Genomic DNA, 60,948 nt, shown 5'->3' with positions numbered 1-60,948 from the left:
GTTGTACTGAGGAAAACAGAATTTTATTCATTTATTTATTTTACAGATTCTGGTGCAAACGCTGTTCCTTTAATTCTGCACATTATTTATTTTGACAGATGTATATAATGTTCATATATTATGTACAAGAGCTTTATTCCTTTTTGATAACTGCATTTTGACATGTTTATATCATCAACCCAGACACCAAAACCCAGGGTTTTCCAGAAGAACACCACATAGAACCAGTATGATGGCTGTGACTCCCTTCATCTGTCAGTGGTCATCATGAGGCTGATCAGTGAGTCTTCATGCAAACTGTTGCATGTCTGACAGCAGGAGCCTCATGACAAATGTCTGGAAACAGGGGGCCCAACAAGAACTGTTGGCCCTGGGGCCCCTTAGGAGGTAAATACGGCCATGTTTAAACTTAAGCTTAAATACAATAGAAATACAAGTATGAATATATATTGATTAGTATTACGGGGACCTTTCTAAACCTGTAGAAAAGTCAACCATCCTGTGAAAGTAAGAACACTCCGCTGCCACCGGGCCTCCTGCAGTGATTCGCCCCGGAGGAAGTCCCTGCGAGCCGGACGTTTCAGGGGAGACCCACCGCTGGAGTCCGTGAATCGATTCTATGAATCTAGCGGGGGTTCGGCTGGAGGAAACTCCCACTGTGGGCGTTCCTGCCCGGTCACTATATCCAGACAATACCGTCACCGGGCGCCGCTTTTCCCACGTTTCTTTCCGGGGGGCGACAGTCGCTTGGAGTTACTCCGCCGGGACTCTAACGTTAGCTAGACCCGCTCGGACCGAGGAGTCCGGACTCATTCGGTGGATTTTAATCGGTGTAATCGGTTGGCGGGAGGCTGCTGGAGGTTCTACCGTTTAATGAGGTTTTTTACAGCCCAGGAAAGTCCTCAGAGAGCGGGTTGGAGTCCCGGATCCAGCCGGACTAGCTAACCTTTGATCCATCCACGGTTCCCGGACACAGCAGCCAAGTGACGACCCGCTCCTTCAGGTACCACAAAATATCAGGTTTTACTCCTTAAATCTGACGGGTTTTTACTTTAACAGTGTGGTAGTGAACTGCAGAGTTTCTATACGTCTGTATGTGCATGTAGAAGCTGTTTATAGTGTGTGTTTTCAAGTATTTAGACCATTAAATCAGCACACAATCACAACACTCCATTAGATTCACAGGAAAATCCTGCTTTCATGGGGATGTTGTAGGTGGAAGAAGTACTCAGAAGTACCACAGTGTAGAAGTACTCAGATCTGTAGTACCACAGTGTAGAAATACTCAGAAGTACCACAGTGTAGAAGTACTCAGATCTGTAGTACCACAGTGTAGAAATACTCTGTCACAAGCAAACATTCATTATACATAAGCTGAACATTTCCAACCTGTTGATTACTTAAACTGTCAACGTGTTTGAAGTTTTCTGCCAGTATAACTGTCTTTAGATATGCAAACGCAGTATGAACTATTTGAGCATTCAATACATCCAAGGAGATTTTTTGCTGTCTCTTTATTATACTCTTTAACATACTCTCCATAAGTCAAAAACAGTGTCAACGGCCAGAAATAATAGACTTTTGTTATGTTTTAGGTATAAAATCTTGTCTAAACCAGACGGTGAATGTTATTTAAACAAATCCCTTCATGAAAACCTTCACAATGTACAGAGATATAATTAAAACTGCAATGCTTGGTGTCTCTAGGAGCTGCTGATGTGGAGATTTCTGACTCAGAATGTGGGGAAAAGAAGTCATATTGAGGAAGCAACCTTTAAATATTTGTATTATAATTGAAATCTATGGATGCAAATCCACTAAATGTAGTAAAATAACTACTTAAATGCAATTTTTGTTGTTGTTTTCCATCCACTAGTCTGAAAGAAGACACATTATAAAGGTAAGATATTCCAGTTTGTAAAACATACTAACAGTTTTTGTCTGTAGTCACCAAGTACCGTAAGTACTCATTATGCAGAATAGCATATTTCAGAATTATATGAGTTACTGTATTATAATTACTGATGCATGAGTGGGTTGAAGCTGGTAAAGATGATTTAACTACTTCAAATCAGCTGCTTGTCATTTCAACATTAGGGATCAATATAGTTTAATCTTCGTCAATAATACTACATTATAGGTTAGTTGTTGGTAATATTTAATGTTTAGAACTAAGTCTGCAAGGCAACTTGGGTTATTAAGTAAATGTAAATGTAATACAGAAGTAGGAGTACAAAGCAGTAGAAAATAGAAATACTTTAGTAACTTGAAGTAGAGCGATAAACCCACAACTCTGTTTTAGATTATTTTGCATTAGAAGTATAATTCAGCTTTTATTGTTGGGAAATGGAGCTATTTTAACCACTTTTGATGATACTCAACCAAATATATTGAAGCATTATTTACAAAATGAACAACAAAAACAGCTTTTACTGTTGCAGCCGTAGTTACATTACAAGTAATATTACTTTAAAAGTGTCACATTCCATTTTAATGATTATTTTCATTATTTATTCATCTGTCGATTATTTTTTCAATTGTTTTGTCTATTATCTTTCAAAAAAGTCATTTAAAAGTGTCTAATAATCTGAAACTTCAAAAACAGTCAGCTCACTATGATATATAGCAAAGAAAAGGATCAAATCTTTACATTTTAGAGGCTGGAAGCACAGAATGTGTTGTATTTCTGCTTTAAACCCAAGTATTTTGTGATTATAGTCACTGGAGATCAATCTTCTATTTGTTAACTATATAATATCTAGTGTATGTGCAGGATGTCTAACTGTAGTGGAGTAAACTAGTGGATGTGAATACTTTGCTCCACCCTGCAGGTGAGCTAAATGTTATTTTTTCTGTAGTAATTAGTGCAGTTCAGTCTGACTTTCTTCATCATTTCCCAGCAGCAGTTGTTTTTAATGATACTTTGAGGCGCTCTGACTGTGGCAGTGATCTGACGCTGATATATCTCCGTTAAATCAGCTCAGTTCACCGTCTGAAATATGTCGAGCGTGTACGAGGATGCTGACTCATTTTTCCACTCGCTCTTCCAGACAATAAAGCAGCTGTTTGCTCTTGTTTGTGCGTCGCTTTCTGCCTTTTATTGAACTGTTATTCCCCCGGCAGGTTTAGATGAAGTCTGTGTGAGGTTTACGGCATCTGTTGGTGCGTTGTTTTGATGGATTCATGGATGGATGGGTGGATGGATGGGTGGATGGATTCATGGATGGATTCGTGGATGGATGGGTGGATGGATGGGTGGTGGGTGGATGGATTCATGGATGGATGGGTGGATGGATTCATGGATGGATGGGTGGATGGATGGGTGGATGGATGGGTGGATGGATGGATGGATGGATGGATTCATGGATGGATTCGTGGATGGATGGGTGGATGGATGGGTGGTGGGTGGATGGATTCATGGATGGATGTGTGGATGGATTCATGGATGGATGGGTGGATGGATTCATGGATGGATGGGTGGATGGATTCATGGATGGATGGATGGGTGGATGGATTCATGGATGGATTCATGGGTGGATGGATGGGTGGATGGATTCATGGATAGATGGGTGGATGGATTCATGGATGGATGGGTGGATGGATTCATGGATGGATGGGTGGATGGATTCATGGATAGATGGGTGGATGGATTCATGGATGGATGGGTGGATGGATTCATGGATGGATGGGTGGATGGATTCATGGATGGATGGGTGGATGGATTCATGGATGGATTCATGGATGGATGGATGGGTGGATGGATTCATGGATGGATTCATGGATGGATGGGTGGATGGATTCATGGATGGATTCGTGGATGGATGGGTGGATGGATGGGTGGTGGGTGGATGGATTCATGGATGGATGGGTGGATGGATTCATGGATGGATGGGTGGATGGATGGGTGGATGGATGGGTGGATGGATGGATGGATGGATTCATGGATGGATTTGTGGATGGATGGGTGGATGGATGGGTGGTGGGTGGATGGATTCATGGATGGATGTGTGGATGGATTCATGGATGGATGGGTGGATGGATTCGTGGATGGATTCATGGATGGATTCATGGATGGATTCATGGATGGATTCATGGATGGATGGGTGGATGGATTCATGGATGGATGGATGGGTGGATGGATTCATGGATAGATGGGTGGATGGATTCATGGATGGATGGGTGGATGGATTCATGGATGGATGGGTGGATGGTTGGGTGGATGGATGGGTGGATGGATGGGTGGATGGATGGGTGGATGGATTCATGGATGGATGGGTGGATGGATTCATGGGTGGATGGATGGGTGGATGGTTGGGTGGATGGATGGGTGGATGGATTCATGGATGGATGGGTGGATGGATGGGTGGATGGTTGGGTGGATGGATGGGTGGATGGATGGTGGATGGATTCATGGATGGATGGGTGGATGGATTCATGGATGGATGGGTGGATGGATGGGTGGATGGATGGGTGGATGGATTCATGGATGGATGGGTGGATGGATGGGTGGATGGATTCATGGATGGATGGGTGGATGGATGGCATTGGGAGTTGGTGTGTCAGTATGAAAACTATTCAAACTGCCAGTCGGCTGCAGAATCTGGAGTGTAGGTGAGGCCTTCAGCACTGGAGCTTCAACAGACGGAGAGCGTGAAACAGGCTTAGAGCTTTTATTTAAAGTATTTTAACTGTGAAATGATGAACAGGAGACAAAAACTCAAGCTTAGTAAGATAGAATCAGATTCCCCTTTGTCTTTCTTTATCTTTACTCTGAAAACCCCACCAAGATGCAGATCAGATCCCTTTAGATCCACCTGGGTCTTTACAGGAAGGTCTTTGAAGAGGTTTATCAGTTAGCAGGTCATCTCCACGCTGTCCAGTCAGCAAAGTGAATGATGTGCTGGTAGTCTGTCCACAGTGATGCCTGATTCATGGATGTTTTCTCTGCTTCATCAGTCAGTTTACTGCAGAAAAATCTGATAGTTTAACTTTCTGAAGCCTCCAGATTACCCAAATTACATGAGAAACTGAAAAAATCATCAGATTTCCAGTTTTCAGATAGTTCTTGAACTACACACCCGTGACATGCAGCTCCATCAGGAAAACGAACAAAATATAAGTTTAAAATCTTGATATTTCAATTAAAATTCTCGTGGAATGTCTGAATATGTCCTGGTATAATTAATTGACTGGCTCTAAAATATCAGAAAATGGTGAAAACATGCATCAGTTTTTTCCAAAGATGTCAAATGTCTTGTTTTGTCTGAAGGTATTCAGTTTACTGTCATAGATAAGGAACAAAACCAGAAAATATTCACATGAAGAAGCTGCAAGCACAGAACAGAGTCGACAACCAGTTGAATAGCTGATGGCTAATCAGTTAATTGTTGTAGTTTTGCACCCAGAAGCCAGTGAATTATGTGTGTTATGAAGAAATCCTCTGTGTCATAAGTAGTTGTACTTAACCTTCTGAACCCCCAAACCCATTTAAAAAATAAAATTACCAAAAAATATCACCATATTTCAGCCAGAAAGGGAAAGAATCCAATGGTCCTTCAACATATCATGCATGGCTTCTGGCTCTGCCTAGAAAAATAAACAAATCTAAACTAGAATGAAACACTCAGAATTTCTTTACTCTAAATGTGCTTGTTTCAAAATTCAGAAAAAATATAAAGCATTTGCACCTGATTGTTTCTTTAAAACCAAAACCTTCTTCCTTGTTGGTTTTGATTCTCCAGCTCGGCTCAGAAACAGTGAACAGAGGAGCAAGTTGTTGGCGATACATTCAGCATGGAGAAACATCTTTCTATTGTGTATTCTATCATCATTTTATACAAAATTTTAGTCATTTTAAACTAGTTTCATGTAACTATGGAGAAGTTTGAAGTGATTTTGGACAATTCTTAAGTAGGTTTGGACAAATTTTGAGTCACTTTTGACATTTTTTGTTACTTGAGACAGGTTTTAAACTTATTTTAAACAAGTTTTTTGTCATTTTGGACAATTTTTGATTTATTCTGGATGATTAGACAGAGTGAAGTGTAGCATGGATCAGAAACAGTGAACAGAGGAGGAAGTTGTTGGAGATACATTCAGCATGGTGAAACAGTGAGTGAAAACTGCACTACATCAATGCTGTTGACCTGAACTTGTGGAACATTACCAAGAAATAGTCCATAATGATTCAAAATCTACCCAAAATGGCAAAAACCTTTCCAATTGGCTCTGAAACTCCTCCATAATGATCAAAAATAGTCACTAGAATATTGGTCAAAAGTTGCAAAAAATGTGTCCAAAATGACTCAGAATTAGTCCAAAAGAGCAAAAAATGACTAATGTCACTTGAAAACTGATGCAAAAAGAGTCAAAGAGCAGAGTAGAGAAAAGGTCTGTAGAAGCTGTAAAACTTTATATATTCAGGTTCAAATGATGCAAAGATTAGTTCAACATTATTGAAAAAAAATATTCAAAATCACTTGATTTGACAAAAGAAATTGAAGAAAAAATGTCCAAAATGACATAAATCTTCCTAAAATAATTGGAAAAAGTCTTAAAATTGATCCAAAATGACACAAACTGTGAAAAAATGACCTGGAGACAAAAATTCAAACTACTGGATGAATAAAATAAATGCAGCATGGCTCAGAAACGTGAACAGAGGAGCAAGTAGCAGGAGCAGAAGTCATTGTGGACAGGTTTTAAGCCATTTCTGACAGATTTTTGAGTTATTTTAAATACGTTTCAAGTCATTTTGAAGGGATGCTGTTAGGGCTGGGCGATAAATCGATTTTATCGATTAATTCGAGTTTGTACTTAATGTCGATTTGTTTTAATGAAAATCGATTTTCTCATCAACATCCGCCACCAACGCCTTCCCGCTGGGCTCCCGTAGTTCAGAGTGCGCCCCCCTCCCCCCCGCGCTTGATACACAAACAACATGGCAGCGAGCGGCGCAGAGCTAAAGGTACGTGTCCACTAGATGCTATTTTCCCGCACAGCAACGCACCACATCTGAAAATCTAAAACAAGCTTTACACGGACGGCAGTCACTAGCGGACCACAACATGGTCACATGACAGCACTGACCAACAGCAGGACGCTACGTGGTCACATGACCGAGCTTTCAGCTGGACAGTCCTGCAGAGGAGTCGGATAAACACAGCGGCTCGGCCGCAAACTTTCCCTTTTATTTCAAAAACACGTCACCGAAAATATTTCTGAAAGCATTTGAGGCAGAAATAATCTGTGCAGCAGCTGAATCTGTCCTCGTTTTAGATCACTGACGCCTAGTTTAGAAGTTTGAGGACAGTTTCACGATGCGTGGAATCTCCACACGCAGCATCCAATTTGCATAAAGTAGAACAGTGATTCTCAACCTGGGGTCCGCTTTGTCTGCTCTGAGGCTGTGATGTTATAAAAAATAGATTTTTACATTCTGGATAAAGTCAGAGTAACAGACTCACTGTGTCATCACAAGTCTACTTATAAAACATTTTAAAAACACATTTATTTGGTCTTTCTTCAGGTTGGCTCTAGTTCATCCCCATTCATTAGTTTGTGTTACAGTTAGAAAATTACTGACGGAAACGGTGTCTGAAAAACGCAAAATGGGTGAAGAATAATCAGTACCTAAAAACTCCGGCTATATTCGAGAGTTACCTTAAATTTGGTTTTATTAAAGGACGAGACAGAATTATGTTATTTGTAGTGAAATGTTCGTAAATGACAGCATGAATCCAGCGAATTACGGCGACGTCAGGAAACAAAACAGTTCGGTAAAGTCGGAAAGATATTCACAAATTCGGACTTCCGGCATCAATAACTCATTAAATATACGTTGTCTAAACATAAACGATGCCTCTTTTCCATCGTAAGGTAGACAATGTGCTACAAGCCCAGTTTAATCAAAAGTAGCTGCAGAAATAACATTGGTGTCTATGAGCAGCAGGCTGTGTGACGAGTGAACAGGGACCGTCTGCAAAATGCAAAACTGCTGCAAACAGCGAAGAGACACAAATATTCAACACATTTACTGCTCCTGCTGGTCATACTACAACTCTTGGTTTAATATTAAATATTTTTTCTCATAATTGTAAGGAATTTTTTAGTTTAAAAACAATCAATAACTCTTATGCATTGTAGTGTCAACAAATTTACTGCAGCCATAAACTCTCTCCTCCTCGTCATAGTACAACTCTTGAACTCTTGGTTTGATATAAAATATTTTTTTGTAATTTTAGGGAATTTTCTATTAGTAATACAATTCAGTAACTTCCCTCTTATGTTTCGTAGTGTACTTATGTGGTGGGTGGGGCGCTGGGGCTGGGTGCAGCTTATAGGAGGGGCTCCAAGCCACACAGGTTGGGAACCACTGAAGTAGAAGTCAGTCTACTTTATGCAAATGAGCTGCAGTCCTCTCCAGGTAAACACACCTGATCACAGCAGGAAACGCACCACAACCGGACCAACATGCCACATGCAGCGCATTTCCAGCTGCGATCAGGTGTGTTTACCTGGAGAGGGCTGCAGCTTATTTGCATAGAGTAGACTGGACTCCGGGGTGCTGAGATTAGGTAGAGGGTAAAAAAAAAAAAAATAATAAAAAATCGGATAAATCGTGAATCGGGATATTTTGTGAAAAAATCCGAGATTTTTTTTTTAGGCCATATCGCCCAGCCCTAGATGGAGTCATCACAGACATAGTTTAAGGTATTTTCAACAAGTTTCAAGTGATTATTGACAAGTCTAGAGTCGTTCTGGACAGGTTTGGGGTAATTTGGACACATTTTGGACAAAATCTGACTCATCCTTGACAAATATCTCTAACATGAGGGACCACATTTCTTTTCCAGTATTGGTAACATCTGTGGACACTTGGAAAAATGTTGGACACGTTTATTCCAATTTTTTTCAGTCTTTGCAAAATGCATAATCAAAGAAATTCCACTTGATTTTTGTTGTTCTGTTTCTGTAGAGGTGCAGGACTTTATGTTGCAGTGAAAAATGAACCACAGAGAAGAAAAATGTGCAGAAACTGCCCAGAAACTTGGAGGGTTGAGCTGGACGGTGAAATCAGGACTTGTACTTGTAACAGAGTATTTAAAAACTGTTGTATTGGTACTTTTAGTGTGTTATTTCTTGCTTGTGTGAAAGTTGTTCCTGTTAGCAGCGTCCAACTAATCCTGACTGAGCTCCAGAAACCTTTTCTGTTTTTCTAATTGTGATGTCTGCAGGATTTGGCAAAAAACCTAAAATATGACTGAATGATTTTCGCTACAGGCGTTCCCTATTTTCCAACATCAGTCAGAACTTCTGTGAAATCTTCCTCCCGTCCTGCTTTAACTTTCACATACTGGATTGTTTGGACAGATAAAGTGGATGTTTGTGAGCTAATGTGAGGCTTCACATGGACAGAACTCCAGAGTCCTGAATGTGTTTCTGTTTCTGTGGTGGGTGGGAGTGTTTTTGGAAGAGCTGCTCCCATCCCAGCCAGAAGTATGAAAGCAGAAAGAGTCGCCGGCAGCTCAAAGTGATTAATTAAAGAGGCTTCTGGTGTCTTAATGCATTCGTTATGTCTCGCTCTGCCATCTGAAGGGCGAACGCCGACATCCGGCTGATCTGAAGCCTGTTTAGAGCCTCTTAGCATGATGAGTGTCATTTACTGTCCTTCACTGCTGAGATCATTTTCCTGGCTGAGCTCAAACTTCTCCAGCTACACAGAAAAAATGTTCTTTATAGTTTGGTTCAGAGGATTAAAAACAATCTGGTAGCAATGGTGGGGGAAAAATATGGTAAAAACTGTGAAATACTGCAACACAAAAGATGTAAAAGTGGTGAGAATAACTGAAAACTTCACCAGTTAACCGATTAATCAAGGAGAAAATGTGCAGATTAAGAGAGAGCATTTTTTTGCCAGTATAAAAATAGATGCAAACTGACTATAGCTGTAAATTCATTGCTTTGCAGCCACTATTTAAATTAAAACTTGCATATTCTTATAGGTTTTGGTAGTTTCAGGCAGCTTTTTTGATTACACTGTGAAAAAAATACATTTAAAAATGTAGAACAAAACATAGTCTGTAAAATGAAACCTATAAAACAAAAACAGTAATCAATAGCAGCAAGGGCATCAGAAAACATCCATTAAAAATGGTGAAAATGAAAGGAAATAGCTCTAATAATAATAATAATAATAATAATAATAATAATAATAATAATAATAATAATAATAGTTTCTTTTAAGTAAAACTGTAATTTTTTGGTCACTCATCATAAAAAAACAAATTGCAAATTTTTAATTATGATGTTATTAACAGTTTTGCTTTTCTTCAGTCAACATGTAAATGAACACTTTTTTCTGTGATATTATTAGATAATATCTGTAATTTAACTTAAAAATTACAACAAATATCTGTAAAATAATTTGACTTTTGACTGATTTAAATGCAGTAAGAAAATAGTGTAATATTACAGTCAAACACTGTAAAAAAATAATTACCATTTATAAAAATACAGATTTATGTACTAATATTTACAGTTTTAGCCTCTGTTTCTGGGGTAATGTGTAAATTAATGCTTTTTTTTATTGATTTGTCTTATTTGTAATGAAAGAATACAATAATTATGTTAAATTAGAGTAATTTGTTAAAAAGTATTTTTAAAACTGATGAAACTGTTTACTTTAGTATTTTTTACAATCATAAATATTGTTGCTGCATCAATTTTCAGCTCCCGACTATTAGTTTCCCTTTATTAAGGAGCAGACGTTCAGTTCTACACTTTGCTTTAAGATAGTCGTTAAATATCCAGTTATGAACCATTGCTGTAATTTTTGATGCAAAAATAATAAAAAGAGTTTTTTAAGGGAAGAGAGTTTGGAGACTTGCTCCACTTTAGCAGGAAAAATGAAAATGAGGCAAAGAATATTATAAAATGTTGTCAGAATCAGCAGATAAGGTGCTAAATTATATGTCTGAAATCTAAGTAGAAACCAAAACAGTAAAGAAATGACATTTTCTGAACCGACAGCTGCATGTTTGCGTCTTCAGCTCCCACGCTGAGTTCAGTTTTCACACCTTGGTCCAGACAGATGGTGTTTGTTTAAGGAATCCTGCGGTCCGAGTGTTATTCCCTGTTTGACGGATGTTCAGGTGAGCTGCAGGAGGCGACTCCAGGTGTTAAACGTTTCTGTTTGTCCACATCATCGTGTCGACGCCTCGGAGAAACAGCTGCAGGAAAGAAGTTAGAGAAAGAAAACTCTGCAGAGGAACAAAGTCTAGTGGAGGTTTCCTCATATCTTTGTAGATTTAAACAGTTCAGAAGGCTTTAGAGGAGGCTGACAAGCTGATAAAAACACAACTACGATTTAAACTGAAAAAAAAATGGCTGACTACAGCACATAAGATTAAAAAATGGTGAAAAAGCTGACGGAAAGCACATTGTCTTACAGTGTGTCAATACTGCACTATTTCATCCTCATTTCTCATCCCTGTACATACTGTAAATATTATTACTACTGTTCTATTATTATTTTACTTCTATTACTATGTCTATTGCTACATAAGCTGCTGTAACAATGTGAATTTCCCTTGGCGTGGGGAGAAATAAAGGACTTATCTTATTTGCTCTTGAAAAACATAAACGTTTAATTTTGCTGTGGTAAGTTTGAATAATTCTGAAAACTCTTAAACTGAGCTCTCTTAATTTTTAAGTCTGCAACTTTTGTCTGTTGTTTATTGAATTTGTGTTGAATATATACATTATATTAAATTTCATTTAGCGCTCAACTGTTTTTCTAATATTTGTTTCTGTGACTCTTGTCACTCTTTCACTGCAGTCTATCACTGAAGCATGTTTGCTAACGTTGCTGGAGAACATGATTTGTTGCGGCACGTTCTAGCATTATGACAAAGTTCCTGTAAGCTCCTGTAATTTGTATTTTGTATTTGTCCATATTGTGAAATCAAGAATTTGTTAGTTAATAGATAATTTAGTTTTGTGTTGGAAAATTGTGAGAAAATATATACTCTTAGTTTAGATCTCACCACCAAGAAGCAACAAACCAAAACGTCTACAGAGATAAGTGTAGAAAAATCTTCAGGAATTGTTTTAGTTTATTTGTCAAGTTGTTGATTCTTAAATGTCTGCTGGTGTTGGATAATTTTAATGCTGTCCAGAACCTCTAGAAGCAGAAACAGCTGATGAGTCGAGTGACTTAAGTCTTCCAGAAATGTTGATTCCATCTACCGTGAAGCATACCAGGCATTTTTGTTTATCAAAATGGTCAGAAGCAGCATGAAAATACACAGATTTCTGTCAAATAAGACTCACTGAATTCACCATTATCCCCTAAAACTCCTTTTAGTTCAGGAAAATACCCAAACACCTTGATTCTTTTTTACAAAAAAGACAAAAAAACTGAAAGAAATGGAAGAAACCTCAGAAGGAGCCACTGAGAAGCTCAGTTTTAACAGAATGATGCTTCCAGGAGGATGTTGAGCTGCTTCCTGATGTCAAATTTGACATGTTCTGCAGCAAAACGTGCATAAAAACATGAACTGTTAATGTACTGCTAACTTGTGTTTTAGTAACAGTTAACTGCATTTAAAAAAACAAGTTTTCGCTTCATTTGTAGCTTGCAAGTAGCTTTTCAAATCATTTTAGTAACTTTTACATCATAAATAATGTCCCTGCATCCATTAGACCCTTGGAGTTAATAAAGTATCTATCTATCTGTCTATCTATCTATCTGTCTGTCTGTCTGTCTGTCTGTCTAGACCTGCCTTTAACTAATTTACTGCTCAAATTTTCAGCTACCAACTACTAGTTTCCCTTCATTAACCCTCCTGCTGTCCTCATTTACAGGCACCAAAAAAGATTGTTTCCTTGTCTGAAAAAAATCCAAAAATTCAGCAAAACATTCCCCAAATTTCTGAAAATTTGCAAAACCTTCAGGAAGAAAATTCCAATAATTCCTTAAAAGTTTGCCTTAAAAGTTTTATTTTAAAAAAATTCCCCAAATTTGGCAAGAAAATTCTTGTAAATACTTTCAAAACATGAGTAAAAATCTTCCAAATAAATCCTAAAAATATCTAAAGTGATTCCATATATATCAGTAAAACTTCTAGTATTTTCTTTAAGAACATTCACATAAAAATCATTCAAAAAAATTTTTTCCTACATTTTCAAACTTTAAAACGGGTCAATTTTGACCCGCAGGACGACACGGGGGTTAAGGAACAGACTTTCATCTCTACGCTGATGACACTCTGCTTTAAGTAATTGAATATCCAGTTATTAACCATTTCTTTCATTTTAAACGTAAAGACAGTAAAAATAAAAGTCAAATGTTTGCAGATTTCAGCCTCTCATGTCAGATGCTTTACAGTGTTTTGTTACTGTCCGTCCAGCAGGAAGGTCATCGTATTGTAACTCTGCTTTGGAAACTTCTGGACAAACACAATCTGCAGTAAACTCTGGGAAAGGTGCCTTGTTTTCTAACGTTCCTGCATCTTTCTGCAGATTGTTGCCGTCTAGACGTCGCAGGTCACGATGCGTCGCCTCCTGCTGCTGCTTCCCTGCATCCTGCTGCTGCTGCTGCAACTTCCTGCTGCTCAGAGTCGACCGGCCACCGACGACGGAGATACAGGTAAGAAGATTCACAGGTGTTCACGGAGATTCACTGTTTCAGGAAAACATCTAAATGTGGCTTAAAATGGGACTCTTTAAAATCTAGAACTGGTTCATTTATCCAAAGTTTAAAACAGCAAATTCTTCCATTGAAGTGATGCAAGATGATGCAAAAAACAACAAATATTCATGTTGATTAGCTGAAAGTTTACAAATTTTTTTTGAGTATGTAAACTGACTGACTAATAGGCTTATTTTAAAATTTACTTACAATTAGTGTTGTTTTTGATCACAATTTGAAACATAAACACGTTTTTTTCCCCCCAATTAAATAATAATAAAACATGTTTGCAGGCATTTTGTTAAATCCAAAGTTAGTTTAGAATATTATATGAAAAAAACACTGTAAAACATCTGATATGAATAGCTATTTGACTTTTGTTTTTACTCTCTTTGCGTTCTAAATTATAGAAATGATTAATAACTGGATATTCAGTCACTACAGTAAAGCAGAGTGTCATCAGCATAGAACTGAAAAGGTGTTCCATAATGAAGGGAAACTAAAAGTCGGGAGCTGAAAATTAAACTTTAAACAGCTCGTTTAAGATACTTGTTAGGATTTTTGATCAAATTTCAAAACAATCAAAAAGATCAAAAATCAGATTCAATGTTTAGACTAGACAACTGGATGGATGTAAAACTGATCTGGTGTCAGTTTTTGTCAGAACTCAGATGTGTTTTTCCTCCTAAATGTCATGTAGACAAGTTCTGACGTTCAGAAATGATGTTGATCTTTTGTGCTGAATTTGAGTTTTTGTCACATTTTCAGCTGTTTTGTGGTAGTTTTTTGGTACTTTCAGTGGTAATTTTGATACTTTTAGTGGTAATTTTGGTCCTTTTTGTGGTGATTTTGCATGTTTTTCCTGGCATATTTGAACCTTTCACGGTAGTTTTGGCTCTTTTTGGGGTGATTTTGTGTCTTTTTGTGCTAATTTTGGTAGTTTCTGTGGTTATTTTTTATGTTTTTTTGTGCCAAATTTGAGTTTTTATTGCAATTTCACCTGTGTTGTGGTAGTTTTGGTGCTTTCATGCTTTTCATTTGGTCGTTTGTGTGGTGATTTTTCCTTGTTTTTGCTGGCATATTTTGAACGTTTCAGGGAAATCTTGGCTCTTTTTGGGGTAATTTTGAAAGTTTTTTGTGCCAAATTTGAGTTTTTGTCGCAATGGCACCCGTTTTGTGGTAATTTTTGTCCTTTTTGTGGTGATTTTGCATGTTTTTCCTGGCATATTTGAACCTTTCAGGCTAGTTTTGGCTGTTTTGGGGGTGATTTTGTGTCTTTTTGTTGTAATTTTGGCCATTTTTTTGGTGAAATGATGGAAAAAGTCCGTTAAAAAGTGATTTATCTGGACCCTCCTCTACGGACTTCAAGGACCTGGAACTCTGGAAGTATTCACAGTTTGAAGGTAGAACTCCTTAATAAAGTTACTGTCGATGAAGAACTATCAGTCCAATTAAAATTTGTGATTGAAGTTTTGATCAACAGTCATAATAAATGTCTTAACAAGCTGTGTGAAGTTTGGTTCTCATCTGGCGACTATTAGTTTCCTGTCCGTTTCTATGCTGATGACACTCTGCTTTAAGAAAGTCATTGAATATCCAGAACCAGCTGATTCTGAGGATGTCAGGAAGGAACTTCAGTACTATTTGGTTGACTTTTTGTGCCAACTTTGAATTTTTGTCACAATTTCACGTTTTGTGGTGATTTGGGGTGTTTTCCTGGCATATTGGAATCTTTCAGGCTAGATTTGGCTGTTTTTGGGGTGATTTGGTGACTTTTTCTAGTAAATTTGGCCCTGTTTGTGGTGATTTTTCTAAGTGAAACTAAACTTAAAGACTGGAAGCCAGAAAGGAGAACGTCCCCTGGAGAAAGTTCTAGAGTAGACCTACCAACAACTGAAGAAAATTCTAGAGTAGACCTACCAACAACTGAAGAAAATTCTAGAGTAGACCTACCAACAACTGAAGAAAGTTCTAGAGTAGACCCACCGACAACTGGAGAAAGTTCTAGAGTAGACCCACCGACTACTGGAGAAAGTTCTAGAGTAGATCTACCGACAACTGGAGAAAGTTCTAGAGCAGACCTACCGACAACTGGAGAAAGTTCTAGAGTAGACCTACCGACAACTGGAGAAAGTTCTAGAGTAAACCTACCGACAACTAGAGAAAGTTCTAGAGTAGACCTACCCACAACTGTAGAAAGTTCTAGAGTAGACCTACCCACAACTGTAGAAAGTTCTAGAGTAGACAACTGTACTATAACTCTTTGATCAAAAATCATAACAAGTGTCTTAACGAGTTGTGTGAAGTTAAAGTTGATGACTATTAGTTTCCCGTTCGTTTCTACGCGGATGATACTCTGCTTTAAGAAAGTCATTGAATATCCAGAACCAGCTGATTCTGAGGAGGTCAGAAAGGAAAACAAACCAAAATCCAACCATCTGGACACTATAAAAGTCTTTTTTTTGTTTTGGTTTTGTCGCATCCTCTGATGTAGAAATCACTTACTGGTCTTTAACTGGTGCGTCAGCCTCATTTTAACTGGTGTTTGCGGCCCGTCCTGCTCTTTGTTTCACATCTGATCCCAGCTGTGGTTTCACTCTCTGCATTATATAAAAACTTGTAAAACTTTCCAGTGAGAGAATTCTCTTTAATGGGAAAGTGACTTCTTTTTTCAAGGTTTGGCTGTTTTTGGAGGCATCTGAAGTTGGTTAGGGTGATTTTTTTTTTTCCTGGTGTAACCGAGGTTTGGCTCTCGGGGTGCTGGTTATGGTCTGTATATCCTGTCCAGACTCACTAACAGATGCAGACTCAGGCTCTCTGTGGGGATTCAGGCCTCCAGAAAAGCCTCGTTCTGTTTGTTTGCGAGCGTCTGCATGTATATACCTCTGGAGCGCCGCTTCGTTCCGACCATCTGGACTCCAGCTGAGCCCGGCTCTACGCGATACTGTTGTTTTTCAGCCTGTAAATTCTTGTTTTTCTCCCAGTCGAGAACAAAATTTAGCCTCTCTGCTGCCGTCTCTGCTTTTTAAACAAAACCTGCTTTCAATTTTCCACCGAGGTTTGTGAAATCCAACCGCTCTCTGAATAAATATCCCTCCGCTCTGCTCAGTTCTGGTAAAAAAAAAAAAAAAAAGAAAACATCCAACGGTGTTGCACAAGATACAGCAATCTGCATTTTCATGGCTGTCTCCGAGGATTTTTCTGTCTGTTTGAGGATTTATGCAGCAAAAAAAAACTCTTATTAAGCTGCAGTGACGAGAAACTGCTCTAATAAGTTGATTATTATTAGTTTCAAGGAAACTTTTGTTGTTTTGTTTCTCATTTTTGTCATTTTGTGTCTCGTTTTTATTTAGTCTTTTTTGTTATTTTATTTCATATTTTTGTCATTTTGTGTGTCATTTTTGTCACTTTGTGTCTTGTTTTTATTGTTTAGTGTCTCTTTTTTGTCATTTTGTTTCATATTTTTGTCATTTTGTATAATTTTTGTTGTTTTGTCTCATTTTTGTTGTTTAGTGTCTCATTTTTGTCATTTTATGTGTTGTTTTTGTCATTTTGTTTCATATTTTTGTCATTTTGTGTCTTGTTTTTGTAATTTTGTCTCATTTTTTACTTATTTTGTGTCTCATTTTTGTCGCTTTGTTTCATATTTTTGTCATTTTATGTGTTGTTTTTGTCATTTTGTTTCATATTTTTGTCATTTAGTGTCTTGTTTCTGTCATTTTGTGTCTTGTTTTTGTCATTTAGTGTCTTGTTTTGTCATTTTTGTGTCTGATTTTGTCATTTTTGTGTCTGATTTTGTTGCTGTGTTTCCTGTTCCAGTTTTACAACTTACATTAAATGGTCAAATATATTCTGACACCTGGCTGTTATGCAGACATCCTTTAATGTTTAGTTCTAATGTTCTCTGAAGGTTTCCACAACACTTTGGAGTTGATTTGACTGATTTAAATCTTGCAGAAAATCAAAACCATCAGCCTACTGTCCATTTCTGTTAGGTAGCGTCGAGCAGCTCCTGCACAAACAGTCTTTGGGGGTCTTTCTGGTTTAATAAGTGAAACATCAGCCTCCAATTACTGCTGTTTTCCTGCTGTTAATGGTGGAGGCTGGAGGTTGGAGGTCTCTGAAGTTTAGGAAGTGGTTTCTCTGTGGCGACGAGCTTCTGTCTGCACAAACACTAAAACCAACTCAGACCATCTTCAGTCTGACGGTTGTTTGGTTATTTGGTGAATATTGATTTGGTTGATCACATTTAAACTCTGGGCTAAAGGATAACTTTAGTTTTTGGGTTAAAAGTTTCCTACAGAAGCTGAGTCATCATTTTCTTTCACTCCAATCTGTGGCTTAATGTTTGAAGCCATAACTTCAGGAATAATGTAGCTGGAGTCCTGAAATTTTGCAGATTCGTTGATATCTACATCTGGTCTCCAATGGTACAACCCTGCTTTGATAGAATAATACAAACCTGATATTTGATGGTGTAAAATTGGTAAAAAAAAATTTCAATGTTTCTGTTGACTTTGATAGTCAACCAACCACAGATTATTTCTCAACCATTGATCCATATATTGGTGAGAAGAAAATGACGCCAAAATCGACTCTTAAAGAACTTTTAACTCAAAAAGTTACAAGACCCGTGACCAAATCCTTCGCGTGTTTTACTGAATAACCTGCACACAAAACAAATCTGGCAAATGTGAGATGGTCAGACGTGAACTGTTGACTCCAGAGGTGAATCCACAAACTGGTTAAACTCTGAACCACTTCCTGTCAGGTTAAAGTCTGAACCACTTTGTGTTTCAGGCGATGCTCTCAAGTCCTCGGAGGACGAAGAGGACGACGAGTCATCATCGGAGGAGAACAAACTGTCTAACGAGCTGTCGACGAGCAACGAGAAGCTGCAGCGTGAGCCTCCGCCGCCTCATTCTGTCTGTGCTGTGTTTGAGTCTGGCTGATGATCGTAATCAGGATGTTTACCTCTCGCCTTTAGCGCTGGCGCCTCAGTGGGTGTCGCCTGAGTGGATGGATAAGAAGCTGCATGCCGTCCCGGCCAGCAAGACAGTGAAGTTGAAGTGCCAGGCGACCGGAAACCCGCCTCCAACGCTGCGCTGGTACAAGAACGGGAAGGAACTGAGGAAGGACCAGAGGATCGGAGGGTTCAAGGTGGGTTAGCAGCTCTACGAAGGAAACATCAGAGCTCCAAACTGTTGGTTTAAAGACATCTAATCCGTCTTCTTCTGGGCTTCTCAGATCAGAGACCACATGTGGACTCTGATAATGGAATCAGTGGTTCCGTCTGATAAAGGAAACTACACCTGTGTGGTGGAGAATGAATATGGAAGCCTGAAACACACCTACCAGCTGGATGTAGTTGGTAAGAGGATCATCTGTGCAGAGATGTTAATGAATAATCGATTAATTGATTAATGGCTGGTAACAAATTAACCATCTGAACTCCAAAACCTGCCAGTGGGTTTGAAAGACATGTTTTCTTTTAAAAAATCACCAAAATGATGCCATTTATTAATAACAAATTGTAAAAATTGAGGGAATAAAATCGTTGGAGATTCAGTTTTCCCACAGTCCTTGAACTAATCAGCTGTTGTTCTGAACCCCTGTTTTCTACAGAACGTTCTCCTCACCGGCCGATCCTTCAGGCCGGACTTCCAGCCAACCAGACTGCAGTCGTCGGCAGCGACGTGTCGTTTGTTTGTCGAGTTTTCAGCGACCCACAACCTCACATCCAGTGGCTGAAACACATCACGGTCAACGGCAGCAGAGTGGGACCAAACGGACATCCATATGTCCTGGTCCTGAAGGTAGCAACAGCGAGAACGTTCACTTCTGTAGATCCTGTTAATTCAACAACCACCGCGAAAGAAGACAGAAATTCAATGAATTGTCTTCTGGAGAAGCTTGAATATTTAGCCTGCAGAGGAATTTAAAGTATCATAGAAGCTTCACATTAAAGAAGCTATTTTGAACAAAGATAAAGTTAAACAAACTGTGAGAATAGTTGATGATTAATTTAAGAGTTGAGGCTGTATTTGACAGAATAATTAGGGATGTTCTCTACAGCCAGAGATCCATAACGATATTTAATTCTGGATCTGGAGACTTTTTAAATGTGTTCAAAGCTGCAAAAAGCTCTGGATGATTAGAAAACATGGCAGCAGTCATTAGATCTCCACACTGATCCAGAACCAAAGCTGCTTCGGTTGTTGGTGCCTCTTTCTGCTTCAGATTGATTTACTGCCGTCTGTCTTTGTTTTACCTTCACTCGCTGGCTGTTGCATGACTCGGTTTGTCTCTGACAGCAGAGTTGACCACATCTGTGGAGTTTTGAGGCTTCACCATGAAAGACTGTTTGGTTTGCTGTGGGAGGCCTGCAGCCAGCTGCCTCGCACGGACCTTTATTTTCCTTCAGCAATCTAAAGAGAGGCTCAGCACTGCAGATTTATTGGTAGAAGAACAAGTTTGAAACAGAGTCTGATCAGTTTTTAATCATTTCTGAAACAAATTATGAGAACAAACCCCAAACTGAACTGGATCAATACCAAGAAGTTAGAATGGGAAGATAGAAGGTATGAAATCACAAGACAAATAACAAAACATCACAATAAGCTTGAGACAGTTGGGTCAAAATCAATAAAACTTCCCCCTAAACCTCCTCAGAACATCTGGTTCTTCATCTCCTGTAACTTTATCAACGGTCAGACTTCTACCTTCATACTGGGAGTATTTCCAGAGTTACAGGTCCTTGAAGTCCATAGAGGAGAACGTCCCCTGGAGAAAGTTTTAGTGCCTTCAGAACTCAGCTTATTTTTGATCTTTGACCAAACAGGAAGTTTAACAAATGAGTTTGTTTCTGTTTGTTTCTCAGACTGCAGGTTTGAACACGACGGATAAGGAAATGGAGGTTCTGACTCTGAAAAACGTGAGTCTGGATGATGCAGGTGAATACACCTGTCTGGCGGGGAACTCCATCGGCCTGGCGTATCACTCTGCGTGGCTCACGGTGGTCAACGGTACTTTGACGAAGCTTCAGCAACTCCAGAACTTAATAAAACCCTCTGTTTTTCTGTTAAAGTTCATGTTCTCCGTCCTCAGAGCTGCCGCCGGCGCCGCTGCCCTCCCAGACCTACCTGGAGATCTTCATCTACTGTCTCGGCTTCTTCATCGTCATCATCCTCACCGCCACCGCCGTGATCTGCCGGCTCTGCTGCACCCCAAAGAAGAGCGACTTCAGCAGCCAACTGGCCGTCCAGAAACTGGCCAAGACCATCCCTCTGAGGAAACAGGTGAGGGTCTACCTGTCCGAGTCCGGCTTCGCCCTCAGCTGGACAGACGCTGACGTCTTCTCTCTGCAGGTCTCCGTCGAGTCTTCGTCCTCGCTGCAGTCAGGAAAGTCTTTGATGCGTCAGTCTCGACTCTCCAGCGCCGCCGCCACCATCCTGGCTGGAGTGTCAGAGTACGAGCTTCCCTACGATCCGCTCTGGGAGCTTCCTCGGGATCGGTACGACGGTTTTTAACTGCAAACACTGATTCTCTTATGTTGTGCGATCGTGAACATTTCTTTTCTGAGCTTCTCTGTCAGACCTGGTCGTTTGTTTCCTCATGTGGTGGACTGTATTCGTTCTCCTCAGGTTGACTCTGGGTAAACCTCTGGGCGAAGGGTGTTTCGGTCAGGTGGTTCTGGCCGAGGCTATCGGGATCGACAAAAACAAACCGACTCGTCTCACCAAGGTGGCCGTGAAGATGCTCAAAGGTGAGAGGAAGACTCTGATCGAAGGGATTTGTCCTTGGGAGTACATCACAGTGCAAAAGAGTGAGGCAATAACAAGACAACAACAAAACAATAACAAGACAACAGGGCAAAAGATGTACAACATAAATACAAAAAACAGCATCAATAGAATCGTTAACCCTCCTTGGAAGTTTTCCGTTTTGCTATTCAACATTGAATCATGGTCAATTTAATTTGGCTTTTTGGACAAGAATTTACAATAAAAAAGAAAAGTTACAAGAAAGAGACTAGAGGGAGGCCACCAAGACTCAAATGACTCCTCTGAAGGAGTTCCAGGTTCAGCAGCTGAGATGTTAGAGACTGTTCATCCAACAACTGTTGTCTGTTCTTCACCAGTCAAAGCTTTATGGAGACAAAGAGAAAGACTCTGTTGGAAAAAGCTCCAATTAAATCTGGACTAGAGTTCACCAGAAGACATGTGGAGATTCTGAAGACACCTGGAAGAAGGTTCTTTGGTCTGAGGAGACCAGGATGGAGCTTTATGTCCACCAGACTAGATGATGTGATTGATGGACAGCAAATACTGAACATCATCACAAACACACCATCCCCACTGTGAAGCACGGTGGTGGCAGCATCATGATGTGAAGCATGGTGGTGGCAGCATCATGACATGAAGCATGGTGGTGGCAGCATCATGATGTGAAGCATGGTGATGGCAGCATCATGATGTGAAGCACGGTGGTGGCAGCATCATGACGTGAAGCATGGTGGTGGCAGCATCATGACATGAAGCATGGTGGTGGCAGCATCATGATGTGAAGCATGGTGATGGCAGCATCATGACATGAAGCATGGTGGTGGCAGCATCATGATGTGAAGCATGGTGGTGGCAGCATCATGACATGAAGCATGGTGGTGGCAGCATCATGATGTGAAGCACGGCAGTGGCAGCATCATGATGTTCCTCAGCAGCAGGTAGAGGGTAAATGAAATCCCGGAGGACGACCTAATGCAGTCTGAAGGGAACTGAGACTTGGAGAAGATCAGTTTTCTATCCAGAATAAGGAACAAACCTGTAAATGATTTCTGTTTTTCTGCTCCATTCAGTCTGAATGAGTTTAATTTATATTTTTAATACCTTGATGTTGTTTCAGCCGACGCCACAGAGAAGGATCTGTCTGACCTGATCTCTGAAATGGAGATGATGAAGATGATCGGCAAACACAAGAACATCATCAACCTGCTGGGCGCCTGCACCCAGGACGGTGAGTGTGGTTCTGTCTGAATATAACTTAAATCTGCAGGTTCTCTTTCCGGTACTAACCGGTTTGCTCTGTTCTGGACCAGGTCCTCTGTACGTGGTGGTGGAATACGCCTCTCAGGGGAACCTCCGGGAGTATCTGCGATCCCGCCGCCCGGCCGGGTTGGAGTACTGGAGCGGGTCGAGGCAGGTGTCGCTGGGCAGCGTGGAGGTCCGAGAGCTGGTGTCGGCCGCCTACCAGGTGGCCAGAGGGATGTCCTACCTGGCCTCAAAGAAGGTCAGAAAATCCTTTCTGCTGTCAGGAAGTCACGTTGAATTTACATATTTGCTTTAAAAATGACTGAATATGAATGTATAAGGATGAATTTAAAGTTCTGTGTATCTGAGCTCTTTGAATTTGTGTTCTATTTCATTTGTGGGGCCCAGTTGGTTCATTCTGATCAGTTTAAGAAAAGGCAAACTAATACTACAACCTAATCAACCGGGGAAGTTATTGAAGAAATAACTATGATATATTACTACAAATTTAAAAAAGAAGCTAAATAAAGACTAGAAGATCAGTCATCACAAACCCAACATCCCCACTGTGAAGCATGGTGGTGGCAACATGATGATATGAAGCACGGTGGTGGCAACATCATGATTTGAAGCATGGTGGTGGCAACATGATAATATGAAGCACGGTGGTGGCAACATCATGATTTGAAGCATGGTGGTGGCAACATGATGATATGAAGCACGGTGGTGGCAGTATCATAATGTAAAGCATGGTGGAGGCATCATCTCTTCTTCTTTGTTCAGTGTATTCATAGGGATCTTGCTGCCAGAAATGTCCTCGTCACCGATGACAACGTGATGAAAATCGCCGACTTCGGTCTGGCCAGAGACATCCACCACATCGACTACTACAAGAAGACGACAAACGTACGACAAACTTTAACGTTAACTCAGTGAATATAAATAAACTGTGACAACATGCTGACGTTTTTAAATTCCCTGCAGGGTCGGTTACCGGTGAAGTGGATGGCTCCTGAAGCTTTATTCGATCGCATCTATACGCACCAGAGCGACGTGTAAGTGACTGAAGATTCATGTTTATTTATTTAACTTGTTTGTGCTGCAGCGCCCCCTGCTGTGTGGAGACTGAAGAGTCCAAACAAGCTGCAAGCACATTCAATTTTAATTTAAATTTTCAGTGGATTTGTGATGAATTTCGTTCATAAATGTGCTTTTAAACATCAGATAACTTCACTAATGGGGACAGAACGTCACCACAGCTCTTAGAATTTCCATTAAAACAGTTTCTAGTTAACTGTTTTACCTGCACAGGTTAATTTTCATGACGTTTTTCACTGTTTCAGGTGGTCTTTCGGGGTCCTGCTGTGGGAGATTTTCACCCTCGGAGGGTCTCCTTATCCCGGCGTCCCGGTGGAGGAGCTGTTCAAGCTGCTGAAGGAAGGACACCGGATGGAAAAACCTTCAGCCTGCACTCAGGAGCTGTAAGTTTATTAAAATAAATCACAAACCTACTCTCAAAAACAGCTCTTAAATAGCATTAAACCACATAATTATATGAATAATTTCAACACTGGAGCCACAGGATGGTTTACAAAAAAGATTAACAACAAAACATTACATTTTACAATCAGAATTCTCAAAAAAATGGATGTAAACAAAGAAAAAAGAGCAACAGTAAAACTTTAATTAAATAAACTTCTGCTACTATAGCTAGCAAGTTATGAAATATAATAAAACATGTAATCAAATTTTAGGTGATAAATTCATCATAATGTGAAGCATGGTGGTGGCAGCATCATGATATGCAGCACGGTGGTGGCAGCATCATGATGTGAAGCATGGTGGTGGTAGCATCATGATGTGAAGCACGGTGGTGGTAGCATCATGATGTGAACCACGGTGGTGGTAGCATCATGATGTGAAGCACGGTGGTGGTATCATCATGACGTGAGGCATGGTGGTGGCAGCATCATAATGCTCTGATTGAAGATCCTTCCGTGATAAAACTGAACTCTGTTTCCAGGTATCTGATGATGAGGGATTGTTGGAACGCCGTTCCATCCAGACGACCGACTTTTCAGCAGCTGGTGGAAGATTTAGATCGAACACTTTCCCTCATGGCCAACCAGGTAACATCCAGAGTTTTATTCAGTAAAACACACAAATATTAACATGAATTATCAGCACAAGTGGTTAGATTCAAGTTTCTAAAGAAAGACGTCATAAGTGTTGGGTTGTTGACAAGTTTCGAATCCTGTGAATCGCAGGTCTGCTGAATCTAGAGAGTCTCAGGTTGTTGTTGGGCCTCGAGCCCCGCTTGTCTTTGGTCTTTGATGAAACATGAGTCTTTGTTCGTTGACAAACCTCGAGTCGTGTGAATAATCTGAGAGCCTCAAGTTGCATGAATCTCGGGAGCTATGAGTCGTGTGAATCTGGGTTCTTTGGCACACATCAAGTCACAAGAGTCTTGGGTTATTGTCGAGCCTCGACTCGCATCAATCTCTGTTTTTTGACAAACCTCAAGTTGCATGAATCTCAGTTTCTAGACGTGCCTCAAGTAAATGTCAGGTCGATGGCAAGCGTAGAGTCATCAGAGTTGAGTCCCGCGTGTCTGTTGTGGTTGATGACCATCAAGTTGCATGAATCTCTGGTTGTGGTCGAGCGTCGAATCATTTTGAGTTACTGACGAACCTCAAGACGGATGAATCTCAGTTGTTTGACAAACCTCGAGTCACGAGAGTCTTGGGTTATTGTCGAGCCTTCGAGTCGTGTCAATCTCTGCTTTTTGACAAACCTCAAGTTGCGTGAATGTTGAGTTGTTGATGAGCCTCGAGTCACATGAATGTTAAGTTGTCAAAGAACCTCAAGAGGAGTGAATATCATTTCATTGACAAGTCTCAAGTTGCGTGGATGTTGGGTTATTGATGAGCTTCAAGTCGTGTCAATCTCTAGTCCTTGACTGTCCTTGAATCTCGTGAGTGTCAAGTTGTTGTTGGGTCCTTGAGTTGTGTGAATTTCAGGTCGATGGCAAACGTTGAGTCATCGGAGTCTTGTGTGGTTGGCAAACCTCGAGTCATGCAAGTCTTGGGTGGTCGCAGGAATTTCTGTAACTTCACAAACCTTGAGCTTTATCAGTCTTCAGTCATTACAGAGCCTCGGGTCGAATCTCAGGTTGCTGTCGAGCCTTGAGCAACTGAAGCTTTTGGTCTTTGATGAGTCTTGATTCATGCAAGGTTTAGGTTGTTGGTGGGTCTGGGGTCGCGCAAGTCTCGAGTTGTAGAAATGGAGTGGTGCGAGTTTTGAGTGGTCAATAATTTTCAGGTCGGGTATTTGTAAGTCTTTCACAAGCCTCAAGCTGCTTGAGTCTTCTGTCATTTACGGGTGTTGAGTTGCACAAGTCTTGGGTGGCTGACGGACCTTGAGTCTCGGGTCATTGACGAGTCTAAAGTCTCTTGATTTTTCTGGTTGTTGAGGAGCCTCGAGTCATCAGAGTCTAATGTTGATGAATCTTGAGCCTCAGGTCCTCATTGATGTGCCTCTAATCATGATTTAGAGGTGAGAATAAATCCCTGGGAATCTCTACCACTCAGTTAAACCTCTTGGATGAGGACAAAATGCTTTCAAGAAATGAAACAGTCTTTGGTTAGTGTCAAGCCACGAGTCACGAGTCTTGGGTTGTTTGCAAAATGTCTTCAAGAACTAAAAACAAGTCCAGTTACCTTCTACTGAAGCACTGAAGTTTGCAGGAGTGTTTTCCATTTTTGTAAATTTAACCAAAGCTGCCTAAAAAAATGTCCTAAAAAGTCCTAAATGTGGCCTCCATACACCTCCATTAACCTCCATAAACCTCCGTTAACCTCTAAAAATCCTGTTCTGACTCTGTGGTTCTGCCTCTTCAGGAGTACCTGGATCTGGCGGTCCCTCTGGTCCAGTACTCTCCGGTCCAGTACTCGTCAGTCGACCCGTCGGTCCCGTCTTGTTCCTCCCCATAGCCGTCGTGGGATCTTTCTTCCTTCCTGTTTCCTGAACGGCGCCGGGCGGCGGCGTCCAATTGGAGGCTGAGGAGCTCAGAGTAGCTGCTTGACAGCAGCCTGATGTGAAGAACATCTGGACTGAGCTGGACTCCCTACCGAGGCCTCCGGAAACACCAGTTCTCCTCCTAAAGGTGGAAAGATGCTGACAGGGGAACAACTGGATCCTGAGTTCCAGAATCCCTGTAAATACTGTAAATAAAACCTGGATCCATTAGAGACACGACGGATAAACAAAGATGACAAAAATAGCCAACAGAACGTAGAAACCAGCCTGTCAGTGATCAGAACCGTTATAGAAGAACTTCCATGTGTTTTTGTGTATTTTATTTATTGTTCTGTGCAGTGATGTCATGTTGCCAAAGTCGACGTTGCACTTAACCTCCAGCCTGCTTCATGAATGTGTAAAATAACGGATTAACAGTATTAAAAGGTTCTTTGGTTTTTATTGTTCTGATTTATTGAATGAAATGTTTGTAGATTGGTACATCTGTTCATCACCAGGCTGGATGGAAATGCTCTTCAGTTTACAGGTGGTTTGGATGATTTCCTCTTGATGTGGTTAAAGTCTGAAGCAACGTTTTTCCTCCTGGAAGTTCAGACCATCGTACATCTTGTTCTTCGTCTGTGACGTTTTATTCCCTCTGCAGCTCCACACTCGGTTCTGTTTTCTTCCTTCAGAGACCTGAAACATTTCCAGAGAAAACTCTCCTGCAGAACCTGTGGGAATAACGACGAGACAAGTTATAGATAAATAAATGACAGGCAGGTAAAACTCAACAGGAACAGATGGTTTAGAACCTGCATATTAATGCACAAAAGAGTCAAACATGGATGTTAAGGTGCAGAAGTGAGAATACCTGAATATTCATAAGGAAACGTATCAACAACCTGGATATCAACACAAACATGTAAAATTACTGGATATTCATGAAAAAAAGTGTGAAAAAACCTGGATATTATGAAACAAAAGTGTCGAAAACCCAGATATTAGGTTATTAAATTGAGATGATGCAAAAAAGCATCAACATCTGAGTATTAACAAGTAAAGGCATCCAAAAACTGGACATTGAAGCACAAAATGATTGGAATAAATTAATTTTGACAAGCAAAAGTATCAAAAACCTGGACAATAATGAAGGAAAGTGTCAAAAACCAAGATGTTAATGCACAGAATTACAAAAACATTGATATCTATTTAGAAAAGTGAGGAAAATCTTAGCTATTAACACATAAATGTGTCAAAAATACAAAAATATTAAGTCATAAATGTGTCATATTCCTGGATTTAATGAACAAAAGTGTTAAAAACTGGATATTAATGCACAAAATTATCAAATATCTGGCTATAATTTAAAAAAAAAAAAAAAACAGTGATATGAAGGTACAGAAGTGTCAAAAACTTGGATATTTATTAAGAAAAGTGGCAAAAACCTAAATGTTAATGCCCAGACATGTTATAGATGGATGTTAATGCACAAAATTGGAGAAAACCGGAATACTAATACAAAAAAAGTATCAAAACGTGAATACTAACAGGTAAAGGTGTCCAAAACTGGATATTGAAACACAAAATGATTGAAAGAAGGAATTTTAACAAACTGAAGTCTCAAAAATGTGAACATAAACAGATAAACTTGTCAAAAACCTGGATGTTGCCACAGGAAAATAAATAAATGTTCACTGACAGTGTCTTCAGGGTGTTTCTAACTGACCTCTGTGATGGATGAAGCCAGATGGAGTTTAATGGAGCTGAAGGATCTGAGGAACCTTAATGGAGCTGAAGGATCTGAGGAACCTTAATGGAGCTGAAGGATCTGATTAACCTTAATGGAGCTGAAGGATCTGAGGAACCTTAATGGAGCTGAAGGATCTGAGGAACCTTAATGTAGCTGAAGGATCTGTGGAACCTTAATGGAGCTGAAGGATCTGAGGAACCTTAATGGAGCTGAAGGATCTGAGGAACCTTAATGGAGCTGAAGGATCTGATTAACCTTAATGTAGCTGAAGGATCTGAGGAACCTTAATGGAGCTGAAGGATCTGATTAACCTTAATGGAGCTGATGGATCTGAGGAACCTTAATGGAGTTGATGGATCTGAGGAACCTTAATGGAGCTGAAGGATCTGAGGAACCTTAATGTAGCTGATGGATCTGAGGAACCTTAATGGAGCTGATGGATCTGAGGAACCTTAATGGAGCTGATGGATCTGAGGAACCTTAATGGAGCTGAAGGATCTGAGGAACCTTAATGGAGCTGAAGGATCTGAGGAACCTTAATGGAGCTGAAGGATCTGAGGAACCTTAATGGAGCTGAAGGATCTGATTAACCTTAATGGAGCTGAAGGATCTGAGGAACCTTAATGGAGCTGAAGGATCTGAGGAACCTTAATGGAGCTGAAGGATCTGAGGAACCTTAATGGAGCTGAAGGATCTGAGGAACCTTAATGGAGCTGAAGGATCTGAGGAACCTTAATGGAGCTGAAGGATCTGAGGAACCTTAATGGAGCTGAAGGATCTGAGGAACCTTAATGTAGCTGATGGATCTGAGGAACCTTAATGGAGTTGATGGATCTGAGGAACCTTAATGGAGTTGATGGATCTGAGGAACCTTAATGGAGTTGATGGATCTGAGGAACCTTAATGGAGCTGAAGGATCTCTGTGTCTCTATAGGAACCTTCAGTGTTTGTTCTGGACAGATGGTGGAGCCAGAAGATCATTGAAACAAACATCCAGAACTCCTGCTTCAGCTCCTATTTAGCTGATTTAACAGAATCGGGACCATGAATCCATCTGACCACCAGGTGTCCTCACACCTCAATCACACCTGGAGTCCTCCTGCTCACCTGCAGCTTGTCGTCCAATCAGCTCTCAGCAGGACTTCCTGTTTTGTTTGAGGTAGATTGGTGTTTTTGCCTCTTTGTCCTGTAAATTTTTATTACATGAACTAGAAAATGCGAATACAGGTGTAAACATGAGTCATGTGACGTCTGCAGGTGAGTTTAATGTTGACTCTGAGTTACCTGAATGTGAGGTTCTAATGATATGAAATGAGGTTTCACTGTAACATTTATCTCTTTTTATTTCTATCGCCTACATTTATATGTCTTTATAACTATCTGTGACTTCATATCTCTGCTTTTATATTTATCTCTATATTTTTATTAGTTTCTGTCACTGAAAATATCTGGTTCTATGTATTTCTATGTCTGTATCTCTTTATATCTCTTTCTATAGCTTTATTTCTTTTCATTTCCATCTGTGTCTATTTCTCAGTCTTAGATTATCTTTATACCATCTCTGTATTTCTATCTATTTATTTCTCTATTTCTGTATCTATCTCTATATATCTCTATATTTGATCCATTTTAATCTATATCTCTGTTTCGATCTTTCTCTGTTTATTATTATGTCTACAGGTATCTTCCTGTGTTTCTATGTTATTTTTTTCTCGGTTTCTATTGATTTCTCTCTATACCTATCTTTATTTCACTGTAAATGTTTATTTCAATCTATTTTGATATCTTTATTGACATTTATTCATTTTAAACTCTCTATCTATTTATATCTCTATTAATCTCTAATCAAATCTATCTCTATGTATCTTTATTTATACCCGTCTTTATTTCACTATAAATGTCTGTTTCTTTCTATTTTTATATCTATCTGTATCCCTTGCTATATTGCTATATTTTAACATTTCTTTATTTTAACCTCTCTATCTCAGTTTTAATCTCTGTGTATCTTTGTTACATATGTTTTAATCTCAGTCTGTTTATTTTTCTATCTCTGTTTTTCTTTCCATTTTTATCTCTATTTCTATACATGTCTCTATATCTCTATTATCTTTCTGTTTCTGTCCATTTCTATCTCCATGTTCTGGTGTTTATTCATCTATGTATTAGGGACATCCAGGCTTTATATCGAGATATTTAGAAATGATTTCCATTTATTTCTATCCATCATTCTGTTTTTCTTTCTGTCTCTGAATCTTTATCATTTTATGTGTTTTTTTTCTTTAATATGTCTTAGAAATAAAGATGTCCCTGTTAATGTTTATTGTTATATTTATTTATCAGTTTCATTTATTGGAAAGATTCATTTTCAGTTCATCAATTCATCAAGCAGTTAATCTACTATATAAATGTCATGTTATTTCAACAACAGCTCAGTATTTTCTGAAGCTGCTGCTTCCTTCAGGTTTTATCAGAGACTTTAGTGCATCTTTCAGGGACTATTTTCAGCGGCGGATGGATCCTTCACATCTGCGTTGAAAGAAAATACCACAAAAACTGACTTCACACAGGAGAGGAGGATGGAACAGTTTATTAACCTGCTGTTTCTTTTCTTTCTCAGTGTTTCAGGGACTGCAGATGTTATTAAGAGAGTCAGTGCTGCCCCCAGGTGGTCGGTCCCGGTATGAAGAGGATCCCAGCTGATAAAATAAAAACCTGCTGCTGCTGTGAGGAGATGAAATCTGCTCATCTGTAAAAGTGAGTTTCTGCTCAGAGACTGAAAACATCCTGTAGCATATTTAACAAGCATGACGCCCCCTGGTGGCTGCTGTTGGTGGTGAACTACAAGGTAGGTCAGATCTTAACCCTCCTGCTGTCTTCATTTACGGGCACTAAAAAATATTGTTTCCTTGTCTGAAAAAAATCAAAAAAATCAGCAAAAAAATCCTCCAATTTTCTGAAAATTTGCAAAGCCTTCAGGATGAAAATTCCGATAAATCCTTCAAAGTTTGGCTTAAAGTTTATTTTAATAAAATCCCCCAAATTTGGCAAGAAAATCTTGTAAATGTTTTCAAAATAGTAAAAATCTTATTAAATTAATGACCAGCTAATTTTAATTTTAAAGAATCAAAAAGTCTAAATTCTCTGATTTCAGCCTCTTCAATGTGAATATTTTCTGGTTTCTTTCCTCTGACAGTAAACGAAACATCTTTGGACAAAACGAGGCATTTGAGGACGTCATCTTTGACCTTTTCTGGCATTTCATAACCAAACAACGGATCCATTATTCCCGAAAATAAACAACAGTGGAAATAAGGGTTAGCTGCAGCTCTGTTTGCGTGAAAGACACATTTTAGAGTTTTATTTTAACATCTTTTAATAATTTTTTAAGATAAACAGATTTTATTTGTAAAATCCTGATCTGGAAAGTTGCTGTCAGACACTAAAGGTACTGTGAAGTAGCATAAATCTGGGAAGTACAAATACTGCAAAAGTACTTAACTAAAGTTGTTGAGTAAATGTAATTAGTTACTTTCCACTGCTGGTTGGTTTCTGTGTTTCCTTATAGTTGTGAAGCTTTTATTTTTTACAGGATTGGTTTAAAGGAGGATTCATTTATCAGTCTGTTTATCTATCTATATCTATCTCCGTGTATTTCTTCTTCTATTAATCTCTAATCAAATCTAAATTTATGTATCTTTATTACATGTGTTTTAAATTAACAGTCTGTTTATCTTTCTGTCTCTGTGTATTTCTATTATCTCCATCTATTTCTTTCTTCTTTATCTCTTTTTATGTATGCATCTCTATTATCTTTCTATTTCTGTCCATTTCTATCTCCACCTCCTTCAGTTTCTATACTTGTCTTTATTTCACTATAAATGTCTATTTCTGTCTAATTCTATATCTGTGTCCCTTGCTATAGATCTATATCTATATCTATCTATATCTATCTATCTATCTATCTATCTATCTATCTATCTATCTATCTATCTATCTATCTATCTATCTATCTATCTATCTATCTATCTATCTATCTATCTATCTATCTATCTATCTATCTATATATATATATATATATATATATATATATATATATACATATATACATATACATATATATATATATATTACATTTATTCATATTAACCTCTCTAATCTCTATTTCTAAATCTATTAATCTCTAATAAAATCTATTCCTTCATCTAATTTATATGTATCTTTATTACATGTGTTTTAATCTATCAGTCTTTTTATCTTTCTGTGTGTATTTTTATTATCTCCATCTATTTCTTTCATCTTCATCTCTATTTCTATACATAGCTCTATATACCTATTATCTTTCTGTTTCCATCCATGTCTATCTCCACCTCCTTCATTTCTGTCTATACATGTCTTTATTTCACTATAAATGTCTATTTCTGACTAATTTTATATCTATCTGTCTCTCGTTATAGAATCTATATCTATATTTCTTTTACATTTATTTATTTCAACTTCTCTATCTCTATTAATCTCTAATCAAATCTATCTCTATGTATCTTTATTACATGTTTTAATCTATCAGTTTGTTTGTCCTTCTATCTGTGTATTTCTATTATTCTCATGTATTTCTTTCCATCTGTATCTCTATTTCTATACGTATCTCTGTTATCTTTCTATTTCAATCCATTTCTATCTCCACCTCCTTCAATTTCTATCAATAACTGTCTTTATTTCAATATAAATGTTTATTTTTGTCTAATTTTAGATCTATCTGCATCCCTTGCTATAGATCTATATCTATATTTTCTCATTTATTATTTTTAACCTATCTATCTTTTTCTCGATTAATCTCTAATCAAATCTATCTTTATCTATCTTTAGTATGTGTGTTTTAATCTAACGATCTGTTTATCATTCTATCTCTATGAATTTCTATTATTTCCATCTGTTTCTTTTAAATTTTATCTCTATTTCTGGAATTCAGTATTTGTTGTAGTGTAAATCTGTTTATCTTTCTATCTGTGTATTTCTTTCTTCCTATATCTCTATTTCTATACGTATCTCTATATACTTTTTATCTTAAAGTTTCTGTCCACTTGTCTCTACCTCCTTCAGTTTCTATTTATACCTGTCTTTATTTCACTATAAATGTCTATTTCTGTATCTATCTGTATCCCTTGTTATATTTCTATATTTTAACATTTCTTTATTTTAACCTCAGTTTCTATCTCTATTATTCTCTAATCAAATTTATCTCTGTATATATTTATTGGATTCGTTTTAATCTGTTTATCTTTCGATCTCTGTCTATTTCTTTCTTCCAATATCTCTATTTCTATACGTATCTCTATATAGTTCTTATCTATAAATTTCAGCCCATTTCTATCTCCATTCTATTACTTTCTCTTTTTATATCTGTGTCCCTTGCTATAGATCTATATCTACAGTTTTGCATTTATTCATTGTAACATCTCTATCTCTGTTTATATCTTTATTAATCTCTAATCAAGTCTATCTCTATGTATCTTTATTACATGTGTTTTAATCATTGGTCTGTTTATCCTTCTACCTCTGTGTATTTCCATTATCTCCATCTATTTCTTTCCATCTTTATCTCTATTTTTGGATTTCAGTATTTGTTGACTGATTTGAAACATCTCTGAAGCATCATCAGCTGGTGAGCTTGAAGGCAAATTAATTTCTTTTTTGTGTTGATTAATCTTATTTTAACCTCTTCAGTGACAGAACAATCTCCCGAGTCAGAACCAGTGGTATAGTCGTTTATTTCTAACACCAGACAGATTATTAAACTTTACATCTCAGACCAGCAGGATGGAGTTTTAAAGAGCTTCACGACCAGCGTTAAAGCTTCTCCTGGACCTCCGCTGCTCCTTTCCCTCCTACGTTAAATACACCGCCTCATAAATTATTAAGAAAATAAATATCAGAATCATTTTTAAAACATCGGGATGTTTAGTCGGTGGACGGACTCAGAACCTCCTCAGTAACAACAAGAACACATCAGCAGTAGTATTCATAAAACCGTCTCATTGGTCGGCTTTAGCTTCCTGTTCGTCCACGGACCGCTTCCTGGCGAACAGGTGGGTCGGGTCTCGGCCCCTGAAGCCCGGCTGGACGTTGAACACTGGCATGTTCCTCCAGCTGGACGGGTTGTTGAAGGCGGTCGATCCGGATCCGGGGACGCACGGCTTGTTCTGGACCAGCTGCAGGAAAGTCTCCATGTCGGGTCCCAACCGGGCCATGACCCCGGATCGGACCGCCGCCACCGTCTGCTCATCGCATCCCTGCAGCGTCTGCAGCAGAGTACTGTAGTACCTGCAGCAGGGACACCACATTCTGTATTTTAGACTTTAAAACATGCTGTAATTTTACTGTGAGCACATTTTTATGTTGTTACACTTCAACCCTCTGAACCTGAAGCAGTTCATGGGTGTTTTTTTTTTTTTTTTTTGCTCTTGCACCTCCATGGAAACAAGAACAACCAGCACTAGGAGCTACAACAAATTATCTTGTAAAATTTGGTGTTTTACTCTATTTTTAGAGTGTTACAACCTAAATTTATTTCTGTATAACTGATTGCAGCACTCTACAGTAGAATATGAAGTTTGACATTTAGCCACATCTGCTGCAATCACAGTTCAAATATCTAGCTATTTAAACTGCAGTCACAGGTCAAACATCTGGTTACTTTATCTGCAATCACAGGTCAAACATCTGGTTACTTTATCTGCAATCACAGGTCAAACATCTGGTTACTTTATCTGCAATCACAGTTCAAACATCTGGTTACTTTATCTGCACTCACAGGTCAAACATCTGGTTACTTTAGCTGCAATCATAGGTCAAACATCTGGCTAGTTTATCTCCAATCACAGTTCAAACATCTGGCTACTTTAGCTGCAATCACAGTTCAAACATCTGGCTACTTTAGCTGCAATCACAGGTCAAACATCTGTCTACTTCAGCTTCATTCACAGATGCAGGTTTACATACAAACACTTGATCAGTGTCCAGTTTTGCTGCCTGTGTAATTGTGCTAACAGACTTAGCCAAAGCTAACAGACTAAGGCTAAAGTAGCATTTCCTAGGTCATGATATTTGGCTAACATTTTGAATTTTAGTCCATTTGCTATAGTAACCAACGTGTTCATTCTGCAGTATTCTTTAGTTATATAGTAGAACGTACTCAGGCTGCTAGAGGAGAATAGTAGAAGTGTAGTTGTTCATGTTCCCCTGAGGATGAATCCTACTGACTTTGGAGTTTCTTTGTCTTTTACTGAGGTGCTATTCTCAGGTCAATAATTTTAAAATGTTTCGGACCAAATACCTACAAAACTAACAACAGATTTAGTGCTAATTAGCAAAGGCCTAATATGCTAAACCCGGATAATCATAGTAAACATGACACTTAAGCTAAGCTAATAAACGTGATGCCTGCTAAACATTAGCATATTAGCATCCTGATGTTAGCCTTTAGCTTGAAGCACCACTGTGCTACTCCAGGGAGCTGCTAGCATAGCTAAATGCTGCTAGTACAGGTGTGTTTCTTTACCTATTGGGGAAGTGGGTCGGCACCTGGACCACCTCTCCGATGGCATCAGGGTTGGTACGAGCCACGGTGCAGATGTCCAGACTGGTGTAGCACTCCTCTTGTACCTTTAGTAAGACACAAACGCTGTGACCAAAGGCTAAACCAGAACCAGAACCTTCAGGTCCGTAAACACCAACCTCAGCGATCATCCTCTGAAAGATGTTGCAGCGGCGGATGGTCTGGAAGACTTTTCCTGAGATCCCCTGGGAGATGCAGTGCAAGCTCTTCTTCACAAACGTTTTACCCTGGAGAAAAAAAGCAGGTCACACAGGTGTACACATGGACAGGTGTAAAGATGGATGGGTGTAAGGATGGGCAGGTGAAGGTAGTGAAGGACAAGCTGACCTCGGTGTTGAAGGTAGCGGCTGAGTGGAGGAACAGTTCGCAGATCTCGTGCATCCCGTCGGTGTCGCAGGTCGAGTTTTCCAGACAGGAGAAGAATCCACAGCCCACAGCCACAGCGTCGTTCAAACATCTGGCCACATCACCTGCAATCACAGTTTAAACATCTGGCTACATCACCTGCAATCACAGGTAAAACATCTGGCTACATCACCTGCAATCACAGATAAAACATCTGGCTACATCACCTGCAATCACAGGTAAAACATCTGGCTACTTTAGCTGCAATCACAGGTAAAACATCTGGCTACTTTAGCTGCAATCACAGGTTAAACATCTGGCTACTTTAGCTGCAATCACAGGTTAAACATCTGGCTACTTTAGCTGCAATCACAGGTAAAACATCTGGCTACTTTAGCTGCAATCACAGGTTAAACATCTGGCTACTTTAGCTGCAATCACAGGTTAAACATCTGGCTACTTTAGCTGCAATCACAGGTTAAACATCTGGTTACATCACAGTTTTAGTACTTTTTGTTAAGTATTTTTACAGTGTGGTATTAATACATTGACTTAAGTATTTTACATATTAGTATTCATGATTTTACACTGTGATATCAGTACTTTTACAGTACTTTTCACATTGCGTTATAAATACTTTTACCTAACTATTTTTAGTACCATTACTTTATAGTTCTCTTAAGTATTTTATATAGTGGAATTAGTACTTTAATATTTTACAGACATTAGACATTATTAGTACTTTGACTTTTTCATACCTTTACTTAGTTCACAAAATATTATTATTACTTTTACTTAATCGTACTCTTACTTAAGTATTCTACAGAAAAGAATAAGCCTGAGTTCTATTATCATAAATCTTTCACTTTATAGTATTGTTACTCAAGTGTTTTACGGGGCAGTATTAGTACTTTTCCTTAAATATTTTATAGTGTAGAATTAGTATTTTTACTTTCATATTTTACAGTGTAGTATGAGAACTTCTACTTCATACTACCTTTACTTAAGTAGTTTTACAGAGTAGCATTAGTACATGTATTTTAATGTACTATTAAGTGTTTTGCCGAGTAGTATTAGTACCTTTAGTTTATGGTACTTTTACTTAAGTATTTTACAGTATAGTTTTAGTACTTTTATTTTATCATATCTTAAGTAATTTGCAAAGTAGTACTATTACTTTTACTTTATCAGACTCTTACGTATTTTGCAGAAAAACATAAGCCTTTTTACTTTATAGTACTCTTACTCAAGTGGATTACAGAGTAGTGTTAGTACTTTTATTTAAGTATTTTATAGTGTAGACTAGTGTTAATATGTTTACTTTATAGTACTGTTACTTATATATTCTACAGTGTAGTATTAGTACATTTACTTTATAGTACTGTTAAGTGTTCTACAGAGTAGTATTAGTACATTTAACTAAATAGTCATACAGTGTAGTATTACTTTAAAATAATATTTTACAGTAAACTTAAGTAATTCAGTGTTTTACAGAGTAGTATAAGTATTTTTACTGAGGTATTAGTAGTTTGATGTAAGTATTTTAAATAGCAGTGTTATTACTGTTACTTTAGCATTTTAAAGTTAAGTATTATTTTGTTTACTTTATAGTACTGTTACTTACCGGTAAATATTCTACAGTGTAGTATTAGTACTTTATCTTTATAGTACTGTGAAATGTTCTGTAGAGTAGTATGAGTACATTTAATTAAGTATTCATACAGTGTAATATTACTTTAAATAGTATTCTACAGTAAACTTAAGTAAGTAAGTAAGTATTTTTCAGAGTAGTTTAAGTACTTTTACTGGAGTATTTTCAAACTGGGGTGTTAGTACTTGGTAGCGTACTAGTACTTTAACTTATTACTACCACTAATTTAAATAATACAGCATAGTCTAAGTACTTTGTCCTGAGTATTTTCACAGAGTAGCATTAATACTTTTACTTAAGTATTTTTACAATCTAGTATTACTTTAAATTAGTATTTTATAATACACTTAGGTAATTAAATATTTTACAGACTAGTATATGTACTCTTGCTTGAGTATTTTCACAGTAGTGTTAGTACTTTTACTTAAGTATTTTTCCAGTTTAGTATTGTTTTAAATTAGTATTTTACAATAAACTTAATTATTTTACAGAGTAGTATGAATACTTTTACTGGAGTATTTTCACACTGGGGTGTTAGTATTTTAGCTTAAATATTTTAAATAGCAGTCTAAGTACTGCTACTGTAGTATTTTCACAGAGTTGTAGCACTAAAAGTACTTTAACTGAAGTAAACTCTCCTAAACGTTCCTCCAGAGAACCGGGACTCACTCGGGCTGTTGGCGGAGAATCTTGCCCGGCGGGGAGCAGCTTCCTCCGGCAGCAGCTCGAAGGCTGCGGCGGCGCTGAGAGCGAGGAGGAGCAGCAGAGCGGAGCCGCGGAGCATCGTGTCTGGTCGGGGAGCAGGAGGAGGACGGAGCCGCTGGAGCTGCTGGTTCTTCTGGTTCGGTGAGTCCGGTGGTTCGGTGGTTGTGCCGGTTCCGCTACTTCCTCCTCCCGGTATTTATGTGAAGTCTGACCAACCAGAGCGCAGCGGAGCCGCAGTTAATGTTTATTCACGGGTGTAATTAACCCACGGAGCTAATTGGATCTTTCCAGACGGAATTTCCGAGCAGAGATAAATGTAGGTTCTGTTTAATTAGGTTCTATTTAAAAGGCTGCAGGAACTGGAGGAGACGCTTTAAATCTACTATAAATAAAACTTTACACACAACTTATCATTTCATAAAACATCCGCATCAGAACATTTTTATAAATCTCACAATAAACATTAAAACTCTTTCTTTATGTGAAATAATAACATTAAACCACGGATTGAACCATATTTACTGTGAGCTACAAGCTGACTGGCGGCTACAGTTGTTTACATTTTATAAAATTAATTAAGCCGAATTATTTATTATTAATTTCTGTTTGTAATGAACTCAAACATGCTCCAATAATTTTCACAAAATTTTTATAATACCGATGAAAACATAAAAATACAAATATTCTCAATTGAGTCCTGAAGCGTCTTTTTTTCTGCGAATTCTCTGCAGGTTTATGGATGTTTACTTTAAATGGACATCAGGAATAAAGACAGAATCTTAAAGTCTAAGTGACGCAGAATCTAAAAATATGAGTTTCATGTCTGTGAGTATAGTTTTATTTAAGTTATGCTTCTAGATTTTGACACTAAAAGTGATTTCCCGAAGCTTTATCTACTCTTTACCTCTAATGTGGCCTCACTCCAATCACCTTGCAGGGAAATGGTCAATGTGGGACAGAAAATGACCACAAAGAGACAAAAACAACCAAAATAAGAGACGAGATGAACCAGATGGGGGAAAACAGCGTTAAAGAGAGGTAAAAATACTGAAAGAAGTTGCAAAATCACCAAAATATGACACAAAATATGCAAAACTAAATGCAAAACAACCTAAATTAGATGTAAAAATACTAAAATAACACAAAAAAGTAACAAAAAAGAAATAAAATGTTCAAAGTAAGAAGTAAAATGACCAAAATTAGACAGAAAATGAGCAAAACTAAATGCAAAACCACTGAAATAAAAGTAAAAACATTCGAATAAAACAAAAAAGCCACAAAAAAGAAATGAAATGCTCAAAGTTAGATGTAATATTACCAAAACTAGACAAAACTGAATGCAAAACTAAATGTAAAAACAATAAAATAAAACACAAACCCAACAAAATTAGACAAAATGACCAAAATTAGACAGAAAATGGGCAAAACTAAATGCAAACCCACTGAAATTACATTTTAAAACATTAAAATAAAGCACAAAAACAATAAAATTAGACAAGATTTCTGAGGTAAGAAGCAAAATGACCAAAAGTAAACATAAAACATCCATTTTAAGGCTATTTTTTAAATTCTAATTATAAAATAAAGGATGTATCATTGGGAGATAAAGCTTCACTTAGTAAACAATTAATTAATTATATGTGTAAAATCAAAATGGTAATTAACAGTTTCTTTCAATATTACTACAAGAAAATGCTCTAAACTCTGACTAAAAATAAAAAAAGACAGAAAATACACACGACAAAACCCTGAAAACGTGATGAGCTGCAGCTTTAGTGAATTTAATGATCAGACATTGAAGAAATAATTCAGATTTCCTGTTTTTTCCCACCAACATGAGGCGGTTTTATCTGTAATGATCTAAAAATAGCAGCTGGTTTCTGATTCCAGTCACGCTGATGGAACTTCCTGTTGGGTTCAGTGAACGCAGCACGAGGTGACGAGTACTCTGAGGTAGAAATACCACTACAGGAGTACAAATACACATTTATAGCAGCATTTAAAGTCTTATTTAACTAAATAAAAGTACAGAAATAATAATGTATCAGTAGTAAAAGTACATAAAATCACAGTATCTGGAAATCAGTAGTGAAAAGTCCAATATTCTCTCTGGAATGTAGTACAAGTAGAAAGTATTCATACCGCTACACTTTATCCACATTTTGTTGGGTTACAGCCTTGTTTCAAAATTGATTCAATTCTTTTTTTCCCCCTAAAAGTTCTACACACAACATCCCATAATCATCAGCATCATGATGTGAAGCACGGTGGTGGCAGCATCATGATGTGAAGCACGGTGGTGGCAGCATCATGATGTGAAGCATGGTGGTGGCAGCATCATGATGTGAAGCATGGTGGAGGCAGCATCATCATGAACCATGGTGGAGGCAGCATCATGATGTGAAGCATGGTGGAGGCAGCATCATCATGAACCATGGTGGTGGCAGCATCATGAAGCATGGTGGTGGCAGCATCATGATGTGAAGCATGGTGGTGGCAGCATCATGATGTGAAGCATGATGGTGGCAGCATCATGATGTGAAGCATGATGGTGGCAGCATCATGATGTGAAGCACGGTGGTGGCAGCATCATGATGTGAAGCATGATGGTGGCAGCATCATGATGTGAAGCACGGTGGTGGCAGCATCATGATGTGAAGCACGGTGGTGGCAGCATCATGATGTGAAGCACGGTGGTGGCAGCATCATGATGTGAAGCATGATGGTGGCAGCATCATGATGTGAAGCACGGTGGTGGCAGCATCATGATATGAAGCATGGTGGTGGCAGCATCATGATGTGAAGCATGGTGGAGGCAGCATCATGATGAAGCATGGTGGTGGCAGCATCATGATGTGAAGCATGGTGGTGGCAGCATCATGATATGAAGCATGGTGGTGGCAGCATCATGATGTGAAGCATGGTGGAGGCAGCATCATGATGAAGCATGGTGGTGGCAGCATCATGAAGCATGGTGGTGGCAGCATCATGATGTGAAGCATGGTGGTGGCAGCATCATAATTTTTTTTACCTCTTTAAAGTAATTTTTTACCTATTTTTGAATTGTTTTGTTTGTTTGTTGTTGTTGTTTTGTATTCATTTGTGGCCATTTTATGTTGAAGTTTTTCCATTTTGTGTCCTATTTTGATCGTTTTGCATCTCCATGTGGTCATTTTGAATAGTTTTGTGTACTATTTTGATAGTTTTGCGACAAATTTGCATCTCCTTATGGACCTGTTGTGTCTTTTCATACTGATTTTGTTCCTCATTTTCGCAGCTGTGGGTGTCTTTTGTGTCTCTCTTCAGTAGTTTTGCTTTCAGTTGTGGCCATTTTGTTTCTTATTTTGGAGATTTTTCACCTCTTTAAGGTCATTTTGGATCATTTTGTGTCTTATTTTGGAGATTTTTCACCTCTTTAAGGTCATTTTGGATCATTTTGTGTCTTATTTTGGAGATTTTTCACCTCTTTAAGGTCATTTTGGGTCATTTTGTGTCTTGTTTTGGTGATTTTTCATCTTTTTGTGGCCAGTTTTGATTCTTTGGTGACTTATTTTGGTGATTTTTCATCCTTTTGTGGTGTTTTTTTGAAGTTGTTTTGTGTCTCATGCTTGTTATTGTGTGTCTCTTTGTGTTTTTTTGTCTGATTTTCTATTTTTCAGCAGATATCTTCTAGCTGAAGCCTCCTTTGACTTGTAGAATTAGAATGATGTTTGTGGAAACTCTGAGTTTCTTATCTGCAGGTAAAAGTTTCCGTCGTCAGAAGCGTTGACCCTCGAACGACTTCGTTAAGCTGATAAACATCTTTCCAGCTTCTCATTAACTTCCTCTGCACCAGGAGGAGAAAAAACTGATGACAGCTCAGTTTGTTCCGTATTATTTTTATTTATTCCCTCATTCAGTACAAAACACAAAAACAGAAAAACAAACTTTTATTGAACTCCTTCCTCAACTTTTCACTGTTTTCCTGTAAAATTAAGGCGATTTTCCTTCATTTTATTCTCACAATCAGAGTATTTATTGATTTTAAATATTTCTCTTTAGTTTGACTGTATCTCGACATATTTACATTTTTTGGGTATTTATTCTTGAAATAGACATTTTTTTCGAATTAAAAAATAAAATAAAAAATTTCCACGTCAATTATTTTACTTAGTATTTTTTCAATTTTTTATTTGAATTATTTTAATTTTTATTTGCTGAATTTTCTGATATTTCTTGAGATGTTATGACAGTAAAACTTAATTTTCTGATTTATTTATTTATAATATTTCTCTTTCCTTTTTGATTTTATTTTAACATTTTATTACTTTTGTGTTAAAATTTTAATTTTGTTGTGGAGATTTTGACATTTGTCCAGATTTTTCCCTGAGATAAATATTTTTCATTCAAATAAAATAAAAATCCTCCACATATTATTTTTTGGTTCTCTATTTTCTGCTTTTTTTTATTAGAATTATTAAATTTTTACTTGCAATATTAAGACTACATTTTTTTTTTACATATTTTGATGCTTTTCACAAATAGTATAACTAAATATTTGTGGAAAAAAATCTCTTTTATATTTGACTTTATCTTGACACATTTTAATATTTTTTTTATTTTTGTTGTAAAATATTTTAATGTTTTTCTTGAAATAAATGTTATATAATATTTGTCCACATATGGAAATTATCTCAACATTTTTATTTATTTTCAAATTAAATTACAAATTTATTCTTGAGATAGAGATTAAAATAAATTTTCTCCACATTTCATTATTGATTTTTTAAAAATTTTGTGTTATTTCCAATTTATTTTTATAATTAAAAAAAAAAATTCATGAAAAATAAAGACTTTTCCTTGACATATTTTGCATTAATAGTTGACATAATTGGACTTTTCTTGAAATATTATGTTTTGTAATATTTCTCTACATTTGACTATTTTCTCAACATTTCAGTTATAACAAGAAGAAAACTATTAAAATTACAACTTTTTCTCCATTTTTCTACCTGATTTTTATCCTTTATTATAATTTTTTTTTTAAAGTAGAAGCACACATTTATTTATTTATAACACCTTCAGCTGCTTCTCTTAGGCCTTCTTCTGGTTTAAAACAGTTTATCTCTGTCCTGGTCCTGGTCCTGGTCCAGGTCCAGGTCCAGGTCCAGGTCCTGGTCCTGGTCCAGGTCCTGGTCCTGGTCCTGGTCCAGGTCCAGGTCCAGGTCCAGGTCCAGGTCCAGGTCCAGGTCCAGGTCCTTGTCCAGGTCCAGGTCCAGGTCCTGGTCCAGGTCCAGGTCCAGGTCCAGGTCCAGGTCCAGGTCCAGGTACAGGTCCAGGTCCTGGTCCTGGTCCTGGTCCAGGTCCTGGTCCAGGTCCTGGTCCTGGTCCAGGTCCAGGTCCAGTTCCAGGTCCAGGTCCAGGTCCAGGTCCTTGTCCAGGTCCAGGTCCAGGTCCAGGTCCTTGTCCAGGTCCAGGTCCAGGTCCAGGTCCTGGTCCAGGTCCAGGTCCAGGTCCAGGTCCTGGTCCAGATCCAGGTCCTGGTCCTGGTCCTGGTCCTGGTCCAGGTCCAGGTCCAGGTCCTGGTCCTGGTCCAGGTCCAGGTCCTGGTCCAGGTCCAGGTCCTGGTCCAGGTCCTGGTCCTCTAGAACTCCAGATCCCATCCAGACTCTTCATCCGGAGGTTCTTCTGTGTCTTCAGGGAAGTAGTCGAAGTTGCTGTTGTCCAGCGGTCCGTCCACCTAGAGAAGAACCAGGTTAGAGTCTTTAGCTGCAGGAGCTCAGAACAGACACCAGGTGGCGCCAACGCTGCTTCTAGTTGATCTATGAGTTTAACCAGTAAACATTAAGACCAGCAGCAGTTTTTCAGTCCCACTTCTGGTGCTTTTCCTCCTCAAAGCGGTTTTCTGCCATTTTGGATCAAATTTGTATCCTTTTGAGTTTAATTTTAGCCATTTCTGGTCTCATTTTGATCATTTTGCATCATTTTCTGCCTCATTTTCATCATTTTGTTTCTTATTTTGGTCCTTTTGGGCCATTCTGTGTCTCTGTGGTTGTTTTGTGTTTAATATTCATCATTTTGTTTTCAGTTTTGGCCGTTTTGTTACATTTTTTGATATTTCTTTTGCATCTCTAAAGTTATTTTCTGGCCTGTTTTGGTCGTTTTGTATCTTATTTTATGTGTTTGTTGTTTTTTGTTTCATGTTGATCGTTTGAGTCTCTGTAGCAGTTTTTTTTAACTCAAATTTACTATTTTGAATCACATTTGGATAAGTTTGCATCTCCCTTTTTCTTTAAAGTTAAAGCACCATTTTTGCATCTTATTTTGGTAATTTCAGGTCATTTTGTGTCTCATTTTGATCGGGTTGCATTAAGCTTTGGTTGTTCTGTGTCTCATTTTCAAGTTATTTTGCACATTTTTCCTTTTATTTTGAATTTATATAAATATTTGACTTTTGTCTCAATTTGAATGTTGACTTTTGGTTGTTTTGTGTCTCATTTTGATCATTTACATTTAGATTGAGCCATTTTGTGTTTCCTTTTGGTCATGTTGTGTCTCCTGTTGCATCTATTTAAAGGTATTACATTCTGTTTTGGTCATTTTGGCTCGTTAAATGTCTAACTTTAATCTTTTTACACTTAGTTTCAGTCGCTTTGTGTATTTTGGTAGTATTGCGTCTCATTGTGGTCCTTCAATGCTATTTTGTGCCTCATTCTGATAACTTTGTCCCTTATTTTGGAAATTTTAGATCATTTGCTTTGATCATTTGACATTAGGTTTAGTGCATTTCATGCTTTTTGGTCATTTTGTGTCACATTTTGACCATTTTGCATTTCGTTTTGGTAATTTTGGGTCTTATTTTGGTAATTGTGCATCTCCCTTTCTCATGTCTTTATAGTTATTGGTCCTTTTGTGTCTAACTTCGGTCATTTCAGGATGTTTGGGATCTAACTTTGGTAGTTTTACATTTAGTTTTGACTGTTTTGTGTCTTCTTTCATGCATTTTGTGTCTCATTTTATTTATTTGTTTCTTCTGGTCCCCTGGCATCACTTTAAAGTCATTTTGTGCCTGACTGAGGTAAATTTGTATTTAGTTTTGGTCATTTTGTGGCTTATTGTTTGTCCTTGTGGGCCTTTTATATCTCTTTAAAGTTATTTTAGCCTCATTATTGCCATTTTGACTCTGGTATTTGGTCATTTTGACTCATTTTGTGTCTTACTTTGATCACATTGTGTCTCCTTTTACATCTTTTTAAAGATGCTGCATCCTGTTTTGGTCATTTTGATTAGTTTCATGTCTAGTTTTAATCATTTTACATTTAGTTTAGTCTGTTTTGCATCGTGTTTTGGCAGCTTTACATCATTTAAAGTTATTTTCTACCTCTTTCTGGTTGTTTTTTAGACTGATGGATTCTACTTTGGTGGTTCTGTCGGATAAATCATCTGTTAAACTATTGGTAAACCGCCTGATACCCACCGTGGGGGTGAATGGAGGATCTATGGTTCCCTGTCGGAGTCCGTCCCAGTTGAAACCCTCGAACCACCTGAAGGACAAAGATGGACACGTTACCATGACGACAGCCTCACCATCCTCCACAGATACGTCATCATTCAGCGTCTCACTTGTGTTTCTGGATGTCCTTCACTCCATTCTTCTGGTTCCCGAGCCTCTCTGAAGGATTGTCCCTGACCAACACAAACACACCGAGTTAAAACCGGAAGCGGCTCCGGGTCCGAGCCAATCTGAGCCAATGGGACCAGAACCTGCACAGACGCTTGATGAGGTTGGCGGCGCTTTTCGTGATCTTCTTGGGAAACTCGATCATGTCGATGCCTCTCAGGATGATGTTGTAGGTCTTCATGGGATCAGAGCCGGAAAAAGGAGGACTGGAGACGGAGAAAAGATGAATTTATTTACACAGAAAACAAACAGAAATAATGCGGATCCACAGTTCAGACATCAGAGACGATAAAAACCAAATTATTAGGAACCAGATGGTCACAACGAGGTCAGACTTACAGGTTATAAATGGTTAAATATTCTCTTTTTAGTGCTTTTTTATGGTGGAATTTTAAGAAGTTTTTTAAAAAGCACAGAAAGCAGACATCTCAACTCTGTTAATAAAAGTCATTAAACACTGAAGTTTGAATATTTTTAACCCACACATGACCAACTTTATTACACATTTTTTTCTCAAATGATTGAGATTTTATTGTGAAATTACCATTCTATTCTTGAAATGCTTTAATGGCTCCTCTATAGCAGCCATTAGTTTTGTTTTATGAAATACAGTTAACATTTACGTCTTTTTGTTTTGTTTGGTGCTTTAAATATGGCATTTTTAAAAATTATTTTGGGTTATTTGTACTTGTTCTTGTCTTTGCAGCTCTTATTTTGGTAATTTCGGGTTATTTTGCATCTCACTTTGGTCACTAAACATTCAGGTTTGGCCATTTGTTATTTTTAAAGTTACTCAATCCTATTGTGTTCATTTAGTGTCTCATTTTGGGTTGTTTATATTTAATTTTGGACATTTGGTCTTTCTGAAGTTACTCAATCCAGTTTTTGGCATTTAATGTCTCAGTTTTGTGTCTTTTTAAATTGTTTTGAGTCTCTTTGTGGTAGTTTTATGTCTCATTTTGGTCATGATGGGTTTAGTTTTGGTAATTTTCTTTCTTATTTTGATAATTTTGGTCATTATTGTTCTCACTTTGGTCGTTTTGGCCATTTATTGTCCTTTTTCGACAACTTTCCATCTCTTTGTAGTACTTTTGCACCTCTTTGAAGTTACTCAATCCTATTTTGGTCATTTAGTGTCTCATTTTGGGTTGTTTTATGTTTAGCTTTGGTCAGTTTGTGTCATATTTTGGTCATGTTGCATCTCCCTGTGGTCCTTTAGCATCTTTTAAAAGTTATTTTGTGTCTCATTTTTGACATTTTGTATGTTATTTTGACTAAGGTATATCTTTGTGGTTCTTTTTCCACCTCTTTAAAATTACCAAACCTATTTTCGGCATTTTGTTTCTCACTTACTTTTGGGCATTTTGTGTCTTTTCGTGTTGTTTTGAGTGTCTCATTTTGGTCAGTTTGCATTTAGTTTGTGTCTCATTTTGACGATTTTTGATCTCCTTGATAAAGAGCTGGAATGGAGTGGACTGTGGCTCAACAAGCTTTTTCTCTCTATGATGTCAGTAAATGTAGACCAGCTGTAGTTCCTGGTTGTTCCACCAGGTGGAGCCTCTTCCTGTCTAATACTGTAGAGACCAGAAGAGGCATCACTCAGACTGCAGGAAGTTCATGTTGGTGGGAGTTTAGCGAGCAACGGGCACCATGACAAAGACTTGTGTGGAGGTTAATGACCTCTGACCAGAACTCTGTTTCATGGTAAAGGTTTTGTAGTCGTACCTTCCACTGAGCAGCTCAAACACCAGGATTCCTAAAGACCAGCAGTCGGCTGAGCTGTCGTGTCCTTTGTTGAGGATGATCTCAGGAGCAACGTACTCTGGAGTCCCACAGAACGTCCACGTCTTCTTCCCCAAACCCACCTTCTTGGCAAAACCAAAGTCCACCTGCCAGGAGGAAACAAACCTCTGAGCTTCACGGAGGTCTGGACCCTCATTGATCTGATGAATGTGGAGAACCTCACCAGCTTGGCGTATCCTCGGTGGTCCAGGATGATGTTCTCTGGTTTGAGGTCTCTGTAGATGATTCCTCTGGAGTGCAGGAAGGCCAGAGCTTCGATGACACAGCCGGTGTAGAACCGAGTGGTGCTGTCGTCGAACAAACCTCTGAGACAGAAACAATAAAAGCCGATGAGAGTATTCAACCCCCTAGAAATGGTCGATTTAATTTGACTTTTTTTGAGAAGAATTCCAAAAAAACCCAACCCTCTTTCATGTCAAAGTGAAAATGGACTTCTACAAAGTAATGTCAGTTAATTAAAAATAAAAAATGTAAAATAAGTGATTGAATAAGTATCTAGTATATGAGTATATAGTATAGGACCTGCTACTGAAAAACATCATGATGCTGCCACCACCGTGCTTCACATTATGATGCTGCCACCACCATGCTTCACATCATGATGCTGCCACCACCGTGCTTCACATCATGATGCTGCCACCACCGTGCTTCATATCATGATGCTGCCACCACCATGCTTCACATCATGATGCTGCCACCACCATGCTTCACATCATGATGCTGCCACCACCATGCTTCACATCATGATGCTGCCACCGCCATGCTTCACAGTGGGGATGGTGTGTTTGTGATGATGTTTAGTGTTTGGTGTCCACCAATCATGTCATCTACTCTGATGGACATAAAGCTCCATCCTGGTCTCCTCAGACCAAAGAACCTTCTTCCAGGTGTCTTCAGAGTCTCCACATGTCTTCTGGTGAACTCTAGTCCAGATTTAATTGGAGGTTTTTCCATGAGTCTTTCTCTTTGTCTCCATAAAGCTTTGACTGGTGAAGAACAGATAACAGTTGTTGGATGAACAGTCTGAAGCTGGAACTCCTTCAGAGGAGTCATAGGAGTCTTGGTGGCCTCCCTCTCTAGTCTCTCAGTTCTTGAGGACGTCCTGCTCTAGTCAGATTTATTCATGTTCCATCTTCCTTCCATTTCTTAATGATGGATTTAACTGGACTCCAACAGATCTTCAGGAACTTGGAAATGTTCTTGTATCGTCCTGACTGATGCTTTTCTACAACCTTTTCTCAAAGTTTTTTGGAGTGTTCTTTTGTCTTCATGGTGTATTTTTTTCTGTTTACAGGTGAATCACTCACCTGTCTCTCAGCAGCGACCACAGTTCTCCTCCAAGACAAACCTCCAGCAGCATGTAGAGATACTTGGAGTCCCTGAAAGTCCGATACAACCTACAGAGAAACAAACACAATCTGCTAAATGGTAAGACTTAAATATCACATTTTCGATACATGTACATGTTGATGAGTGCATTTTTTGGCTTGACTGAAATTTGTTTATCTGCTTTGATATTCAGAAACCACATTACATTTCTCAGGAGCTGGTGGAGACCAAAAATAGAGCTAAAACAGAGTCAATATTGGTTTTCAAACATCAAGATGTTTTAGCATTGAAGACTGTTGCTGCAAAATGTGGAAATAAACAACTACTTGTTTAAAGCAGCTTTAAAGGGTCCGTATTTTGCACATTTACAGGTGTATGATGATATTTTTTGGCTGTACTAGAAAATGTTATGTTGGTAAGTAACCCCAAAACTCTGATACAAGAAATCATACTGATGCTCAAAGTTGATCATAGAAAAATGGTCAAAAATTGCTATGAAGGTAGAACTCTGATCATTAATAAAGTTACTGGAGATGAAGAACCAGATGTTCTGAGGAGGTCAGGAAGGAACTGTAGTCCTATTTGGTTGATATTTTTGTGCTGAATTTGAGTTTTTGTCATAATTCCACATGTTTAGTGGTAATTTTGGTCCTTTTTGTGGTGACTTTGCATGTTTTTCGTGGCACATTTGAACCTTTCAAGGTAATTTTGGCTATTTTGGGGGTAATTTTGCAAGTTTTTTGTGCCAAACTTGAGTTTTTGTCACAATTGCACCCGTTTGTGGTAACTTTGGTCCTTTTGTGGTGATTTTGGCTGTTTTTCCTGGCATACTTGAACCTTTCAGGGTAATTTTGGCTGATCTTGGAGTGATTTTATGTTCTTTTGTGGTGATTTTGGTCATTTTTGTGGCAATTTTCCAGCTTTAATTAGTTATTTCAGTTGCAGTTTTCCCCAGAACTCAGATGTGTTTCTCCTCCTAAATGTCATGGTTCTATCTGCTGCACTGATGAAATTCTGAGGCTCAGAAATGATGGAAAAAGTCCATTAAAAAGTGATAAATCTGGACCCACCTCTATGGACTTCAAGGACCTGGAATGTTCTAAGTGAGACTAAACTTAAAGACTGGAAGCAGGAAAGGAGAACGTCCCCTGGAGAAAGTTCTAGAGTAGATCTACCAACATCGGGAGAAAGTTCTAGAGTAGATCTACCAACATCTGGAGAAAGTTCTAGAGTAGACCGACCTACAACTGGAGAAAGTTCTACAGTAGACCTACCGACAACTAGAGAAAGTTCTAGAGTAGACCTACCTACAACTGGAGAAAGTTCTACAGTAGACCTACCGACAACTGGAGAAAGTTCTAGAGTAGACCTACCGACAACTGGACAGTTGTTGGTAGGTCTACTCTAGAACTTTCTCCAGGGGATGTTCTCCTCTATGGACTTCAAGGACCTGGAACTCTGGAAATCTCTGATCATTGATAAAGTTACTGGAGATGAGGAACCAGCACCGTTTGATGCTGCTGAGCAGAGCAGCAGACTTTAATTAGAGGAAGTAACGGACCTGATGATGAAGGGACTGTGAGCCTCCATCATGATGCGACGCTCTGACAGGATGTGACCTTGTTGGCTGGTGTCCACGATGTGACGCTTCTTCAGCACTTTGAGGGCGAACGTTTGGTTGGGATCGCTCTTTAACTGGACCTGAAAACACACAAACACGAGTAGAAAACAGAGACAACAGCGTCTCAATAGGTTTAAATGTGAACTGACCAGCTCCACTCGGCTGAAGCCTCCCATCCCCAGAGTAGAGATGATGGTAAAGTCACTGAGGGAAACACTGGAGAAGAAATCAGCTTCTGCCTGCCGTCTGGACAAAACAACACAGAAAACAAGTTAAATCAGAGCGGAAATAAGTATTATGACCGTTTATTTAAGTCAAAGTAGCGATACAATGTAGTAAAAATACTCCATTACAAGTGAAATGTAATTTTGTTGCTGCATCATGTGTAACTATAACATACTATAACTACTACTAATAATCACTCTCATTATCACGCTGGAAAAAAATGCTCCTCTCAAAACAAGAAAAAAAAAACTTATTTCAACTTTTACCTTGAAATAAATGAAAAAATCTGCCAATAGAACAAGTGAAAAATGTCTTGGTAAGATTTCTAGAAATAAGATATGATATTTAGAATCTTGAGATCTTAAAATTAGCTGGGAAAACTTATTTTCAGCTCTACTTTACCAGGATTGTCAAGCTTAGGTGTCTTAAAATAAGCCAGACATGCTTAAAAAAAAAAAAAAAGAAGCAGTTTTTCACTAAGAAATAGATTTTCGCTTTCATGTAACCTCCTAATTTGAGATGTTTTACATTTATTTTGAGTTTTCTTGTAAAATTCAACTCAAAACAAGATAATTTCAAGATCGTTTGACTTAACAGGATATTAGAGATGCATTGTCTTAAAACAAGTCCCTCCATCTGCTGAAATGTCTCTTGTTAAGTGAATTTATCTTAAATCGAGTGGGATGAGACATTTGGACTAAAAATAAGACAAATCGACTTGGTAAGATTTAGAGTTTTTGCAGTACAATTCATCTGCTTGTTGTTTAGTTTTTAAAAATATGGAAAACAAACCATAAAAATTATCACAGTGCTTGTTTTAGCCAACCAATATTTTAAAATTACTTTTAAAATGCAGCAAATCCTTGTATAAACCATCAAATATTAGAATTTTGATGTAAAAATGGCTGAACTTCTAGTTAATTCTCTGTAGATGAACTAATCGTTTCAGCTGTATTTGTACATAAACCATTATTCGATCAAACAGAACCAAACTTGAATCAAAATATTTCCAATTTTAGACATGATTTTATCTATTCCTTTGTTGATTGTATGCACTTTGATAACACCAAACTTAATCCAAAAATTATCAATTTTAGACCTGAATTTATCCGATCTTTATGTGGATGCGCCAACATCTTTAGTACCAGATTTTATTCAAATTATTTCCAATTTTAGACCTGAATTTTTTCAGTTCTTCTGTGGCTGCACAAACTTGTATAGCACCAGATTTCTTTCAGAATTTTCCAGATTTTGGACATGACTTGTGTGGCTGCACAGGCCTCTAATGTATTAAAATTTATTCAAAATATTCAGTTTTAGACCTGAATTTATCCACTATTTAAGATTTTAATTTATGTAGTTCTTGTTTTGCTGCTTAGACATCTATAGAACCAAAATACTTTCAAAATATCACAGATTTTAGACTTTATTCAGTCCTTGAGTGGCTGCACAGACTACTTCCAATTTTAGACTTGACTTTAGTCCTTGTGTGTCTGCTTCTGTTTAACTGTCTTTTGTTTCGGGGAAAACCCCTGCACATGATTCTCACCATTTTTTTTCATTCAGTAACAAACCTCCAGTAAATAGTGGGACTAATTAGTTAGCATGAAGCTATTAGCAAATTACTATGACACTGTTCCTAATTAAATCCCTGCAGACTTTATAAAAAGGTGTCACAAACAGCCGGAACATTTTAATTTCAGAGTTTATCTGAGCTCTTTTTTGTCTAGCTGCTCTTACATAAACCTTTAAACGCCATTCTGCAGGTTTCTTTGGACTCACTTGGCCTTGACCTCGTCGCTGTCGTGCTGCTTGTCGCTGCCGTCGTCCAAACCTCCGATCAGCTGTTTGAAGGACCTGAAACACAGACAGAGGCTCCTTTAACAGAGAACCGGAGGCTTCACCGCCGAATCCAACTGGTTTTAATGGAGAACAAAGATCCACACTGACTCCCTGTCGATGACCAGACATGTGACGTCGCCCACGGCCGTGACGCTGGCGGTCCGAACGTCCTCGCTGCAAACCAACAAGAAGGAGATGTTTGAACAGCTGCAACATGCTCTGAAGGAATCCATAGTGTTACATATTTCAAGAAATGTGTCATTTTAAAAGTGTTTTTGACAGATTTTTGAAGATACATTTCAAAGGATCATTGCTTTACTTCATCATTCAGATGTTTTTGTTCCAACGTAATAGAGTCACTCTTCACAAGCTCTGCAACCACTATGGCTAAAATTTGGTTAAACTACTTTCTTAAAAACATTTGTTTGTCCACTTCATGGCAACCCAAAGAGGCTGTAAATGCTTTTTCTAGTAAAAAATTAGTTTCTTTTCCCACGTCCAACAGTTACAGAGCGAAGTTAGCTTTATTTGAAGTCTTTTTTGTGTCTTCAGGATTCATCTAAGTGCAGTATTTGTTCCAATTTTGGTCTCCACCAGTTCCTGAAGGAAATATCTGCCTCTTTAGCTTCCAAATCCATACTAAATACTAAAACAAAAAAATGGAAAAAATGACAATTTAAAGAAATACTTCATAAAAACACAACAAAATACTAGAAATACTACTTGGTTACGGTTAGGCACTAAAACTACTCGGTTATCAAAATACCAAAAACACAACAAAATACCGAAAGCCCAACATAGTACTGAAAAATATGTCAAAATGCTGCAAACTTGATAAAACAACAAAATCCTGAAAATTCTACAAAATGCAACAAGACACTGAAAACGCAACTAAATACTGACACTGCAGTTATCACAGACTACAATGTAAAAGCTGTCAGGGTAAATCTAAAAGTGAACACGGCTGGAACACGCTTGTTGTTGCCATGGTGACTCATGAAGTGATTAAATTTAACTGTTTGGCAGTGGAGGTGGAAAATCCTCGTTTTTTGTTGAAGTTCTCGAATTGCATGATTTCAGATGTGATTACAGGTATGATTGCAGATATGATTAGAAATATTATTGCAGACATGATTGCAGATATGATTGAAGATATACACTAATAATGAAGCATGACTTGTGCATGTTCATGTATGTTTGTGTTTCACCCTTTCAGAGCCTGTTCTCCAAACCAGTCTCCTTTGGAAAGAGTCTTCACAGCCGCCTCTTCATCATTTGCTGAGATCTGCTGAGAGACTTTCACCTGTGGACATCGAGTACACTCAGGTACTGTACCAAAGTACAAGTTTCTTTTAGCTTCCTGTCTACACCTGCCTCCTCTGTGATCACTTCCTGTTTATACCTGCCTCCTCTGTGATCACTTCCTGTTTATACCTGCCTCCTCTGTGATGACTTCCTGTCTACACCTGCCTCCTCTGTGATCACTTCCTGTCTACACCTGCCTCCTCTGTGATCACTTCCTGTTTGTTCCTGCCTCCTCTGTGATCACTTCCTGTTTGTACCTGCCTCCTCTGTCATCACTTCCTGTTTATACCTGCCTCCTCTGTCATCACTTCCTGTGTATACCTGCCTCCTCTGTGATCACTTCCTGTGTGTACCTGCCTCCTCGTCCTCCTCACCTGTCCGTCGCTGATGATGAAGAAAGTGTCTCCAGTGGCACCCTGCCGGATGATGTAATCACCGTCACTGTAACGAGTCTGAGAGACAAACATGTGAATCACTTGTTAAAATAAGACCTCAGGTTTTCAGAAACAGGAAGTGTTTTACAACAGGAAGTAGAATCACCTCCTCCAGAGCGTCGGCCAATTTACTGAGAACGTCTTCAGCCAAAGACTGGAAGGACGGAACACTGAGGACAGTTTACACAAAGACATGTGGTCAGAGCTGTAAAATATATATACAGTATATATTTCTAACAGCTTGCCACTTAAATTTAAAAAAATGAACTATTTACAGTTATTTTATAAATTCTGCCTCATTGTTTAAATTACAGATAACTGGTTCAGTCACAGACAAAAATATATTAATCTACATATTAACTGTATTTTTACAAATGTGTTTGGTTATAAGATTACTCTATTTTCTTACTATATTTTAATCAGCAAAAAATACTTTTTACTTTACATATATTTGATGCTATTTGAAGGCAAAATTTTAAAAAAATCAAAAGAAACTAAAAATATTTAACTGTTATTTTACATATTGTTCATGTTTTGTTAAATTACAAATAATAATTATTAATTATAAAACAGTCATTTACAGAAAAAGAAAACAACAGCAAAAAAGAAAACAGGACAGATCTGTTAATAACATTAAAAAACTGTAAAATTTTATTTTGTTTATACACTTTTTTTACTGTATTTGAATCAGTAAACAAACATTTTACAGATATTTCCATTTGTTTAAAGAAAATAGATAGATAGATAGATAGATAGATAGATAGATAGATAGATAGATAGATAGATAGATAGATAGATAGATAGATAGATAGATAGATAGATAGATAGATAGATAGATAGATAGATAGATAGATAGATAGATAGATAGATAGATAGACTGCCATTCAAAAGTTTGGGGTCACTTAGAAATGTCCTTATTTTTGAAAGAAAAACATTTTTTTTCCAATGAAGATAACATTAAATGAATGATAAATCCAGTGTAGACATTCTTAATGTGGTAAATGACTATTGTAGCTGGAAACAGCTGATTTTTAATGGAATATCTCCATAGTGGTACAGAGGAACATTTCCAGCAACCATCACTCCTGTGTTCTAATGCTACATTGTGTTAGCTAATGGTGTTGAAAGGCTCATTGATGATTAGAAAACCCTTGTGCAGTTATGTTAGCAAATGGATAAAAGTGGGAGTTTTCATGGAAAACATGGAATTGTCTGGAACACTCCAAACTTATGGACGATAGTGTATGTAGATATAGATATAGATATGTATGATCAGTTACCTGCGTAGGAAGTCGGTGTACTGGGAGTATTTAATCAGACCAGTTCTCATCATGATGGTCTGGAAATCCTGTCGGTCGATCGCCCACAGCTTGATGTCGGTCAGAGCTACAGAGAAATATTCAATATTAATGTAAAAAAAAAATCTACTTTTCTTCAGAAGGAATTATTAATTAGTTCACATTCAATCAGAAGACTTTTAGAAAACACCATTTAAATACAGAAAATACCTCATAAACCCTTTATAATGTGATCAGCTCCGCTAACAATGATCAGAGATGAAGACTGATGAAATATCAGTTTAAAGCTAAGACTTGATGTTTTCTCTGACTGAAGTAAAGGAGTCACGGTTCAGAGATGGTTCTTTCTGTTTTTAGACAGTTCCTGCTGGACTACGCATTAAAATGACGTCAGATGTGACATTAAATGTGCTTCTACATGTTTTTTCAGTGTGTGACACCACAGGGCTGGTTTGGAGAGTGATTTACATCTGAGAAGAAGCTGAACATCATTCAGAGTCTCTCTGAGGTCTGAATATACAGACTGATTGATGTTTAATTTGTATTCATGCTGGTATACATCTATCATGTATGAAGAGTCCTCGACGTCTCACACAAAACAACCCTCCTCCTCTTTGAACTGAACCATTTCCAACCTCGTTTCCATCTGAAGCACCGACGTACTTTAGATTTTCTTTTTCCCGACATCTGAAATACTGTTCGGTCAGAGGTAGGACTCAATACTTCAAAGGTTGTACAGGAAATGTAGCATTTTATTTAAATTAGGACTCTGTATAAACACAACCTGAACCCACAGAAGAACTGCAGGTTCTCAGAGATGCTTCAATCAAAAATACCTTCAAATTACTTTAAAGCGACTCTAATTAAACTCAGCTGCAGCCAGTTGGTTCTAGAAGTCATCAGTCAGTAAATGGATGATCTGAGGTCAGTGATTGTAGGATAAAGACTCCTGGATCTGGAAGGTCCAGTCTCTGGTGGATCAGTTCTCCTGGATAGAACTACACCATGAAGACTAAATAACACTCCAAGAAACTCTGAGGAAAGCTTGTTGAAAAGCATCAGTCAGGACAATACAAGAACATTTCCAACTTCCTGAAGATCTCCTGGAGTTCAGTTAAATCCATCATTAAGGAAAGGAAGGAAGATGGAACATGAATAAATCTGACTAGAGCAGGACGTCCTCAAGAACAGAGAGACCGAGAAGAAAGAGACTATAGAGAGGGAGGCCACCAAGACTCCTATGACTGGACTAGAGTTCACTCTGAAGTCACCCGGTAGTAGGTTCTTTGGTCTGAGGAGTCCAGGATGGAGCTTTTAGTCCATCAGAGTAGAAGATATGTTTAGACACCAAATACTGGACACCATCACAACCACACCATCCCCACTGTGAAGCATGGTGGTGGCAGCATCATGACGTGAAGCATGGTGGTGGCAGCATCATGATGTGAAGCACGGTGGTGGCAGCATCATGATGTGAAGCACGGTGGTGGCAGCATCATGATGTGAAGCACGGTGGTGGCAGCATCATGATGTGAAGCACGGTGGTGGCAGCATCATGATGTGAAGCACGGTGGTGGCAGCATCATGATGTGAAGCACGGTGGTGGCAGCATCATGATGTGAAGCACGGTGGTGGCAGCATCATGATGTGAAGCACGGTGGTGGCAGCATCATGATGTGAAGCACGGTGGTGGCAGCATCATGATGTGAAGCACGGTGGTGGCAGCATCATGATGTGAAGCACGGTGGTGGCAGCATCATGATGTGAAGCACGGTGGTGGCAGCATCATGATGTGAAGAACGGTGGTGGCAGCATCATGATGTGAAGCACGGTGGTGGCAGCATCATGATGTGAAGCACGGTGGTGGCAGCATCATGATGTGAAGCACGGTGGTGGCAGCATCATGATGTGAAGCACGGTGGTGGCAGCATCATGATGTGAAGCACGGTGGTGGCAGCATCATAATGTGAAGCACGGTGGTGGCAGCATCATGATGTGAAGCACGGTGGTGGCAGCATCATAATGTGAAGCACGGTGGTGGCAGCATCATGATGTGAAGCATGTTAAGGCCTCAATCCAACTGAGAATGTTTTTTATTAACTGACACTTTTTGCTTTGAATTAGTTTTTTGTAAATTCTTGTTGAAAAAAGCCAAATTAACATTGGAGAACCGTTCACATTGATGGACCTAAACAAAGGGAAGATCTTCAGGTGGAGGTCCTGGTTCTGTGGAGGGCTGTCAGAGAGGAACAAGGACATGAACATATTTTCATTTTCATTAAAAGATTATCCTTGTGGAGGCCGATAACATTTTCACATGAATACCAGATGACCCCGTGTTTACTCTTCACTGATGAAATGAAAAGGATCCATCAGTCACAGCTTTGCAAAGACAAGAAACAAGACAAGAAAACCAAAGAGAGCAACAACACCAACGGTGTAAATAACAGAGATGTATGTTCTGTTAATTACAGCTAAAAACCAAAAGGTTCAGTTTAACCCTAAAGGACCAGGAAGCTAATACAGATTTATAGGGAAAACAAGGTATGAATAAGAGAATAAACAGGAAGAATGTGATGCTGAAGGCAGAAAACCGAGGAAGAACTAAGGAGACGTGAAGAGAAAAGACTGGAAGTGACATGAGGACGGCTGCTGTCAGTCACAGAGACACGTCAGGTTAAAAATAAACCAGTAACAGATGAAGATCAACGCTGGCTTTCCAGGAACAAGAGCTTCAAACATCCCAGTGAGCGTCAGCCATGATCTCAAGGTTGAAAACTAATGAAGATCTAAACTTCAATAACATCAACATTTACTAAACACAAACTTTTGTGAGAAATTTCTAGAGTAGACCTGCTGACAACTGGACAAAGTTCTAGAGTAGACCTACCGACAACTGGAGAAAGTTCTAGAGTAGACCTACCGACATCTGGAGAAAGTTCTAGAGTAGACCTACCGACAACTGGAGAAAGTTCTAGAGTAGACCTACTGACAACTGGACAGTTGTCGGTAGGTCTAAAGTTACTGCAGATAAAACTCAACTACTTTATTAACAGGTAATCTGGATCTGGTAACATCTTCTACTGAGGCTTAAATTCAGATGTAAATCATTTAGAGATGAAACTCTACTTTGGTGACACCAGCTCGGTCCATCTGTCTAATTAGCATTTTGATATTGGGTCAAACTGTGTTGCACTATGAAGATAACGGATCAGATGTCGTATCCAGACTGCATGTTAGAGGGTCCAGTCCTCACAGAGATAGCAGTTACAGCTGATTAACACAGAGGAAACATCCGATGTGTTAAAATCAGACGCTTTGTGGGATCCACAGCTCAGGGAGGACCAACCAGTACGACCAGCAACGACTAACTGGTCTGTGTTGCTACGGCAACGTCAAGCATCACGTCTTCCCACATCCTGCATGTTTTCACTTGAAGCCCCCCCCCACAGCACTCCACTTCATTACCCACTGGATGGACCCACTTATCCTCCATCCTCAGCCTGGAGAGCTTTTTATTCAGTTCAACACTCCTACGTACCTTCAGCCTCCACCAGCGACCCGATACACCAGGAACATACCAACATCACATGGAGGTTTGTTATATATAAATAGCAAACATCTGGTCCTCTTTTAAACAGATGGTACACCACCATTGATGAAAATTAGTGTTTTCAGTCTTTTATTTAGCAAAAATATCAATAGACGTAATATTATTCCATGGAAAAAGTAACTACAGCCTTGGTATTAAATGCTAGTAGAGCCGAAATGAGTTCTTGCTGAAATAGTTTCTGCCAAACGCCTTCATTTGTAGATGTTTGAGGGTTTTTTCTGGATCATTTCATTGGGATTTACTCAGCTTTTCACTTTACTGTGATTTCTATACCTATCTTGATAATTCAATGGACTTTGTTAATCATTAGCATCCCTACATTAGCAGCTAGCAACTAGCATTTACCACCACCAGTCAGTAAGTAGCTAAATAAGTCAGTGTTCTTTGGTTAAAAAAGTAACTACAGCCCTGGTATCAGAAGCTAGCATAGCAGAAATAACTTCCTGTATGATTGTTTCCAGTTTCTGACGTCGTTTAGCTGAAATGTTTTACTTTTCTTCTTGCAAACCTCCTTCAGTTGCTGATGTTCAAAGGAGAAATTCAACTAATTTTAATCATTTTTCTGCAGCGTTACAAAAGTTTGCTTCAAATTTGCTTCACAGCTAAATGGAGACACGACTAAAGGGCTTTAATGTGGTTGTTTTTTGTTTTTATTCTGTTCATACATCATAAAACATTAGTGTTAAAACTAAAACCAGACTGAAGCAGCAGAGAAACTGTCGACTTTAGCTTCCATTCAATTAAACCCGTTACCTTGGTAGTTTTTCTCTTTTACTCGCTTTTCTTTGTCTTGACCCAAACTTTCCAATTACTCAGACGAGGCTGGTTTCTTTACAAACCTTTTTTCTTTCTTTCTCTTTATTTCGCTCTTCGGACGACATTGAAAATCATAAAGCCTCCGACTGATGGATTAGAAAAGGTGAGAGAGCCTCGTTTAGAGAGAAATGGGATTTAAAAAGAAAAAACCTCCTTCAGCCAAGGACAGGAGTGTTGTTGAGAAGAATGACTTTAGAAAA

At 38.4% G+C, this 60,948-nt stretch overlaps 3 protein-coding genes and 1 long non-coding RNA gene across 6 annotated transcripts in view; 2 read left to right on the top strand and 2 right to left on the bottom strand.

Annotated features, from left to right (window-relative positions):
* Positions 1-544: 544 nt before the first annotated feature.
* fgfr1b (fibroblast growth factor receptor 1b) lies at positions 545-27,198 on the top strand. 2 transcript variants are annotated; one of them, XM_055004086.1, is made up of 18 exons: positions 545-1,003; positions 1,877-1,900; positions 13,525-13,651; positions 18,494-18,595; positions 18,681-18,853; positions 18,941-19,064; positions 19,319-19,509; positions 20,574-20,718; positions 20,801-20,991; positions 21,061-21,206; positions 21,337-21,458; positions 22,595-22,705; positions 22,788-22,978; positions 23,503-23,625; positions 23,704-23,774; positions 24,063-24,200; positions 24,743-24,848; positions 26,619-27,198. In XM_055004086.1, exons 3-18 carry the CDS (start codon positions 13,555-13,557, stop codon positions 26,709-26,711), a joined length of 2,124 nt encoding a protein of 707 aa, XP_054860061.1. In that variant the 5' UTR covers positions 545-1,003; positions 1,877-1,900; positions 13,525-13,554; the 3' UTR covers positions 26,712-27,198. The 2 variants fall into 2 exon arrangements, with proteins under 2 accessions (XP_054860061.1, XP_054860060.1); XM_055004085.1 differs by lacking the exon at positions 1,877-1,900.
* Positions 27,199-28,919: 1,721 nt separating this feature from the next.
* Positions 28,920-32,374, top strand: LOC129347303 (uncharacterized). The gene is made up of 3 exons (XR_008599338.1): positions 28,920-29,746; positions 31,107-31,334; positions 31,683-32,374. It is a non-coding gene; the product is annotated as an uncharacterized LOC129347303 (long non-coding RNA).
* A 1,863-nt stretch (positions 32,375-34,237) lies between these two features.
* On the bottom strand, positions 34,238-38,986 carry stc1l (stanniocalcin 1, like). Its single transcript, XM_023296769.3, has 5 exons — positions 38,767-38,986; positions 36,429-36,571; positions 36,221-36,328; positions 36,045-36,148; positions 34,238-34,807 (listed from the first exon to the last, which is right to left on the bottom strand). The coding sequence occupies exons 1-5, from the start codon at positions 38,879-38,881 to the stop codon at positions 34,519-34,521; spliced, it is 759 nt and encodes a 252-aa protein (XP_023152537.1). The 5' UTR covers positions 38,882-38,986; the 3' UTR covers positions 34,238-34,518.
* A 5,301-nt stretch (positions 38,987-44,287) lies between these two features.
* LOC111585744 (cGMP-dependent protein kinase 1-like) overlaps positions 44,288-60,948 on the bottom strand; it is a 22,979-nt gene continuing 6,318 nt past the window's right edge. For both annotated transcript variants that reach the window (XM_055019425.1, XM_035941547.2), the window contains 15 exons: positions 56,302-56,407; positions 55,128-55,191; positions 54,962-55,039; positions 54,491-54,585; positions 53,391-53,456; positions 53,223-53,297; positions 51,365-51,461; positions 51,156-51,295; positions 49,573-49,662; positions 48,429-48,570; positions 48,188-48,351; positions 46,546-46,668; positions 46,405-46,467; positions 46,259-46,325; positions 44,288-44,521 (listed from right to left, as the gene is read on the bottom strand). In XM_055019425.1, the coding sequence (XP_054875400.1) occupies positions 44,426-44,521; positions 46,259-46,325; positions 46,405-46,467; positions 46,546-46,668; positions 48,188-48,351; positions 48,429-48,570; positions 49,573-49,662; positions 51,156-51,295; positions 51,365-51,461; positions 53,223-53,297; positions 53,391-53,456; positions 54,491-54,585; positions 54,962-55,039; positions 55,128-55,191; positions 56,302-56,407 (1,466 nt within the window). In that variant the 3' untranslated portion in view covers positions 44,288-44,425. The remainder of the gene's footprint in view (positions 44,522-46,258; positions 46,326-46,404; positions 46,468-46,545; positions 46,669-48,187; positions 48,352-48,428; positions 48,571-49,572; positions 49,663-51,155; positions 51,296-51,364; positions 51,462-53,222; positions 53,298-53,390; positions 53,457-54,490; positions 54,586-54,961; positions 55,040-55,127; positions 55,192-56,301; positions 56,408-60,948) is intronic.

This window comes from Amphiprion ocellaris, chromosome 17 (assembly GCF_022539595.1).
Source record: "Amphiprion ocellaris isolate individual 3 ecotype Okinawa chromosome 17, ASM2253959v1, whole genome shotgun sequence".
NCBI classification, from domain to species: Eukaryota; Metazoa; Chordata; class Actinopteri; family Pomacentridae; genus Amphiprion; species Amphiprion ocellaris.
This window is presented reverse-complemented; position numbering and strand designations above follow the sequence as displayed.

Coding starts and splice junctions, on each gene's coding strand:
- stc1l (XM_023296769.3), bottom strand. CDS start 38,881: ATGCTCCGCGGCTCCGCTCTGCTGCTCCTCCTCGCTCTCAGCGCCGCC. Junction 36,329..36,428: donor CCGCTACCTTCAACACCGAG/GTCAGCTTGTCC, acceptor TTTTTTCTCCAG/GGTAAAACGTTTGTGAAGAA. Junction 36,149..36,220: donor TTCAGAGGATGATCGCTGAG/GTTGGTGTTTAC, acceptor GTCTTACTAAAG/GTACAAGAGGAGTGCTACAC.
- fgfr1b (XM_055004085.1), top strand. CDS start 13,555: ATGCGTCGCCTCCTGCTGCTGCTTCCCTGCATCCTGCTGCTGCTGCTG. Junction 21,207..21,336: donor TGGGAGCTTCCTCGGGATCG/GTACGACGGTTT, acceptor CGTTCTCCTCAG/GTTGACTCTGGGTAAACCTC. Junction 24,849..26,618: donor TTTCCCTCATGGCCAACCAG/GTAACATCCAGA, acceptor CTGCCTCTTCAG/GAGTACCTGGATCTGGCGGT.